The 72,089-nt window shown below is 36.8% G+C and overlaps 5 protein-coding genes across 6 annotated transcripts; 1 reads left to right on the top strand and 4 right to left on the bottom strand.

The window, feature by feature from the left end:
• Positions 1-4,646: 4,646 nt before the first annotated feature.
• LOC118480592 (putative F-box protein At1g32420) lies at positions 4,647-5,540 on the bottom strand. Its single transcript, XM_035975686.1, has one exon. The coding sequence runs from the start codon at positions 5,538-5,540 to the stop codon at positions 4,647-4,649; it is 894 nt and encodes a 297-aa protein (XP_035831579.1).
• Positions 5,541-34,511: 28,971 nt separating this feature from the next.
• Positions 34,512-35,732, bottom strand: LOC110866139. 2 transcript variants are annotated; one of them, XM_022115443.2, is made up of 5 exons: positions 35,510-35,732; positions 35,339-35,411; positions 35,146-35,211; positions 34,974-35,060; positions 34,512-34,866 (listed from the first exon to the last, which is right to left on the bottom strand). In XM_022115443.2, the coding sequence occupies exons 2-5, from the start codon at positions 35,393-35,395 to the stop codon at positions 34,618-34,620; spliced, it is 459 nt and encodes a 152-aa protein (XP_021971135.1). In that variant the 5' UTR covers positions 35,396-35,411; positions 35,510-35,732; the 3' UTR covers positions 34,512-34,617. The 2 variants fall into 2 exon arrangements, with proteins under 2 accessions (XP_021971135.1, XP_021971136.1); XM_022115444.2 differs by having other exon boundaries at positions 34,512-34,860.
• Positions 35,733-49,114: 13,382 nt separating this feature from the next.
• On the bottom strand, positions 49,115-49,924 carry LOC110869335. The gene has a single exon (XM_022118635.1). The coding sequence runs from the start codon at positions 49,922-49,924 to the stop codon at positions 49,115-49,117; it is 810 nt and encodes a 269-aa protein (XP_021974327.1).
• A 4,131-nt stretch (positions 49,925-54,055) lies between these two features.
• LOC110869334 (classical arabinogalactan protein 4-like) lies at positions 54,056-54,526 on the top strand. Its single transcript, XM_022118634.1, has one exon. It carries the CDS (start codon positions 54,056-54,058, stop codon positions 54,524-54,526), a length of 471 nt encoding a protein of 156 aa, XP_021974326.1.
• Positions 54,527-56,762: 2,236 nt separating this feature from the next.
• Positions 56,763-57,863, bottom strand: LOC110869333 (putative F-box protein At3g16590). The gene has a single exon (XM_022118633.1). The coding sequence runs from the start codon at positions 57,861-57,863 to the stop codon at positions 56,763-56,765; it is 1,101 nt and encodes a 366-aa protein (XP_021974325.1).
• Between the last annotated feature and the right edge of the window lie 14,226 nt (positions 57,864-72,089).

Here is a 72,089-nt window from a genome sequence, read left to right as displayed (position 1 = left end):
TGATCTGGTCGAAGGATCAGGTTTACTGATCGAAACATCATCTATCGATCATACTGCCATCGAAGGATCCACATATACCTCTAAGGATGGTATATCCTTCGAGGTCCATGAGTATCCTTCGTGGGATATCTTTCGAGCTCATCGAAGGATAGAAACAATCCTTCGATGACCCAACCTTCGACACAGACAATTTACAACCATGATATAACTGTTTGGCCAAGTCAAACCAGGAGGATGGTTGACTTGGTCAAACTTACATGACTTACAAAGACATCGTTTTACATCATGACCGAATACAGACAAAGTACAGACACAAGTGCACCAACAAACTCCCCCTTGGCTGTAGCTTTGTCTCGATCTTTGTGTCTTCAAGTCTTTGACGTCCTATTAAGTCTTCAATGTCGGAGGATCTTCAAAGTCTTCACGTCTTGAAAGCAGAAAGTGTATCAACAAACTACCCGTATCATGTAGGAAGTGTGTTGACAAACTCCCCCTTAACATAAGCTCCCCCTTGAGTTATGCTCGTGAATGACTTGATCTTCAATGCTTAAGATCCTTGTGGTGTTGATGATGGTCAGCGGCAACTCGATCATCTTCATCATTTGAGTGCCTTCACGTCGTGTCTTCATTCCGAAGCTTGTCATCGACCATGTTCTCCTTGCCTTTAGAATCTGCACATGCAAGAAATCTAAACGCGTAATGAGAACAACTGCTTGGAATATAGTTAGTATAAACAAATGACACACGAATGACCATGTCACAATCAAACACCGTCCGACAGTTTGAAAGTTTAATAAATTTGTCAGTTTTAGTTTCCAACTTTCAAAACTTGCAAATTTCGACCGTTTATGAAGATTTAGTCAATTCGGTTTTCAGTCAGGTTTCAGGTAACGAAGACTCGAGCTCCAACATCGTACGATCGAAAATAAAGTAGAAATAAAATCTTTTTGGCTTTTATAAAGTTTATATTAAAACTCACTTAAAATCTTTTTGGTATTTTTAATATTTCGAAATGTAAAGACTGAAAGCAGTAAATAAATATATACAGACATTCTTTTTGCGAGTTTCGAGGGTAAGAGAATCATATCAGTGTACGGTCATGCCAAAACACTCTTGTTGTTCAGTTAGTTAACATTAAGATAAGCATCCTATAACAATTATCGGTATTGTTGTCCACTTAAGCTCAACTTATCAGATGTAATCATGGCGAGGGGATACGTTAAGGTATGATTTATACTTACCGACCGGTGTTCATCCACATCACGACACATTCCCGTATCAAGGTATGCACGAGGGTTCATCTTACCGGTGAGTATACCGATTATCATCTGTTTGACCGTATATGATGTGAGATTCTCACTTATTTTGATTTGAAAACAAGCCCTATGTGATAAAATCACTTATTGATGAGGAACTTGATTTTCATATGCATGAGGGCACAGGAGCAAGTCCGTGAACAGGTCAGTACTTTCGTACAGCAGAGAGACGAACTTGACTCCCGGATAGATGTGATATTTTATCACTTATTTGTTTGGACATGTGATTGTTTATCACTTATTGAGGTCGAATGCAGTATGAGATATGTACACGTATGTATAGTATCATGGAAGATCTAGACTTGCGTCCCCGTTATTTTTCGGTAAAAGATACAACCATGATACCCAGATGATAAGCAGCATAAAGACCGAATATCTCAGAACCTCGGCAATCTCTCAAACGAAATTTCGGTACTAAGACCATATGCCAATGAATGGTTCCTACCTGGTCTTCAGTCGATTAAGATTTATATCACCCTGCACACTTTAAAATGATTGTGAGCCTACCGATACATCTTATATAGAGCTGCTTATCGTTTTTCATTTAAGGTTTAAAGAGGTTTGGATAGACCACTGATGTACTATCATTTTCTCTTTTGCTCGCCAGGAAACTCATTTTTGTTTTTCTATTGTTTTTGTGTTTTTGAAATTTTTCGATGTTTTTGGATTTTCAGATTTTTGGATTTACTCCCCCTAAAATCAAGTTTGAAAGTTTAATAAATTTGAAGACACAAAGATCGAGACAAAGCTACAGCCAAGGGGGAGTTTGTTGGTGCTCTTGTGTCTGTACTTTGTCTGTATTCGGTCATGTTGTAAAACGATGTCTTTGTAAGTCATGTAAGTTTGACAAAGATCGAGACAAACTCCCCCTTGGCTGCAAGTTTTGAATGTTGGAAACTAAAACTGACAAATTTATTAAACTTTCAAACTGTCGGACGGTGTTTGATTGTGACATGGTCATTCGTGTGTCATTTGTTTATACTAACTATATTCCAAGCAGTTGTTCTCATTACGCGTTTAGATTTCTTGCATGTGCAGATTCTAAAGGCAAGGAGAACATGGTCGATGACAAGCTTCGGAATGAAGACACGACGTGAAGGCACTCAAATGATGAAGATGGTCGAGTTGCCGCTGACCATCATCAACACCACAAGGATCTTAAGCATTGAAGATCAAGTCATTCACGAGCATAACTCAAGGGGGAGCTTATGTTAAGGGGGAGTTTGTCAACACACTTCCTACATGATACGGGTAGTTTGTTGATACACTTTCTGCTTTCAAGACGTGAAGACTTTGAAGATCCTCCGACATTGAAGACTTAAAAGGACGTCAAAGACTTGAAGACACAAAGATCGAGACAAAGCTATAGCCAAGGGGGAGTTTGTTGGTGCACTTGTGTCTGTACTTTGTCTGTATTCGGTCATGATGTAAAACGATGTCTTTGTAAGTCATGTATGTTTGACCAAGTCAACCATCCTCCTGGTTTGACTTGGCCAAACAGTTATATTATGGTTGTAAATTGTCTGTGTCGAAGGTTGGGTCATCGAAGGATTGTTTCTATCCTTCGATGAGCTCGAAAGATATCCCACGAAGGATACTCATGGACCTCGAAGGATATACCATCCTTAGAGGTATATGTGGATCCTTCGATGGCAGTATGATCGATAGATGATGTTTCGATCAGTAAACCTGATCCTTCGACCAGATCATCTGTTATGGGTATAAATACCCATGTAGTGTGTTCACTTCATTAGTTAGACACTCAAGAAGCAAGACAGACAGAAAGATACGAGAGATAGAGAGAGTATTCTGTCAAGAACACACACACACTTAGAGAGTTTGCAAAACTGATTTGTAAACATTGAGCTTGTAACCGAACCTTTCATTCGTATTAATACAAGTGGTGTTAATCGGTGAACATTGTGTGTCTTGTGTTTGTGCTTGTTTCATCTCGGTTTGCACTCTAGCTTGGATTCCGCACTTGCTAGTGTGTTTCATATAACAAGGTTAAGGTTTGACCTCATCCTCCGAGGGACCTACAAGATTCCAAACAGTTATATTATGGTTGTAAATTGTCTGTGTCGAAGGTTGGGTCATCGAAGGATTGTTTCTATCCTTCGATGAGCTCGAAAGATATCCCACGAAGGATACTCATGGACCTCGAAGGATATACCATCCTTAGAGGTATATGTGGATCCTTCGATGGCAGTATGATCGATAGATGATGTTTCGATCAGTAAACCTGATCCTTCGACCAGATCATCTGTTATGGGTATAAATACCCATGTAGTGTGTTCACTTCATTAGTTAGACACTCAAGAAGCAAGACAGACAGAAAGATACGAGAGATAGAGAGAGTATTCTGTCAAGAACACACACACACTTAGAGAGTTTGCAAAACTGATTTGTAAACATTGAGCTTGTAACCGAACCTTTCATTCGTATTAATACAAGTGGTGTTAATCGGTGAACATTGTGTGTCTTGTGTTTGTGCTTGTTTCATCTCGGTTTGTACTCTAGCTTGGATTCCGCACTTGCTAGTGTGTTTCATATAACAAGGTTAAGGTTTGACCTCATCCTCCGAGGGACCTACATCCACCTCCGACACCCCTGCTCCGCCACCACCTCCACCTCCGACACCCCAAATCGATCAGAAACAAAACCCCCAAATCGTCATCGATCTGTTACATCATCATCATCATCGATGGCAAACAACACCCCCAAATCGATCAGAAACAAAACCCCCAAATCGTCATCGATCTGTTACATCATCATCGATCTGTGGTATAGTGGTGACGGTGGTGGCTGTGGTGTAGTGGTGACGGTGGTGGCTGTGGTGGCTGTGGTGGCTGTGGTGACGGTGGTGATGATGATGGCGGTGGTGTGAAGGCGGAGATGTGAAGGCGGAGGTGGTGCGGTGGTGGTGATGATGGCGGTGGTGGGAAGGCGGAAGTGGTGCAGATTGTAGAGAGAGAGAGAGTAGAGAGAGATCAGTGTGTGTGACTGTGTGTTGTGTGTGTTTTAAACCTTAGAAGAGGTTTTATATATATAAAAAAAACAAACCCTCTTCTCCTTGCAGACTGCAGACATTTGGTCCACATCTTCTCCTGCAGATGCCTGCAGATGTGGTCCGCAGACTGCAGACCTTTTCCTACAGAAAAAACAAACTCATTTTTAACTTTTTGATTAAGTCAATAAGTTATAAGTTGGGTTGGAAAAGCTTAGCAAAACATGCCCTAAGTGTGATGGAAGCTAAACTAAAAGCTATAACAACCAAAATAGAACAGTACAAAAATAAGAAAACTAGGATTTTAAAAGTAAATTCATCATCTATGAATGAATGATAGAATCAGAATGATTAAGCAAAAGTAGTGACTCTTTGTAGGAGCTCAGCTTAAAGTCCGACCCATAAATCCCAAGACCGTTGATGCGTTCCGAGTAGAGTTCATAAACCGCCAGTTTACCATCATATCTACCCGCTTCTCCAAATTTTTCACTTGCCAAATCAAATGAATAAAACCTATGTTTATATGTAATTTTCTCATAAGTAAGCCAATGAATAACCCCATCTCTAACCACCTGTGGATTCCAGAAGTGCAATGATTTAAACGGAATATTCATCGGTACACTTCTCCAAGCCCGAGAGCTTAATGTGAAAACCTCAGCCTTAGCCTCGGCCTCGCTGTCGATAAAACATGAAAGCTTGACGATCTTAGGGTCGCTAGTTTTAGGACACACCCCAAAACCAATAACACTTCTGACTCGATCCGGTATCTCTATACAAACAGATTTCCCAATTAGTGGATTCCAAACTTCAACCAGTTTCTTTCTGTTCACTGGATCCCGAGTCCATCCGTACAAACACACCAATCCGTGAGAGCAATCGAGCATAAACGGAAGCGCATGAAGTTTAACAGTTGGAGGAACAACAGGGGAAAAGTTGTGGTGGGGGAAGCTATCATCATCAACAATGGAAACATATTTGTACTCGGGCAAACATGCATCCGGAGAAACAACTCTGTGCCCAGTAGCTCTTGTTATGTACCTTACTAGTAAATGTTGCGGCTGAGTCTTGTTGTTGAGGGTGTGATGAGTGATGAATTCAGAGCTATCGATCAGAGACTTCCATTGCTTTGAAACTGATCTGAACCGAATCAATGATTTGACAGGAAGAACCCTTTTGATGATTTCCTCTTGGAGTTCGAACGGAATGTTGTCCGACATTTTTGGACTTGGATTTCGATTTTAGGGTTTACAGGATCGTGTAATGGGGGATGTTAAGTTTGCATGAAAGAGGTCAACAATGATATGAACTAGTTGAGAGCCCGTCCATAGGCCGGGCAACCGCAACGGCATAATAACATAAATACCTATAGCACATAATAAACAAAACGATAAAACATATTTATAATGTCACTAAACAAACAACAAAACATTAAAACGAACAAAGCAAAAACGCATACCGCGTGTTTTGATTCCAAAAGCCAAAGCGTATTAACTATAAAAAACATCAACACCATGACTATTATATTAGAAAATGCAAGATATCCTCAATTTACTGGTTAGTACACGATTCTTTACAGCCCAAATAGTTCCAGTTTCATTATTGTGTTAATAAATTTCTTATAAACAAAGTTACATATTGAATTAAATAACAAAAATTGAATTACAAACAAAATTTACAAATAAAAAACAATAAAATCCACAAATCTATAGTGAACTCCTCTTGCAAACCTTAGCAGGAATGGTAGTACTTATGATTAGCCGGATGTGATGGTTGCGGACCTTGTGATGAGAAGCCATCACACTGTACACCTATTCAATAGAACCATTTAAGGTCATTATAATACATAGTGATCTCAGCCAAATGCACGTTAGTTCATTTGTTTGTTAATCAAAATTCAATAATCTCAGCATGTACCATATGATAGAGATTCATTATCTCTATTACTTATCAGTTTATATTATACAAACTCTACGCGACCAATTGGGATGAATTTCATTTTAGAATGAAAATAACTAAATGCTTTACCTGTTGCTGTACATAACTCATCACTCAAATTGCATGGATTTATAAAGACTTTGTAACTGCAAAAAAAACAAAAAAAAAACAATTTTAGTATTATTTTAATTTGAAATTATATGAAATTATGTACCTGTGAAGTGAGTCATCAGCATGATCTATACCTTTCATGAAGTTCACATTCAAGTTCCACTTTTTGACTGTAACTTGTTATTATTGAAACTGGTAAAAGTGAAATTGCAAAATTCTGATTTTGAAACTTCGAATTTTCTTCATTCAATATTAAATAGTATTACAAAATTCTGATTTTGAAAAATAGTAAAAATTAAAAATTAAACATTACAATTAACACTTAATAAGATATCTCGTTCTCTCGCCTTCTTCCATGCAATTTCATTGTTTGTTTTAATTTGCAGATCAGCAAGCATATCACAGGTCTTTTGATCTTGATTCAGCAGATGTGTGATAAATTCTTCTGCTTTTTCTTTAAACTCCGATGGAGGAGAACATAGCACTTCATCCAGCAGTGCAATGCTACTCCAGGTTTGGTTATAATATTTATCACTCACCATAGCAACTTTTTTGTTGAGTTCTTTATCTTTTCTCTGTTCTTCACGTGACCATCCTAAAAATTCAATTTTAAGATCGGCAGTTTCAGACCAGTGGTAGAAGCTTTTGCTTGCCATTTAGAAAGAGTGTTAGTGTTTTTTGCACAGTTTGTTTTAGGGTGAAGGGTTTTTTAAAAATGAAGTGTTGATGTTTTCAAATAAAGTAATCATGAACCTTTATAGTGTGTAAAATGTTTGATGTGGTAAATGAACAGACATTTCCTAATTATGATAACCTTTTTTGAAGGTTTAAATTTTGTTCTTTGGTTTTCTAGATATTTAATTTTACTTGCTTTCCCATTAAATCATTAAATGTACATGTTTTTAAAATATAAATTCATACACGTTTTACCACTAAATCATTAAATTTTGTTCTTTGGTTTTCTAGATATTTAATGATTGCATTTAAAAAATGACCTTTGGCCTGTTTCAGATTCTATATAATACGATTGACAATTCAAATGTTGTTTTATCATACACACATTCATTCACTGAAAGCCAAAGATCAATTGTTATTGTTTGCTTTAATTATTATAAATACATTAAAATGGAGTCATATTCTGAGGATTTCAAGAAACGCTTTATTAAACAAATCGAAGAGCAAGTTTTGGCTGATAGGTCTACTCTTCAAGAGTTGAAGAGGTGTTTTAACGAACTACAACTTGGTCTCCTGACAAGAGACCAGGTTTCGAGAAACCTGAGGGCGATGCCAACTACTTCAGTTCGTGACCTATGTATTGCGAGTAATATAGAGTGTGGAGATAGAGACGTAGAGTTCATGAGAAAGATCAATGACATACATCGTGAAGTTCAGTGTTCCATGGAGTTGAAGTTAAAGTTTCTTGATTCTTGCTATTAGAGTTTAAGTGTCTGATTAGTTTTGTTTTTTATATGTAATTGTTACTTTTTAAATACTTTATATGGATGATCGTATTATTTTTACTTCTTTTTAAACTTTTCGATTTAACAATGTTTGCCACACCATGAATGACAATATAAAGTTTATGCTTAAAGTACATACCAGAAGTCTTTAGGATAGAACAACCATTAGTTGTTGGAAACATGAAGCTTTGACATATCAAAAAGTTTGATAGCTTTAAATAGCTTTAATCCTTAACATAGCTACAAAAAATGAAAAAAAAATCAAATAATCAACAACGTTTCTATTGTTTTGTTAGAAAGAATTTGAAGGCAAAATTTTTATATATAGATAACTGCTATTTTGGCCTTACCTTGAAGGAAGAGTAACACTAAACAATACTGTTTCAAACTTGAGCGAAAACATGTTCAAGATAACCTCTTTCGTGTTCATGTGAGCAAGAAGAGAGAAAGACACAAAGGATGTGTCAAACACAGTTCACATGATATAGATTTGACACCTGAACCTGTATCATCTGAACTATGTTTCAAACCTCCTTTGTGTATTCCTCTCTTCTTGCTCACATGAAACGAAAGAGGTTATCTTGAACATGAGTAATAACACAGGTGTCTTCTACATCCATCGCTAGATCCAAAGGGCAAATATGGTGAAAATCAAGAAACACAAGGTTAATAATATTTAATGTTTTGAATTTGATGGTTGATACCTTTAAGATCAAATCGAAGTGGTGAACAGTCTTACATCAGATGCAATATACCTACGCAAGAGACAACAATTAGTTTCAGCAAATAGAAAGGATCTTTAGCAGGCTGCACAGCAATTGCCATAGCTTTACCTAAACCCAGAAACAGGCATATAATTTGCAAAGTTGATATGGTATTGTTCATGAGAAAATAGTTAAATTAAAAGGGATTATAGTGGCCAACTCCATTAAACCAAAAAAGACTTGGTGTCATCGATAAAGTATACGTTTTAACCCATTTTATTTTTGTGAATAATTTTCAGATTTTACTTGTTTGAACCATTAGCAAGGAAACTAAATAACCAAGTTAAGACCTCTAGATACTCTGAATGAAAACGAATGAATGTTTTAGGTTATTTGAGCATGAGAAGAAAGGAATGGTAGAATCTTAAACTTTTTATGTAAACATATAAAAAACGTACCTAATCCCCGGAGACGGTATCCGAGGACCAAACCCAGAACCACCTAATGCAGGACTTCCTCTAGCAAAAAAACAAATCAACGATACTCTTAACTAACATCAATATAAATAACCTTACAATGAATTGTAATATTGTATATTACCTTGGTTCTCTAGGCCTAGGACGCTTAGATGAAGATCACCTCTTGAATCTTCATTCTAGTAGGACCCATCTACATATCAAACATGGGAAATAAAACTTTCAATCAACAAACTTATATACAATTAGTCGATCAATCATTAAAAAAATTAAAAGGTGAAAATTCCGAACATATACTCTCCAAATCCTGAAAACATATATAGCTAAGTGGCGAGACATTGGCAAATATGTCATTTATAATCAAGTACATCTTCATCCATTACACAACATCCAAAACCTTATTACAATGACCTTCAAAAAAAAAAAAAAAAACAGTAAAAACCCTAAAACGATTAGAACTGACGAACTCACAGTAAATCATGAACAAAATTATATGAAAATAGGATATACAACAAATCAAATCTGAATAAGAGGATTAAAAATGAAATAGAAAGATACCGATTTATGTGTTGGTGAAACCCTAGCAGCCGCCCTTTCGTTGTTGCGTTAAACCACAACCATCATAAGACAACCACTCGAGAAAACCTAAATCAACCAATGTCGTTGTCATCGTTCCTCTTCAGGCCACCACCATCTTCCTCATACGAAACAATCAAAATTTTAGTAAAAAACTGAGACGATGAAACAAATAAAACGAATAAAATCAATATCGAGTAAAGAATCCACATACTTGTAAGTAAATCGGTTTGATTTTGGAATCCTTTATCAGTCATCAGTCGATTCAAGGAAGATTAGATGTAGAAGCTTCAAGGAAGACGGAGGCTAGGGTTTGGTTGAGAAGCGGTGAAGGAAAAGAATGGGGCCAGAGGTAAATTAGGTTTTTTTATTTGACTTATATACCCGGGTCATAAAACGGGTCGGATCATATCATAATTGGTATACGGGGATGATAAAAAACTCAGCTCATTTTCCCACCAAAATTATGTTTATTATATATAATAGATTATATATAATAGATAATAGATGTAAACCTAAAAAACAAAATAAATAAATAAATGAACTTACATCTTTATCAAGTAAAATAAGTAGTAATTTGTTTTTGCTGACATCATACCAAGTAAATTCAACACGTACAACACTAAGATTAAAACATATTTATAATGTCACTAAACAAACAACGAAACATTAAAACGAACAAAGCAAAAACGCATACTTAATCAAAATAAAAATCCGGTGAAGAAAGAGTCTCGGTATATATTGCTCCTTGTAACCCGTGAAACCAAACTAAAGGTAAGAAACAATCAACCCCTTTCTTTGTCGTGTCAATTTCATTAGCAACTCCATCATTTGATACGACAAGAAACCTGCCAGTACTTGAAATATGTGTAATAGAGCATGATAAAATAATAGGAGGCTGTATGCAAGGAAAAACCCATAATTTCACCCAACTTTCACCTTCCATCCTCCACAAATCAACCGTCCAATTAGGAAGCCCATGAGTAATAAACACATGAAGCTCTTTATGAACAATAACTAAATTTCCATCATAGTAAGCATGTGGAAATCTTGGAAAGGTTTTCAACCTAAATCTCTCTGATTCCACATCAAAGCCAAACAACATAACACCCTTATTCTCAATAAAACAATTAACCAAAAAATATAAAACACCTTTGCAAAAAGTTCCATTAGACCAAACAGGCTTTCCACGCCAGCAACGAAGTTTATTTGCAAAAGTGATTTTGTGCCACGAGTCAAACATACTTGAATATACATGAACCCACATTCTACCACGCCTACGCTTTATGTGTAAAAGCTTGTAGTCATCCGTCTTATCCACATACAACCCAATTGCATCTGACTTAGGTTTATATAAACCACGACTATTTGAGCTGGACACCTCTTTAAATGCACGAGTTAATGGATTCCAAATAACCAATTTGCCAGTATTACGAAAACAAACACATAACAATCCTTCAAAACTTGTTAGAATATTTACTTTATTCCAAGGCGCTTCAAATGGAAGTAAGATTCTGGAGTTTAATAATGGACCTGAATCTTCACACGAAAGGGGGAATACGGAACATAAACGCGAATCAATTGCTATAAATTTCTGGTTACAGGATGTAGATATGTGACGACAATGCATCATAGCAAAATGACGTGTCGATAGAACAGATAACCATTCCTTGCATACACACTTTGACCGACCCACACCCTTTGCAGGAAGCCTTATTAATATCTCATACACAAGAATGTCAAGACCAAGATCATCAATAGAAGAACTTTGTCGACCATGGCCATGTAAAAACTTTTTTCTTTTGCATGATTGTAGGTTGTTCGTACTCATTTCTCACTGGAAGTAATATTAGTATAATTATTGTTAGCACATGATTATGAATAAAATTACCTATAAAATGTCATTCATTCATAAAATTAAAGCTACATGACAAGAGTAATACATAAGGTTATTATCTTAAACTGGAAAACATTTTAAAATTTTCAAAAAAAAAAGGTAAACAAATAAAAAAACAAAACATATTAAGTACAAAATACTAAATAATCCAAAACATTAAACAACATGAACAATAATTTTAACGTTGCATAGATCTAAGCAAGTGTGCCTCATGCACATCTGGTTCAATAACCATTTTAGTAAACTCCGTATCCTTCAACATATTAACTGAAAAAGCAGACATGTGTTACAAATAATATTCATAGGTCATTTAAAAAATTAAAATATATAAGAAATACGTATTAAGCCTATAACATACTTGACGACGTATAGACCAACTTGAGTTGAGAGACGTATATGATAGATTTACTGGATATTGCACGATATGTTCGTACAATATTTATATGCCTCGATGTGTCTAGACGCAACTTTATAACGTGACCACTGTAAAATAATCAAACACATTATATTAAAAAAATATTTCTACATATATGTGTTACTTAAAACATTAAGGTCATTAATAATAAAAACGTGGCTTACGTAGCATCTTGCAAATTAATCTTAAAAGTAAACATATGCTTTATTCTTTTCCCCTTGATGATTTTTCCTATAACATCTACAATAAAGGCAACAACATGTTAGACACACGCATAAAATATATATATATATATATATATATATATATAACAAATCCAAAAAAAATAGAAAGAATTTATGTATACCAACAATATGTTTGTGAAAACCCTTGTACTCTTTCAAAACATTAAAGCACGGCACCAATGGATACAACGGAAAACCCTTTGAAACCTCATGTATACACGGAGTAAATTTTGTGCTTTCATTTATAACTATTTTGATACGACCATAAATTAATACGTAGCTTTTGTATGATGGATAATCATTAAACTTGAAATTCTCAATTTGAAAATGAGAAACCGAAAAAACATGACCCACGAGTTCCATGCCATCAAATAAGTGAACCAAATTAGCGGGGACAATTGCTGCAACTCTTCTTCTCTATAATATAAAGTATGTTACTTAAATATAATATATGTAAACTTAAAAAACGAAATAAATAAATAAATGAACTTACATCTTTATCAAGTAAAATAAGTAGTAATTTGTTTTTGCTGACATCATACCAAGTAAATTCAACACGTACAACACTAAGATTATACCATACTCCATAGTGAGTTAGTGAAGAAAAATCAGCTACAGTGTAATCTTCATCCATCTTCTATAAATAACAAATACAAATACCATAAAAGATTTAAAAAAAATCTCTAATAACAAATTAAAAGAATAAAAAATCAAAGAACAAAAAAAGTAATAATTATCAATAAAAATTAAAAGTAAAAAAAAATGCAATTTCTAAACTATATATACAAATGGGCCAGGTTATTATATAATGATTTGAGGTTTTGGGCCATATTCACTTAAAAGGCCAGGTTTGATATACACATAAATTGGAAATGGGCCGGGTTCGATATAGAATTACCAATACTAGACGGATAATCCGATTTAAGAAATGGATACTACATAATGCAACTTAACTCAACCCTAGCCACAAATAATCCAGCCTCTTTCTTGTCCAAAATCGCCTCTCTCTGCATCTCGATTTCATCTTCATTATCAGATTCCATGACGATTCAAGATGGTTACGCTTGTGTACGATCTCTTCAGCTCCGACATACGTATCATCACTTCAATCGTTTCAAACTTTCAAGGTTTTTACCCCTCTAAACCCTAGCGTCTTTTACAACTTACTATTTTGTTCGATTAGGGTTCTTCATATTCGATTAACACCTTCAATGATAAACTCTTGTGCAGGATAACGACTGCAGATCTGTGTTTCGCCATTTTTTCGCTTAATGGTTATCAATATATGGTTTTAGGATTATTCGGATTCGATTAATACCTTTTGGATTTTAGGGTTTCAGCTATTGACACATGCTCGACCTCTATTTCCGCAATTCTTAGGGTTAACGGCTGTGGAACGATGATATTAGGGTTCTTCATAATCGGGTAAAACTTTTCGGATTTTAGGTTTTCAATTGTTCAAATATGACAGATCTGAGTTTTGGTAGTTTGATAGGTCTAGGGTTGTTCCTTGAAGTGAGTATGTTACCACTGAGACAAAGACGTGGTCTAGATAAGCTCTAGAACATAGACAAATGGAGCTGTGCTGGATCCAAAACTTGACAGACTCTTTGTAAGTTTTGTTTTTTATGTTTATCACTACATTATTGAATCAATTATTAAAGATTTTGTCTGTCTTAATGAGCTAACAGGAGCGTTCAAATGAGGGACAGAAGCTAGACTTATCCTTAAGAGACTGAATCATTTAACAGACCTATTCTGCATCTTGCAACTTATGGTATTAATCATATATTATGGCACTGTAAGTGACTCTAACCACTGATTCAAACTCCTTACAATGCCTATTTGTTTGTTTTAATACAAAATTGTTTGAATTTAAGGATATATTTACACAATTCTTGTTGTTCACAACTGTTATAGTATGTGTTTTGTAAATAACATTTTACAGAAGTTAGTTATCATCTGAGACTGTTAAATTCTACACATTTGATGAAAACATGGTCTACATTCATTAACACACATATCACAAACCTAAATGCTTTTGATTGCATTGTTTAAACTATAAAAACAAAAACACAAACAAACCTATTTGTAATAAAAGCTAATCTAAAGAGATTAAGAAAACATACTTTATTTCTCCAACTGGTTCTGCAAAGGTACTGAATATGATGCTTTTTAAGATAAGCAAAAAAATCATAGAACTACATTATATAGAGCTAATATCCGAATTTTTCTCAGGGAAGTTAATCTATATGTAGACAGTTAATAAATCATGGGATAGTGGGAAAGTGGGCTGACTTAGTAACCTCTTTATAATAACTGCATAATCGGTTACTAAACCTATAAGATTTATATCCCAGCTATTTTTTTTATCTGAATTATCTTATAACCGAAACTTATCTTTTTTAAACTTTCTAACAAAAGCTTAAACTATTGATAAAAGTTATATTTTACACTAATAAAGATATCTTTTTAAAAACTCTTAAAAAATCTTATCAACCTTAAATTTCTTGTTGCATTAACTGTGACATTTGTTTGAATCTATGTAATGCATTATTCGTGTTTGTTGATTGGTTTGTTCTTATTGTCTAGTTATTTGCATTGTAAGATGTAGGTGGCTTCCTTGGCATGGTTTGCGGTGGCACCTTGAGTGATGAACCACTGATCTGACCCTCTGTCTCGTGATAGCTTGTTGAGTGTTTGTTTTGCTTCTTTTGGTGGTATTATTTGTCAAAATAATTTTAACTTATAGCATATAACCAATTGTTAAAAAACAACATTAACTTCAATGATAACAACGAAACAAAAATAATTCAAAAGCATAAATAACTTAAAATAAATGATAAACATACTTGAAACACAAATTACTTAAAGTAAACCTAAACTCTAAATGAAGTCAAGAAGTTATTGTAACATGACTTGCAACATGAAACAACCTTAGGCCGACAATAAGCTGCACATACTAAACATGTTTTACCATTGACAACACCTCCTTCACTATAAACCACACAGTTCTCTTCACTATCATCATTTTCTTCTTCCCCTAAAACTCCATCAGTTTTTTCCACTGCCTCCTCTTTCTCCAACTCCACCCCCTCATCTTTTTTTGCCATGTCCTCCGCAGCACGCACAATTCTCAAATGTTTCTTACCTTTAACATGAGTATTCAGATTTTCAGCACTCGTGCAAGTAACATCACAAATCTCACATTTGAATCCATGAGTGGTAACAACTCCAGCATTCTGACAAATGTAAAATGATATTAAAAAACGTACCAAAATATACTTATTTAGCAAAAACAACAAAACCCGAAAGATTTTACCTTTTTAATATGCCCTTTGGAAGCAATATGCGCATAGTACTGTTGCACACTATGACACACCTTCTTGCAAAGGGGACAACTTAAAACACTGTTGGGTTTTGCCCCGTTTTGAAGCACAATTTTAATTTTTTTATCCATTCTGAATAACAAAAAGAATACTAATTAAATTATTTATACTACTCTAAATGGAAGTTAGTATCTAAAAAATAGGAATGTGGGATTATGGGAAGTTATTTGTGAGAAATTTGTGAAAGAGTGGGTGAGTGGAGATTGAAGATTTATAACTAACAATTTTAAAATAACCGTAAGTTATAAAACTTAAGGATAGATGTTAATATTATAAGTTTTGGGTTTTTAACTAAATTAGACTACCAACTTTTTATATAAATCTAAATATTAAATGTACCAACCAGGATACATGTTAGTAATTATATTGCCACAACTAAAATAATATTCACATGTATTCAATTTATCAAATGTTAGATTGATTTATATATATCTCTTTTCTTTTAAATTCATACCTTTTACATGATTATTTGAAAAAACGTTTGAACTTGACTTTTAGTAGTCATACATTTTTTACTTGTAAATAATTGAAAGGTTATTATGTTGCAATTCCTTTTAAAGTGTAAAAATATATTTCTTCTGTAATAATATAAATGTATTTAAAAAAGAGAACATGTTTTGTTAATAAAACATATAATACCCAAACAACTTTTTAAGAGTTATAGTTCACATCAAATTACAAAAAAAAAAAAAATAGATAAGATCATTAGGATAAAAAACTTTAAAACATAAACAACTCAGGGATCACACTAACATAATTAGCACAAACATTCTTAAGACAAGCTAGGATATACACGAAGTACTCGGTTTCGGCTTTGAATTGATACCCTACGAATCTTATTTTTTCTCTTAAAAGAGGCAATGGAATCGGCTGTGTCACTAAGCTCATGCTCTTCACCATTATCTTCTTCAGAACTATCCACATCTATTACTTCTGTCTTGTTCTCTTCTCCAAGGGATAACGACCTTTTGTTTGTTCTTCCTTTTACCCAACGGTGCATCTATGATAAAGACGTTTAATATATCATATGACCACATGAATAAACACATCAACAAAATACCTCATCACTAAATTCCTGCTCTAGCTCCACGTCTAGATTTGGATCCTTTAGATCTTTGATGATTAACTGCTCCATCACATTGTCTGATACATAAACCTTTTTATCATCTTCTTCAGCCCTGTAAGTTGCTTTGACCTTACATGCATTAAAGACAAGTAATTTATCAATATACATGTTTGGATGCATACTCAAATACAATGCAGCATATTAAACTAAGTAGAGATAATATACATACAAAAAAGCTAGATTCATACCTGGATTTTTTTCTCAGTCATAAACTGCATCGCCGAAATTAGATTGGGTTCATATAACTCAGCCTTGTACATCGGTTCCATCTTCCAGTTAACACAAGCCAACAGTTAAAAAGCAATTGTTACCATCACACAACACACTAAAACATGAGTTCACTACATAAAATACCTTGGAATTATGTATTTTTTTCAGAACGATTTTGACCATTCTGTTCCTTGCTGATTTAGACATATAAGATTTTAGGAGGAAGAATCTTCTTATACTGTCAAAACACATGTACACACAACAAAAACTTGACACGTGGCCACTACATCAATGGCCACTAATTCATTTAACTAAACATACGACGGTTTAGGAAGTTTTTGGCTTTCAAATTACTTGGAGGGAAACAAAAAATGGGTTCAATTTACAAACTTTTACACCTTGCCGCATATACAGTTTTTATTCTTTTTCACAGTTTTGATCATTAGACTTAGGACATAATATTTTAATTTTTTTTTCTTGCTAACTGTTGTATCATGAATTCATCACACTAATATTTGAATGGAGATGGGAACTAACTGGAATTATAAGCTGAATCAAATCAAGAATGCATTCATATGTGTAAGGTAATCACAAAAACTCTTTTACATATTTCATCAGCCAATACTTGTAACTTAGACATGTTATTTTAACTTCAATCTTATTGTCATTACAGATAAGAAGGAAGCAAAGGATGCTCCCAATATTTCAATGACCGATCAAGATGATGCAACAGTTTTAACTCCCATGAGATAAGATTTATTCAGTATAAAGGGCAATTTTTTCTTAACAATACGTTAAAGGATTCATTTAAAAACCAAGGAATATTTGATCCCGAAGAGGACAGTTAATTTGGCTTTTATTTAATCCAATCATTGGTAAGTTTTTGTTACTTATTGTACCTTTACGGATTAATTATAATAATCACACCTATTATATGTTAATACTTAGAAAGATTATTTTTTTTCTATTAGTTAGTATACCTTTATTATTTAAAATAGAATAGAATCAAAATTATAAACATATTTAGAAAGTTTAGTTATTTAGTTACTTATACTACCTTTATTATTTAAAAAAATATAATACAATAAATATTGTTAACATATGTTACCTATAAAAATATTAAAAACTATTTGTTTAACAAAATTTTATCTATAACTTTTGTTAATAGGTTTATCTATAAATCTATTAAAAACTATTTGTTTAACAAAACTATATCTATTACTTTATTAATAATTTTAATCAAACCATATAAATTTTCAATTAAATAAAAACATCTATTATATTAATATTATATTAAACATCAAATCAGTCACATACCCCAATAAAGAAATCAAAAACCCTAATAAATATACATATCTACTCATTTCTATCTCTCTCATTTACGGTGATACTATTCACCTTCTTCTACACTCATCTTGCCGATCAGAACTTTCAAGCCTAATCAGGTATTTTTTTTGTTTTCTTCTATAATTTACACTTAGGTTTTACTATGTTTACTTTGATATCTTGATTTCATTTAATTTCAAGTATTACCTCAAAACTGTTTTGGTTTCTATTCTTTTTGTTTTAAATCAGAAATACAAACTTCCCATAACCGCTAGACAGTTACCAAAACCGGCTGGCAGTTATCACATATATGTTCAACTGCATTTCGATTGTTTTTATAAGTTTTAAAGTTTACGGTTTTTCCAAAAATATATTTACGGCTGGGGCTGCCAGTTATCACCTATATATGTTCAAATGAATTTCGATTGTTTTTATAAGTTTTAAAGATTTCGGTTTTTCCAAAAATATATTTAGGACTGGTCCTGGCAATCTTGGCCCAAACACATAAGTCTAGATGGTTAAAATAAAAATAAGAAAATGAAATAACAGATCACTTTGACCCAAAACCCACCTGACTCATGATTTGAACCCATGATTAAAACAACTGAAAAAACAGAAACTTTTCAAACAGTTTTGAGGGCTTGAATGTATATGATTCGAACATTAGTTGTCATTAGTTCATGATTTGAATTTTGTTCAAGAACTTTGTACAATCGGGCTGATGTGTGTTGCTCATTTTTAAAAAAAATTCTAATATCATCTTTACCCAAACTCATCCTTACCAACCTGACCCAAATCTGATTTCGACTATTATAAGTATGATATTGTTATTTTTTGAAAACATTCAGATGGAGTTTACAATACTAATCAAAGTAGCTGATTGCAACGACCTGCAATACCGACTGGTAAGATACATCCTGACCCATATCTGATTTCATCTCGTTTAAATATTTGACTTTATCCTAACATCTGGGTTTTAAATAAAAAATATTGCATATGTAGGAACTCCCAAAAATATTGAGCAACCAGCTTCCCAAAAACTGTGAAATAATCAAACTTGTTGATTATACGGGAATGAAATACAAGGTTGAAGTCGAAAGCTTGGGTCGAAGAAGAAAAACACTACATGGGCCCGAATGGATGAGGTTTTTTCAGTCTATAAAACATAAGAATATAGACAAACTATGTTTCAAAAGATTGAAAGAACTTAAATTTGAGATACTTCTTTTAAACACTGACGGTTTGGAAATCAGAAAGCATTCCTCAGGAAGAGATTACATTCATGGCTGTTTGGTACAAGCTAAAGCAGAAACCTACCATCATCAGGTAGAACTTTGCCACCTTGTTTTATATACTATTGTCTCTATTTTCTGAAAGAGAAACTAATAATTTATATTTTCTGTTTTGAATAAAATCTAATCTCACATTTCTGAATGTGAGAACTATAGGATTTACCGCACGGTTTGCTGTGGCTGCTATCCGAGAGACGCTTAAAAATCGACAACTTGTTTGCTAAAGTACACGGCCCTAAGCAAAGTTGCAAGGTCGATGTGTGTTATGCTTTCCCTCCCGGAAATGAAAAAGGATTAGCTGTCGGTTTCATGGGGTCAGGTTGGACCACCTTTTGTGTTGAAAATGACATTGAAGAGGACTACCAACTTCTCTTCCAATGGATGGGAAGCACTCCACAAGAGCACTTTAACTTCAATGTCCTGATATTTAACAAAGATGGCATCGGACTTCACGCAGCCACTACACATCTATGCAACCGCACCAAGCACCGCCACCACAACAGCCGCCCCAACTACCAGAAACAATTTGAACACCATGCCATAGAAACACACATGCTGGTAATTAAAAACTAACTATTAATATACTTTATTTTCATTATAATGTTGGAGATTGAATAACAAAACCAAAAATTTATTTTTACAGACGATACCGAAGAACTTTGTTCGGGATCACCAAATCAATAACTACTGTAATGCCATGCTGTCATTTGGCCATGTTAAGTTTCTGGTACCGCTACGTGTAAGGACAGATCCAAGAAGAGTGGATGATGAAAACCATGTCATAATGTATGCGGACTGGCAGCATATCCTGGACGAAGCGGGGATGACTAAGGACAAAGTGATGAGGTTTGAGCTGGTGGGAGAAAAAAGTGTCGCAGGTGATACGGTCTACTTCGAAGTTTGTTAGATATCAATTCGAAGAACTGTTTCAAATTCACTGGTTTATGTTTTTGTTATGTTTGATGGACAACTTTTCTTTTCTAACTGCATGTAGAACTTTAACAGTCACATCCCATTACGATGTTATCGTAATTTTGGTTCGGGATGTCTAAATTATATAACTTAAATATCTATGTCAATTGTCTTGGGCTATGATACAAACAGGGCCAGCCCAAGCCCAATCATTTTGAGGCTTCGGCTTTGGCCAGCAGCTTTTAATAAAAGGTTGCATAAATTGATATATGATTTGGGCCAGACCTGCCAAATAATGTTAAAATTAATCAATATTGGCTGCAAAATGTATTTATTGTTTATCAAAAAGGCAGGCTTATGACCCATCTATGCAACATCGGACATGTATATTTAGCGGGAGTTTAGGTTACCTTATTTTCTATAGTTAAATCATATGAGTAATAATTTACAAACAAAAAATGACATACGCAAATAACTTATCAATTTCAAACATCTTCTCTATCTAATAACTCAATTTCTTAACCAAACGTACAACTTAAAATTAACAATATCAACAACAAATCAAAAATACATATATGCTTATAAAATCAATATTTTATGTTGAGTTCAAACACCATGAAAATAAGTGCAAAAAAACACTACATCACGTTTATTAGATTGCAACTGGTTCACATAAGTAACATAGAAAGCAACAAAAGTCTTATCACAAAAAGTAACAAAAAAAACATGCATAATGATTCAAAAAAGCACATATTATCTAATCAGTATATTTCTTTGGCTTTCGTCTTGCTCGTTTAGGCCTCACTTCTTGATCACACTCATTAGAACACTCAACAACAGATGTGGAAGCAGTTGTAACATCCCTAGTATTCGACTTTCTTGAATTAATGATAGAACCATTATCCGCTTCACAATCAAACGACTGTACCTGCTAAGAAAAAATATTCAATACAATAAAGCAAAGTACAATCAATGCAATAGGTGCAAAAATAAAAAACAATAACATACCATTGGTGTCTCATTAGACGAGACTGATGAAATGATTGGACCCCATAACAATTCATCAGCCATATCCATTTCTTCAGTTGAGACTCTTGAAAAAAACTCTGTGCATTCATCTTCATTGCCTTCAAAAACATGATCTATATCATCCGTGCAAGTACTAACCGTAGATAAACTAATGTTATTCGCGGGCGATTCGATATAATCCTTAATGAACTTTGACACAGTAAAGCGATAAGAATAGTGAGGTGCCAAGTTATATTCATCAATCTTAATCCGAAATGCAACACTCCTAGCACATAAAGAATCAACCAAATATGTCTGAGCCCATAAAGGATCATTAACACCCTGCAGAAACAGAATAACATTATTATTGACATATATAAACATTAGCACATAAAGCAAATCATTTATTCATATAAAAAAACATGTTAACGAAATATTTGGTTTATACCTCAGACAAACTTTTAGAAAGCAACTCCTCCGCAGTAATCCCAATAAGTGCAATCACAACATCATCAAAAAGAACGCACGTCATCTCAACATCATTATCAACCACGCGGACAACCAACTTGAAACTGTCAAAATCTTATAATTAAGAAAACAATATAAAAACACAACAATATATAAAGACTTACGCTATCTGAGGATTGAGAACATTTTGTTGACATGATACACAATAATAGGTAGCATCCATGAACCGCACCTTCTTTCGACATTTAGAACATTTAACATACTTCCAATCATCAAACAAATCAATATCAACTATAGTACCAAAGATGTTATAAAATGTCCCCTGCAAAGCAAAAAATATATGGTATCAATTAAAAACATTGAAAAAGCAAGTTAAACGTTATTAAAATAATTGATCTACACCAAAAACAAAAGATATAAGATAGGTTAAAAGCCAATACCTTATAAACTCCTGCCTGAATAAATCGATAAACATCAGCAATACTAACAACTTGCGAGTCTTCATTTTGGGGTGTGTTAGCTTTAAATAAAACAGGCACCGGTAACCTTCAAAGGACATAAAATAAGTTGCATTAAAACATACAACGCTTTGAAACATAAATAACCTTTAATACAAGGAATAATATACATTGTCTTGAAGACATCACAAGCTGATGATGACAAGTTAATATATAATTGAGATGCAACTGTTGACATCACACAAGGAGCACCTAACAAAAAAAAACACCAATGGATCAAGTATATATATTAAAAAATATGCATACAAATATTTCATCTATTACATTACACATACCTTCAAACAATCGAACCTTGCAAGATGTTAATACAACAACAACTGCATTAGTGGCATGGCGCCTCATGTCCTCATCAGTATACTTAAGTGCAAGTTTGCCCCATAAAGAAGCATTGAGATTATTACCACTATATTTAATAAAAACACAACCATTCCAAAATAAGCAAAAACAAAAAAAATAAAAAATATAGAATGCGCCACAAAAACAATCTAAAAAACTTACACTTCATCGGATAAAACAATTCGTCGTACTTCCCGATTATTTGATTGTGAAGACCGCAAATCAGTATCAAGATAACCCCACACACGAAGAACACCCACAACATCTACATAAAAAATATAATTATATATAGACATGAAGACGCCAAGAGAAAAACAACAACTAAACCTGTTAGATATATGTCATTCTTCAAGCGTGATCCAAGCATGTTAAAAGGCATCGGCTCAAAAACATGACGTCTAAATAAGCTCGGTTGAACTCTTGATGGACTAATTGACGTAGATCGCATAAACTTAACATAGCAATCACGTTTCAACGGACGATACCATGAATCGTATACAAGAACCTCAAAACCATATAGCCTATACACGCAACCATCCTCCAAACGATTAGTAAAAAGATGCATCAAATGAAAAGGAATTTTTGCATGAATTGAACAATCCTGCAAGGAAAACATGCAACATTACAAAACATATATATTATAGTTTTTTTAATTAATTAAAAAAATGCCTTACGCGTTCATCTGAAAGGATGACATCAAATGACAATATACGATTTGAGCTAGGAATGTATGTTGTCCAAGAACGTGTGACCATTACAGTGACTTGCCATTGGTCAGTAATACCAGGCATCAAGTCTGAAATGTACCGATGTCCCATTCTATATTATGAGAACCTAAAACATGGAAACAAAAAAAATGTTATGGAAAGCTTATATTAATAACAAAATATACATAAAGGAAATATATATCTATATATAACAACCAAACATATAAAAACCACATGCAAAACAACGTAATTACAAATGGCATATTTAGTCAACCAAACCAATATATAAAGTAAATAAACATTAAATACAAGTGTTCAAATAAGAGAGACATAATATGCTACCTTTATAGAAGCATACACGGTAGCAATTCCACTTCTCAATAACAACATACAAAACACTCAGACCAATGCATCACTTGACATCAAAGGTAAGTTATAAAAAACTTCCTTATAAACAACATTTCTTGTTAATTCGTTAGAACACTTGCCATCATTATCAACATAAAATCGTAGACCAGATCGAGATGTAACACGGGAGGCAATCACATAAAGTTGACCATGTGAAAAAACAGGCTTTACCAAGTAACCACAAACATGTTTAAATGTTTGGCCCTGACTTTTATTAATTGTCATAGCAAAACATAGTTTCACGGGAAACTGTCTTCTCTTAAAGTGGAAAGGCCAACATGTAGAAGTTGGAGTCATATCGATTCTTGAAATAAAAGCTCTTTCTCCAACATGCGTACCCGTAATAATAACGCCCTCAATAACACGACGACTTATTTGAGTAACCACTAAACGGGTCCCATTACACAATCCTTTCTTGAGATTCAAGTTACGTAGCAGTATGATCGGTGCCCCAACCTTTAACTTTAATATGTGATTCGGTAAGCCAGAAAAATGTAAAGTATTAAGAAACTCCGTAGGATACATAGCCTGCATTTCTTCAATATTATTTGTACTTGCACAAATGGAATCGAGACTAAATAACTCATGATTGTCACCTGGCAACTTATCAAGAACATGTAGATTAATCGTATCAACCTCATTGTTAGTCGATGATAAAATACAGCGCTCCTGTAGGTAAGAAACATCAGTGAATCGTTCTTCTATATTAGGAAATGTATCTGAAACAACTGATTCAATAGGATTATCTGAAACAGGAATCAATAGATCGCGAGGTATATTAATCCAAGTTCTCTCATCTTCCCCGTCTAGCGAAATTGCAGGAAGACGACCAGACCCCATATCTAAAATCCACTTATTGAAATCTCGATGTTGTATTACAACATCGTCATTAACACTTGAACTATTCAACCGCATATTAATCGTTAAAGAAAACACCTTACACGAACCCCATATAGTCGATGACTTATTCACAACCGAAGCAACAATCTCACTACGCGGAGCAAGCGGAATAACAGGAAGAATTTGCCGAAAGTCTCCTCCAAGAGCGACACATTTCCCTCCAAATACTCGACGGTCTGCACCAGGTATATTATTTCGACAAATATCTCTAAAAGTACGGTCAACCGCTTCAAATGCATAACGATGTTGCAACGGTGCCTCATCCCATATTATAAGCGCGGCATCATTAATCAGCCCAGCAAGATCCGTCCCAACATCAATCGAGCAGCAAGAATCCTTATCAAGTTCAAAGGGAATCTTAAAACGCGAATGCGCTGTACGACCACCAGGTAGTAGAAGAGAGGCAATCCCAGAAGAAGCAACAGACAAGACGATTTGGCCACGTGAACGAAAACAGGAAATGAGAGTCTTCCATAAATACGTTTTTCCCGTCCCTCCACTACCAAAAACAAAAACAGCACCACCCGTCCGTCTATCAACACAATCACATACATAATCAAACACCTCCCTTTGTTCAACATTCAATCCACGAAATAAATCATGAAAAAGCGTCATTTCTTCTTCAATATTGAAGGTGCGCTCAGCCATAATCAACCGATTTTCCATAGTATCAACCAATTGACGATCAATTTGAGGCAAATTAGGAAAATCTAATAAACTTTTACCATGACCAATTAAAACTCTTTCAATCTCAATCAATGTATAATTGAGAATCTCTTCATCTGTGAATACCACATCATCATTCTGCAGCATTGTGCGTCGATTGTAAGCAATATCATCTGATAAGTAAGGTAGACAATCAAAAAATAACCGCCGTTGATTGCTAACCGTACAAAACAATAGAATGCAAACAAATAAATCACGAAGTTGATTCCCCAACTGCCATTGAGAAGCTTCACGTATTGAATCTACCCACTCAACATCATCTCCTAACAAACCCAACGCATTGCAAGCAGACATATAAGTTGGATGCTCAACACCATCAACCGTACGAATGTCTTTAAAGCTTAATGGCCCACGTTGAACATTTAATAACATACGGAGGTAATACTTTTCACCCATTGATGGGCTCACATAATAAATGCGGCCAATAGAAGTCACCCTATGTCGTGGCAACCACTCCTTCTCCTTTTCATGCCAAGTGAACTTTGTTGGAAATTCTACATATGTCAAAGAACGACCATGCGGAAACCTTTCATTTGCACGAAACCATTCAGTAAATTTTGACATGCTAGCCGTAGCACGTTGGGCAACTTCCTCAACCTCATCATTATCATGAAAATACACTCTATTACACCCTTCCTCATGAAAAGGTAACCGCTCAACAGCAACATCACGGTACTTCATTTCAAATTCAAAAATCTTCCAACATGCCTCAATAGAAGATATATACCGACAATTTAAATATTCCTCAATTTCATTTTCATTATGTAATAAGGACGCAAACGTTGTCCTATTTTGAGCACCTTCCAAAACCACAGTTGCACGATCTGGACCTTTGTTTATATAAGTAAAAAGATACTTGACTAACATCCCTTGGTTGCACCACTCCACATTAATGTGACAACCATATTTCACCAACAATTCACGGTTATACGGAACAACATACCGATTATCAAGCTTAATATCTTGAGAACCAACTTTAACAACTCTTGAATTATTGGGCCTCTTATAACACGGCCAACCATCATTTCGGATGAATGTCTCCTCACAATAATTCTTTGGGTACCCTTTACTACATACACCATTATGCATACAAGGGCTTGAAGGGTTGAGCAAACCACATGGACCATGCATCATTTGTGAACGAACAATAGCGAAAGCTATAGGGTCTTCCACCTCCGAAGGAAGCTCCGCAGATATATATTTATCGATATTGTCAACCGTATTTATCTTATCTTCAGGTTGTAAAAAAAGCAGAATATGAGAGTGTGGAAGTCCTCGTTTCTGAAACTCGATTGTATAGATAACTAAAAAAATGACCAAAACAAATATTACACATAGCTATAGAATAAAAAACAATCGTATAATATTTAGACAATGGAAATGCTAGTAACAAACCTGCTTTCGTGTGTCCAAAAATATTCCTTTTCCTTATGTCTTTGATAAGTTCATCAAGTTTAATTTTGAAAACACGGGCAACAATGTCAGGGCGGTCGGACGCACTCATACCAGGGGTTGTTGCTTGAATGTGTCGGGTAATTTCCGGCCATTTTGAATTGCATGTCATAGTAATAAAAAGGTCCGGAGCCCCAGCCCAACGACAAATAGCCATTGCATCCTGATACTGTTGAATCATATGTCTTGGCCCACCGGCAAATGTAGCTGGCAGGATAACACGTCGACCAACTGCTTCACAACTTGTTTCACCATCAGCGATACGATCACATAAACCATTATACAAATCCGAACGAATAGTGTTTTGGTTTTGTTTATACCAATTCATCTCATGTTCAAGGATAGCTGAATAACAGTCCACAACATACGTCTGAAATAAACGGCCAGATTTGGGTAATGTCTTACCTTCATTCCTCCTAAGTTGTAAACGGTAAGAATAATATTCTCTTAATGAAACCGATTGCCGCCTACTTGATGCAGATATATTACATAGAGGAATATTAAGATGGAATCCATCTTCTCCATACGGAAACAACAAAGGATACTGCAACGCCATAAAACTTGGGTGCAATTCAGATATACGCTTTGCACTACGACTACCACGTTCTTCAATAATAATATCACGTGAGTCCGTAGGATTTCCATCACCTGGAATCAGTGCAGCCACTTCAGGAACAGTAGGCAAAGAATATTGTCCTTCTCTTCTATTTCGCGTACCAAGCAAGCGAAGCGTAAGACGTTGCATTGAGTTGTCATTAAACCTTTCACGTGCCATCCTAAAAGCCTGCACTAATGCATTGTTCGCATCAAGCATCAACAGCAAGTCATTCACTAATGTGCGCAGGATGACTTGATCAGACGTTGGTGACACACAATTTCGCAAAGCATAAAAGCGATTATCAATCTCATTTTCCGTGTCATAAACGTACAATTGAGCAAATCTAGGGCGTCCATCAGGATGCATAGGCAACAATGATCCAATATTATGATGGTTGTGGCCATTCAAACGGAATGTATAAGGCCCACGACCATCATTTAAATCCGTAGATATTCTCCCACCGGTTGAGGTAAATGCAAACATCGCATTTAAAAGCTTTATGTTTTCTCTAAACACGCGAGATCGTGTTTCCCCATTGTAATCAAGAAGACGACCCAATGTTTGAGGAGGATGTCGAAGAAATGGCAAGCAAACCTTTCCTTCACTACAACATAATGAAAAACTTGGAACACGAGGAGTTAAACTTTTTATAGTTCGTTCCTCATACCAAAGCATAGCTCCACAATGAACACAACTATGGTTTGCATCACCGATATCCCAATACGACGGACATCGCCCTAAAAAAGGTAAGTGAAGTGTAAGCAAACACTATCAATGTCATATAAGGTGTTCATATATACAAAGTGTCACAAGAAAAAAATATGATGTTTACAATATCTGTTTTCGTCTTGAAAGACACTTGCACGGGAAGGTACTTCAACTTGATTCGAATGTAGACATCCAGATGTTTGTGAAACCGTTGAACCTAATGAAGATTGCGCAGCTCCATTTGTTCTACTGGTATAATGCACAACACCTCTGTTGATACGATCAACTAAAAAAAGCAAAGATAACAATAAACCTATTCAATTTAAAAGGCTTAACCGACATAATATAAAATCATGGGTGCTATTGGGTGAAAACACATAACAAACACGAGAACTCAATCAAGCGTACCATTGCAACGTCTTTGAGTACTTGTAGCCTCACTTGTTAAATCAGAAGGGCGATCACGTAATCGAGGACGACCCATTTGGCCCGTCCGTCTACGCCCTACTTCAGTCGTTGCATTAGAAGATATATTTTCCTGAGTGGTACGTATAACCGCAAATGAATCCGAAACTGAAGGGATCGGAGAAGGTTGCACATTTTCATTTGACATACGCATATAGCGTACCACACTTCTGCTAGAACTACCAACTGCATACACAGCAACAGTAGCACTAACAGGTTTAAAGGGTTTACATGGTAAATATAAACATGCAAACCCCATAACAAACGGACAATAAGGGGTATTAGTATATGAACAAAATCATAAGAAATACAAGAACATAGATAACCACACCGTAAGAACACCGTTGAGAGGATGCAACATCAGGCGTCACAACAGGAAGTCGCTCCCGCAATCGAGGACGGCCCATACGTCCACGGCCCCTACGACATTCAACACGTGTAGATGCTGACGTCTCATGCGAAGGGACCGAAGAAATTGAATCGGAATCATTTGATATAGGTGCACTCATATCAACACCTTCAGATACATATATCTTTAGAAAAGCATGACAAGAGTCAATTATAATGCCACTCAAAACATAAAAAGCTAGAAACATATATAATATCTCAAGGACAACCAAAACTTTAAAAATTGCAACATCAAATTACCAAAATAGAAGCAACAACAAAAGTAACATTATGACAACTACAAGGTACCACTTAAACTCAAAGTTACGAAAATTACAAGATAAAACTTTCTCAAACTAATAATTCGGGGAAGCTATGGTCTCTGTGTAAACCGCACCATGCATTTGCCTATAGAAAAACATACGGCAGAAATAACCTAGATGATCCCGTTGCAAATCAATTTCAATCACTTGTCCAAAATTCGTTATCACAAGACATGTCCCTGGCAAATTGTAATATGTGAAAGAACACATAGTTGATAATGGCATCCACAACTTATCAGGATATGCAAAAACCTTCATCCAACTTTTATTTTTAAGCCTCCACAATACAATTTCTCGTCTATAGTCATAGTTTCCGATACAAACATACATATGAAGCTCCTCGTTTATGTTAACTAAACTTCCACTAACTTCATCGTCATATACATTGGGGAAACACAATTCAGAAAACGACTTTGAATTCACATCAAAACGAATAACCGACAATCCATCTGAACGACCACGACATTGGGTAACGACAAAATACAAACCACCACCACACAAAGTTGCTGGCGACCAAAGGTACGTATAATGGTGGTACGGACGGTGTTTTAGGAAGCGTACAGTACTCCATGAATTCAACTCCATCGAATAAATATAAACGGTCATTGTACCTCGTCTACGTTTAATATGTAAAATGTTGTAATCATCAGAAGAGTCAACAAAAAATCCTAGAGCATCTCTATCAACTTTGTAGAAACCTTGCGAATTAGAATTTGCCAACTTCTTGAACTTAGTCGTCAATGGATTCCAAACAACCAACTCACAAGTGTTTTGCAGACAAACACACAACATACCATCCAAACTTGCCAAAAAAAACATTCTAGAAGGATGAGCATAGAACGGGCGGGCAACACCTCTTGGTACAATAAATCCCGGGGACTTATAATTTAAGGAATGTACTTCGATAGTCTTCCAACCAACCATCAACAATTTTTGATCAGCCGATGCACGCATGTAATGACAATGAGCCCTTACAAACTTACGATCTAAAATGAAATCTAACCACTCCTTGCAGACAAGCTTACATTGAGCAACATTTTTTGGTGGAAGTCTTGCAATTATATCCAACATTACTACTAAAAATGGAAGGCACGACATACTGCTTTTATCTAAAAACACAATTTACAAAAAAATAAATAAATTAAATCATCGTAAGTTTCAAGCATAAACTACATACTAATAATAGGTCTTGAATATTCATATAAAATATAACTAACAAAAAAACATGTATTATCACAATATAGGATAATAAAAATATTAAAAATAAAAATAAAATCAACAAAAATATGTTAACTAATAACAATAAAACAATTATTACAAACTAAAGTATAAATTTGTATCAAAATGGGCCAGATATATCACATTAGCATTTTGGGCCAGGTTAACAAACTGGATGAGGTAAACATGAGACGGGCCGGTTTGGATACTGAATATGGACAATCCAAATTAGGAAACGGATACTACATAACGGCAGTTAACTCAACCCTAACCACATATGCGATGAATTCATCCCTCTTTCTGGTCCAAGTCGCTCCTCTCTGCATCCCGTATTCATCGAGACATCAACAGATTGCACGGCCATTCACCATGGTTATACTTGTGTACACTCCATTCTTCTCCGTCATACGTATCAGCAGTTCAATCGATTCAAAATTTCAAGGTATTTACCTCTATAAACCCTAGCATATTATACATCATACTATTTTGTTCGACTAGGGTTCTTCATATTCGATTAATACATTCTTTGATTATCGATTAGGGTTAATGAATGTGGATGTTCATATTTGATAAATAACCTCCGGATTTTAGGGTTTGAGTTATTCAAACATGTCAGAACTGTATTAAGGCAATTTTAGGGTTAACGGTTGTGGATTGATATTATTATGCTTATTCATATTCGATTAGAGATATTCGGAATTTAGGCCTTCAGTTATGCAAACATGCCAGATCTGTGTTTCGGTAGATTGATGGGCTTAGGATTTTTCGTTGTCCTCAATATGTTACAACCGAGTTAAAGACATGGCATAGATAAGCTCTAGAACATAAACAAATGGGGGCTGGGTTGGATCCAAAACTTGGCAGACACTTTGAAAGTTTTATTTGTTATGCTTATGACAACATCATTGAATCAGTAGTAAGGGTTTCTCTGTTTTAATGGGCTAACAGGAGGGATCATATGAAAGACAGAAGCTAGGCTTATCCCTGACAGTTTGAATCAGCTTACGGACATATTGTGAATCTTGCAACCCATGCTCTTAATAAAAAATTATGGCACTGTAAGTCTTTCTAACCACTGATTCATACTTCTTATTATGCCTATGTGTTTGCTTTAATAAAACATTGTTTAAATTTAAAGGTATAATTTGCACAATTTATGTTTTTCATATAAGTTATAGACTGCGTTTTAGATATAACACTTGAGAGTACTTAGCTTTGATCTGACACTGGTAGAATGTTCACATTTAATAAGAAATCGGTCTACATGTATTTGAACATATAGCAAACACCTAAATGGTTTTGATTCTATTGTTTAAACTAAAAAAGCAAACACACAATCAATTTGATTTGTAGAAAAAAGATGAATTAAAAAGATTAGGAAAACATACCTTAATTCTCCAACTGGCTCTCCAAAGCTACTCAATATGATGATTTTTATGGTAAACAAAATTCGAAGAAAGAAAGACACTGTAAGGTCATAGAACTACATTATATAGAGCTAATATCCGAATTTTTCTCATGGAAGTTAATATTAATTCAGACAGTTAATAAATCATGGGATAGTGGGAAAGTGGGCTAAACTGAAATATATTTAAAATAACTGCATAATCAGTTACTAAACCTATAAGTTTTATATACCAGCTAAATTTTCATTTGAATTTTTTATAAACAAAGCTGAACTTCTGTAAATGTATCAACAAAAATATCAAAATATTTGATAATTACACTAATGAAGACATATTTATTAAAAACTTTTATGTGTACTGACAATGGAATACAATAACAATAAAAAATATAATTTTATATTTATCTAAACATAATATATAAGCAATTCTTTATAAACAAATAATACACAAACACATAGTAGAGAAAAAAGCAAACATTAACTAAAAAAAGAACATTACATCCGATGAAGGAATTTTTCAAAATTCAACAAACATTTCGAAGCAAAAAAAAAAAAAAGGATTACCAAACAACATGTATTACTGAAGACTTGCTGGCACAATAGTTTCCACATATATTGCTGTCCGTATAGCATGATTCCAATCGCTTGGTATGAAAAGGTCACACGTCTTCTTGTTCAAATCTATTTCATAAACCTCACCCCAATCTGTCATCACAAAACACTTTTCTTCTGAACTAACATGTGTAATTGAGCACCAAACTGGCGTTGGAATATAACTGATCTTCGAAAACAACATGACCTTCGACCAATGCTCACCTTCATAACGCCATAGATCCACAGCCATATCTATAAACCCATGACTAACAAACACGTGAAGTTTGTTATTCATATTAACCAAGTTCCCCTGACATGTTTCACCATTGCCAACATATGGAAACCCTATTTCTGAAAACGTCTCTGTATTCACATCAAATCGAATTATGACAATATCACCAGCAAGCCAAAACTGGAATACAGTAAAATATAAACCATCCTCACAAAAAGTCCCCCCCGACCACACATAACCATTAGTATGGTAATGCCTTTTTTGTAAAAACGGTATTCTCTTCCAATGACTGGTCCTCCTTGAATAAGCCATAACATCAACTGTAAAACGACCACGTTTTATATGTAAAACTCTGTAATCATTAGAGGAATCGATGTATAGGCCAACAGCATCGGAATAGATTTTGAAAAAACCATAAGACTTAGAATCAGATATGTTGATGCAGCTACGGATCAACGGATTCCAAATAAGCATTTCAAACGTATTGCGTAAACAAACACATAAAAGCCCATTCAAGCTTGATAAAATCCACACATCAGAAGGGCGAACATGAAACGGTAGGGTAATCATGGTTTTCTCATCGACTAAATCAACAGTAGTGCTGGAAATAAAGCATGATTCCTGTCCAATACTAAGAATTTTTTGTCTAGACCCCTTACACATATGTCTACAGTGCATCATGACAAACTCCTTCGACGATATACATGACAACCATTCTTTACATACCTTCTTTGCACGACCTACACATTTTGCAGGAAGTCTTGGCAGTATCTCTGACATTATTAAGTCAGGACCAAGGTCAGGCAACTTAGTGTTCGACTCAGAGGCTGAGTAGAGGCACCCCTTCAACTTTTTCATAACTCAATAGTTTCTGATATTATATCTAGAAATACAGTAATACACGAATTTTAGGGATATTAGTGATATCTTATATAGAGCTACATGTCCGACTTTTAATGAAAACAGTTAATTTATTGAATAAAACATAGGTAGTTATTCAATCATGGGTTAGTGAGCAAGGATCATGACAAGTGGGTAAGTGGACTGACTTAGAAATAAACTTAACATAACCGAACGATTATATTAATTTCTAAAACCCTAAGTTAGTTACTTGATCATCGCTTAGTGGCCCGATGATCATGGTAACGTGACTAAGAAGGCTGACTTCAATATTAATTCAGTATAACCGACTATTTATATGTTTTTTTTCTTCAAAATATCTTATTCTTTTCCCCTTGTTATTTATATAACTGAATGCTATTTTGAATTTTCACTCTAAATAATACAAAACTTATTATTTTAAAAAAACCTATAAATGACTAAATATTTTTTAAAATACCTAAATAGGCCTCTTGTTTGAGAACACGGAATTTGTTAACATGAAACAGGATATTATTGGGTACTAAATTTTTTTAGATTGTTTTTCTATGACTTATGTGTAACTACTTATATAACTGTTGAAGTTATGCATATCTGGAATTTTATTTACGTATTTTGAAAGTAAAAGAAGATTTAACCTTTATAAACATACATACAAATTGGTGAAAACCACTACCTATATTTTCTTTTTTTTTCATAACAGAAATATTTATTATTAAATAAACAATTAATCATCAACATATATGTAATAAGTAATATAGTTAACAGATAAAACATAGAAAAATAAATTGAAAAAAGGAAACTACAATTAAACTAAAAATAGATGAACAAACAAACCTTAACAAACACTGACTTGAAAGGCAAAACATAAAAGATGACTATGACAAACAGGACTTAAACTGAGTAAACTTAAAATTCAACCCATCCAACATGATCGTTGCAATTTTTAGATATACGTGGAATCTTTGATCTTTTCAATGGACTATCCAAAGAGTCTGCTGTATCACTTAACTCAGACTCCAAATCATCTTGTTGTTTTGCCTTAGAATCATCTTTCTGACCATTCGAATCTTCACTTTGGGTAATATCAATGACCTCATCCCATTTCCAAGTTAGGAGCGCATGCTTTCTTTTAGCTTGCTTTTCTATGTTCTGAAACTACAAGAACTAAAAACATTAGTATAATACATTTTAAAAAAACATAAAGGTGTGAAACAATCATTATGCACTTATGCAATGAAAACTTTATTAAAAAAAAACACCACCTGTTCAATAACCTCCCTATGCATTTCAGATTTGAATGGACTAAAATACTGTCCATATGAAATGATCTCTACACTTCCACTGTCCGTCTGAAACAATAAATTGATAGAATTTAACAAATCAGACTAAATATCAAAACAAATTTTATACATTAGTTGTGACTTAAAACGTTACCTTCGGAGAATCTTTCATTGGGCTGCATATTTGATTCTTCTTCGGTGTCATTGCATCAAAACCCAGCTGAAAAAATTACAATTGCTACCATATATTAGAAGACTAAATATTTGGTGCAATTCACAAACAATTAGAAACCATCCACATGCTTTGCTAACTAATAATTAACATTCCAACTTACATTCCAACTTACTTTCTTTGCAGGCTGATCTTCTTCATAAATGTCCACGAAGTCATCCGAGATATCCATTGCTGCAGATGTGTTGCTGTATGAATATAGGAAGAGCGAAAAAAATTCAGAAGATTACACTACCTGAACTTATATTATATAGGCACCAAAAAATGCAGTTAAGTGTCCACTAACCCACTAACTCCCTGAAAATAAGGAACACATTTTAAACCGCATTGCAACCTGCATTTCTGATTGGTACATCTTGATAAACTGCAGAAAACCGCAAGATCATGGGTGAGAGAGTGCTGAACTGCCGAGAACCGCTGCTTCTAGAAGGAATTTAGAGACTTTAAACGGCTGAGATTAAAAGTTGATGACTTTCTACGGCTGTAATTAGCCCAAAAGTTGGTTAGCATCAACGGGAACAATATAATATAGAATTATGGGCCACTGGCCTTAATATACATGGATCACGGATGAGTCCCCATGATGTGCGTTGTTTTTTTTAATGTTTTTAAACAAAACAAATAACATAAAATCACCTGGCCTTTGGTTCACAGGAGTTTAACAGAATTTTGTTCACATAATTTGTTGGAATTGGAATCTTAATTCCAATTTTTATGTGTTTGGTTAATAAGAGAATTAGAATTGGAATTAAGTATGGATTCCTTCAAATTTCTTTAGCTAAACAAATTCAAAATCCTTCCTATATGCGAAGAAATTAAAGTAATTCATTGGAATTTTCGACCGTTTCAACCCGCACCATTTCAAGTTTAACCTCATACTGTTCCCACCCGAACCGTTTTGACCCGAATCAAGGGTGGTGGGTGCCGGGGTGATAGATTTCAATTTAATTTATTTGACAACCAAACACATCAAAAATGGAGTTGAGATTCCAATTCCAATTAAAATTTTTTATATTCCAAATCTAATTCCTTTAAATTATACTTAATTCCTATACAAATTCAAATTTCAAAAAATTCTGAGAACTAAACGCACCGTTAGTGTAATGGTTGTAACTTTTTTTAACCATCACATCATGAAAATTGTTTGCCACATCACCAAACCATATTTTTGTTTTGCTTTTTTTTTTTTTATCTACACCTTATAATGGTTTTACTGGTTTTATGTTTTTAACCACATCTCAATCATTTTTCAATCATTACTTTTTTTTTTTTATTAAAATCTTATATGAATCTTATTATCATATTTATTTAAATTAGTCAAGTAAAATTAAAAACTCCATGTAAGTTAATAAAATGTACAATACAATTTAAAATCCTAGGAAACCTAAAGTAAAATTTAAATTTCTAAAAAAAAGTAGAAAAAAAGTTGCACCTAAAAATACTTAGAAAAAACTACTCGTCATCTTCCTTGTTCTCATCCTCCATCTCACATAGGATGAGTCGGCGAATCTTGTTTTTTTTCAATTACATGTTTGTCCAAATCCAACATACCATCGGTGTTCATCTCAAGAACCGTGAGATTGTAGGCGTCGGTTTTTTGTTCCTTGAGGGCTAACAATCTTTTGATGTTCGCATCGAGACTCTCGACTTGCCCTTCGATGTCGAAGTTGGTTGAAGATGAACCGTGGTCGCCACCTTTTATTTTTTTTCACGATCTCGACCATCGGACGAACTAGGTCAAGGGAAGGAGTTGGTTCTTCCGGCAACTCAAACTTGTAATTCAAGTCATCTAAATTTAAGTGCAAGCGCACATCCGATGTGGCTTGAGATGATGTGGTCTTCGGTCTTTTCACCGGTGCTTCCCGTTGGTCCATTAGTGGAATGAGATGCCACTTGGTGCTTCTTTTTAAGCTTTGTCAAGTTCGCACCGGTGTGAATGAGTGAAACTTATTATGTTTGTAGCGATTGTGAGCCTCCGCTAGCAAGTCTATATCCCTAGCCCCGTTCGATCTACCACGATTGTAAGCGAGGTTGTTGTAGATGCCATTAAATCCGATGACTTTTCGAGGCATTTTTTTCACTTACCGGAATGGAATCCGCATTCCGGTATGGTTCCGGTACCCATATTCGGTGAAACGATTCACGAACACGTTTCTAAAAGTCGGCTCCCTTTTATGCGTTTCCTATTTAAAAATACATAAACATTTTTATACAACTTAAAAAAATAAACATTATTTGACAAAAACTCACCCAAGTTGCAAAAACGATGAAAACCCTTTGTAAAAACACTATTTAACAATTTTTTTTTTTTCTAAAAAAATTAGGGCGTGTAATAAACATATTTTTGAACGTTTTGGTTACAAAAAACCAAAAATGCTTAGAAAATATTTTTAAAATAAGTTTTAAAATTTTATGTTACATGTCACATATCTGGGTAAATGCTAAAAAGTTAGCCTCTAAACGGTTAAACATTATAATGGCTCTTAATGATTCAGACATCTTGACATCTTACTGGTTCAACACTTAACATTAAAAAGTTGCCAAACAACCCCTTAGACTAAGTAACCTGCGGTTTGATACCGGTTCGGTTCCTTCCCAGTTTGGTTGGTTTTTTATAGTGGTTTGAAACACCGGTTTCGGTTCAGTTTCTATGAACAAACCGGTTCTTGCGAACACTTTTTTTAAACAGTTTTAACGACAAAAAAGTAAAAAAAAAAAAAAAAACATAAAATACGAGTTTATTATTATTTTTTCTATAGTTTTTGAACCATTTTAGACAGTTTTTTGTAGTTTTTTTTAATTCAATAAAATCAAATAATTGGATTGGTTTTCTTACCGATGTGGAACATAAACCGGTTTGGGTTGGGTTAGGTTCGGTTGTTAAAAACCGATTCGGTTAACTGATTTTATGTTCATCTCAATAGTTTCATTTTTTATAACCGTCACGTCATAAAGTGTATGCCACATCACTAACACATGGACATGTCAAATTTTTCACTTTTTTAAATTGCAACTTGTAACAGTTTTTTCAATCATTATTATTTTTTACTTAAATTTTATATTGATCTTTTTATTATTTTTATTTAAATTAGACAAATAAAATTAAAAACTCCATTAAAGTTAAAAAAAAGTACACACAACAATAAAACTAAGTTTTTTTTTTTTTCTAACATAACAATTCAGGAGTTTTTTCTGGCATTTTAGTACATTTCGTATAAATTTTAAACCAGTTGACCCATTTGACCCTTTAGATAAATTATAGCCGGTTTTTGACTAAACCGAGTCAGTTGAAACCGAGTTTGAAGTGAAAGGATTGGGCACGACAAGGTTCAGGTCTGTTAGCTTCCAAACCGTGTTCATCCAAAATTGGTTCAAAATCAAGTTGGGTTCGGGTTCAAAACCGGAGTTGGTACCCAACCCATTATTTTGTTTGCTATCAGCTTTTATCCTCTGCTTTCTATATCTATACTCTACTCTCTTCCTTATCAATTCACATGCGCATAAAAAATTTAGCTTAACAAAATCCAATACCAAATAATGATAAAAAGGTACAAAAATTTAATAAAAATATTCAGTCGACAAGCGAAAACCGAATACCGAGCCGGGGGATATAAGCTATTGGTGGGATTTCCCGAGTATGATGATGATGAAGTAAAAACCGAATACTTATTCCTACGGGGTAGAGGTAAGGCTGTCTGTAGGTCCCTCTCGGAGGATGACGAACCTAAACCTTGTTATACAAACCCACTAGCAAGTGCGGAATCCAAGCTAGTGAGCAAACCGGGATGAAGCAAGCACAAACACAAACACACAAAGATTCACCGATTAACACCACTTGTATTAATGCGAATGAAGGTTCCGGTTACAAGCACAATGTTCACAAATGTGTTTTGCAAACTCTCAAAGTGTGTGTGTGTGTTTTGGACAGAATGCTCTCAAGTGTCTCTCTATCTCTCGGTGTGCATCTATCACCCAAGTCTCTCTTCTAACACACACTGCATGGGTATATATATACCCAGCACAGATTGTCTTGTCCGAAGGATCCGATAGATGGTCGAAGGATCATCTATCGACTACAAGGCTTTCGAAGGATCAGCATTTACCTCGAAGGATGATCGATAGATCATCCATCGAAGGTTCATCTTTCGAGCACCTCGAAGGATCAACATTATCCTTCGATGAGCTATCCTTCGACACAGACAATACAACCAATTTGCTAACTGTTGGCCAAGTCAAACCAGGAGGACGGTTGACTTGGTCAACTTACAGGACTGACAAGGACATCGTTTACATTGAGACCGAATACAGACAAAGTACAGACACAAGTGCACCAACAAACTCCCCCTTGGCTGTAGCTTTGTCTCGAACTTCGATGATTGTAGATTTGTCTCGATCTTGATCATCTTTGATCTTCATGTCTGCAAGACTCTGATGTCCTTTCAAGTCTTCAGTGTCGGAGGATCTTCAAAGTCTTCACGTCTTGAAAGCAGAGAGTGTATCAACAAACTACCCGTATCATGTAGGAAGTGTGTTGACAAACTCCCCCTTAACATAAGCTCCCCCTTGAGTTATGCTCGTGAAAAACTTGATCTTTATGAAGTTAGATCCTTGTGGTGTTGATGATGGCCAGCGGCAACTCGATCATCTTCATCTTTTGAGCGCCTTCACGTCGTGTCTTCATTCCGAAGTTTGTCGTCGACTATGTTCTCCTTGCCTTTAGAATCTGCACATGCAAGAAATCTAAACGCGTAATGAGAACAACTGCTTGGAATATAGTTAACATAAACAAATGACACACTAATGACCATGTCACAATCAAACACCGTCTGACAGTTTGAAAGTTTAATAAATTTGTCAATTTTAAATTCTAACTTTCAAAATTTGCAAATTTCGACGGTTTATGAAGATTTAGTCAATTCGGTTTTCGTTCAGGTTTCAGGTAACGAAGACTCGAGTTCCAACATCGTACGATCGAAAATAAAGCAGAAATAAAATCTTTTTGGAATTTTTGAATTTTTCAAATGTAAAGACTGAAAGCAGTAAATAAATATATACAGACATTCTTTTTGCGAGTTTCGAGGGTAAGAGAATCATATCAGTGTACGGTCATGCCAAAGCGCTCTTGTTGTTCAATTAGTTAACATTAAGATCAACATCCTATAACAATTATCGGTATTGTTGTCCACTTAAGCTCAACTTATCAGATGTAATCATGTTTAGGAGATACGTTAATGTATGATTTATACTTACCGACCGGTGTTCATCCACATCACGACACATTCCCGTATCAAGGTATGCACGAGGGTTCATCTTACCGGTGAGTATACCGATTATCATCTGTTTGACCGTATAAGCTGTGAGATTCTCACTTATTTTGATTTGAAAAACAAGCCCTATGTGATAGAATCACTTATTGATGAGGAACTTGATTTTCATATGCATGAGGGCACAGGAGCAAGTCCGTGAACAGGTCAGTACTTTCGTACAGCAGAGAGACGAACTTGACTCCCGGATAAATGTGATATTTTATCACTTATTTGTTTGGACATGTGATTGTTTATCACTTATTGAGGTCGAATGCAGTATGTAATATGTACACGTATGTATAGTATCATGGAAGATCTAGACTTGCGTCCCCGTTATTTTTCGGTAAAAGATACAACCATGATACCCAGATGATAAGCAGCATAAAGACCGAATATCTCAGAACCTCGGCAATCTATCAAACGAAATTTCGGTACTAAGACCATATGCCAATGAATGGTTCCTACCTGGTCTTCAGTCGATTTAAGATTTATATCACCCTGCACACTTTAAAATGATTGTGAGCCTACCGATACATCTTATATAGAGCTGCTTATCGTTTTTCATTTAAGGTTTAAAGAGGTTTGGATAGACCACTGATGTACTATCATTTTCTCTTTTGCTCGCCAGGAAACTCATTTTTGTTTTTCTATTGTTTTTGTGTTTTTGAAATTTTTCGATGTTTTTGGATTTTCAGATTTTTGGATTTACTCCCCCTAAAATCAATAAACTAAGACAAATTTAAAACACAAAGATATTTACAAAAATGATTTTCCGATGTTGGTTTTACTCTTGCTTGACCTTAATGCCGTTTACCAATAATAAAAAGTCAAATCTTGATTTGTCAAATGCTTTGGTAAAAAGGTCGGCACGTTGGTCATCGGTGTGGACCTTAACAACATCGATTAGCCTTTTCTCAAAGCAATCACGTATGAAGTGATATTTGATTTCGATGTGTTTGGTCTTTGAATGCTGCACAGGATTTCTAGTGATATCTAAAGCAGCAGAATTATCAACGTAAATAGGAGTAGTTAGGAATTCAAAACCGTAGTCCCGCAATTGTTGTTGGATCCAAAGAACTTGGGAGCAACAACTTGAGGCAGCAATGTATTCAGCTTCGCATGTTGATGTAGCGACGCATGTCTGCTTCTTGCACTGCCATGTGACTAGGCGATTTCCTAAAAACTGACATCCAGCCGTTGTGGATTTGCCGTCGATTTTGCATCCGCCAAAATCAGAATCACTGAAAGCGACCAATTCAAAGTTATTATCCCTAGGGTACCACAGACCGGTGTCAGGGTAAGCCTTCAAATAACGAAAAATCCTTTTAACAGCTGCAAGATGTGAGGCCTTTGGATTGACTTGATATCTGGCAAGCAGGCACGTTGGGTACATTATGTCTGGCCTTGATGCTGTGAGGTACATAAGAGATCCGATCATTGCGCAGTAGTTTGAGGGGCTAACAGGTTCACCCTTCAAGTCTGGAGTAATTCCGTGATTAGTTGGCAATGGGGTACCAATGGGCGTTGCATCAGACATCTGGAACCGGCTCAAGATGTCGCCAACATATTTAGTCTGATGGATGAATATCCCAGACTCAGTTTGTTGTACTTGTAGGCCCAAGAAGAAGGTCAATTCCCCCATAGCACTCATCTCGAATTTATCCTGCATAATGCGCTCGAAATTCCTACACAAGACATCATTAGTAGAACCAAAAATAATATCATCAACGTATACCTGTACCAGAAGAAGATCTCCATCTTGTTCTTTGATGAAAAGAGTACAGTCGATAAGACCTCTACGAAAACCGTTCTCCAGCAGATAGTGTGATAAGGTTGCATACCAAGCTCGCGGTGCTTGATGAAGACCATAGAGAGCTTTGTTGAGCAACCAAACCCGATCGGGATGGATAGGATCTTCAAAACCTGGAGGCTGTTCGACGTATACCTCTTCTTCAACCACACCATGTAAAAATGCACTTTTCACGTCCATCTGATAAACCTTGAATCCTTTGAAGGACGCATAGGCTAGAAAGATTCGAATTGCTTCGAGACGTGCAACAGGTGCATACACTTCGTTGTAGTCGATCCCTTCAATCTGACGAAAACCTTGAACGACTAAACGTGCTTTGTTTCGGATGACAACTCCGCGGTCATCCTTTTTGCATTTAAACACCCAACGGGTACCAATCTTCTTGTATCCAGCAGGTTTCTCTACGAGTTTCCAGACACCCAGCTTCTGGAATTGTTGCAGCTCTTCCTGCATTGCTTCAACCCAAGCGTTATCTTTCAAGGCTTCTTTCCAAGTTCTTGGCTCTTCCTGTGAAACATAACACGCGAAAGACCAATCGTTTTGTTGCCCGGATTCTCGAATAGCCGCATACAAGCCTGCATTGTTGTTGTTTCGCAACATGTTTCTTGTTTGAATGCCACTTTGCACATTTCCTATGATGTTTTGTTGAGGATGGGTATTATGAATCCTTGTTTCAGGATTTTCTCGAACTGGAATATTTATACCCAGGTTGTTAAGATTAAGATCAACAACCAAATCAAGGCCCGGAATTGACGAAGAGGATGATGCAGTAGCCTCAGCTGTTCTATGGGCATCCACTGGAGGAGTACCCTCTGAAGTACCATGAACTGCTGTTGTTGGGGCTTCTTGATCTGCATCTAGAAATTCATCATCCTCTGAAGATTCGTTCAATTCGTTTGCATCATGAAAATCCTCATTGTTGAGAGTATTATTGTTCACCGAAGAAGATGGTTCTTGATTAACAAGAATTGGACGAACCACCGGTGAAACTGTTGCATTGTCACTCTCGAAAAACATCCTAGCCGCAGCACTTTCTTCAACGGCTTCAACATTGATCGAATTGAAAAAGTCATCGTACTCAAACATCCAAGGTTGACCCGGACATTTGACTGGCATGGTGTGCCTTTGTACTCTGACCTCAGACCATTCCTCAACCCTTTTAGTCTCTAGATTCCAGACTCGTAAGTTAGGGGTGGCATACCCAAGAAAGTATCCATCAATTGCTTTTGCCCCAAACTTTCCATTAGGATCGATGATTGTGCATGGAGCTCCAAACGGTTCAAGATAAGACAAATCTGGTTTCCGTTTTTGAAGAAGCTCAAAGCAGGTCTTGTTGTGCCTTTTGACTGTAAGGACTCGGTTCAATGTGTAACATGCAGAGGCCACAGCTTCAGTCCAGAATGGAATGGGCAACTGCGACTCTACCAACATTGTCCTAGCAGTCTCGATCAATGTGCGGTTCTTACGTTCAGCGACACCATTTTGTTGAGGAGTATAAGCTGCACTAAACTCATGAAGAATACCCTTTGAAGTGCAAAACTCCGCCATGGAATGATTTTTAAATTCAGTACCATTGTCGCTACGTATCCGCCTAACCTTCAACTTATACAAATTCTCAATCTGAATGATTAAGTTTTTGATAATGCCAAAGGTTTCACTCTTGTGTGCCATGAACGCCACCCAAGAAAATCTTGAATAATCATCAGTTATCACGAGGCAGTATTGATCACCTCGAATACTCTTGTGCTTGACAGGACCGAACAAATCCATGTGCAAACGTTCAAGAGGAACTGCCACCGTGTTGATCTTCTTAGTAGGGTGCTTCTTCTTCGTTTGTTTTCCCTTCTGGCACGAAACACAGACGTCTTGAAGATGGAAATTTTTGAGGGGAACACCATTCACCAATTCATTTGAAACTAAATGATTCATTTTGCGTAAGTGAATGTGACCCATTCGTCTGTGCCAAGAGATAGTGTCTTTTTCTGTGGCTTTGGAAACGAAACAAGTTGCTTGTGCTGACGTAGTAATAGCTTGGCTCATATCAAGGACGTACAGATCATTTATCCTTGGAGCCGACAACAGAATCCATTCTTTTGGAATTTTGAAGCCGGGTTTCAGCACATAACATCCATTAGCATCAAAGTGTACTGAGAACTGCTTGTCACAGATTTGAGAAACACTAAGAAGATTGTGATCAAGTTGTTGCACAAAGTTGATCTTGTCAAAGCTGACAATCCCATTGGATATCATTCCTTCACCTGTGATATATCCACCTTTATCTCCAGCAAAAGCAACATAACCTCCTCTAATAGATTTGACGTCGTAGAGAAGCTTCATGTCGCCTGTCATGTGCCTGGATGCCCCACTATCAACAATCCAATGACTACTGATAGTTCCTCCTGGAACACCCTGCACATGAACTCAAATGAATTAGTTGGAGATGGGGACCCAAGCCATTGTGGTCTTGGGTCTTCCATTTTCATCAATGACAATAACTTCTTGTCTTTGATGGTTGGTGAATTGTGATGTTCCCCCTGATTCAGTAACCGATTTAGGTTTCCATGTCTGTTTTGTTTTACCAGTGTCTTTCTTTAAAATTTTAACTTCTTGATTGTCTGAAGTTTTTAAATTGTTTGGTTTTACAGAAACAGATGTTTTGTTAACCACATCGGTTTTAATTGCCTTTTCAAGTTTCTTGACCTGTTGGCGTTTCTGTTTCTTTTCCCTTTCTTTTACAAGGCGGGGATCTTGCTTTACAGAAACAGGTTGCTTATGGTCAATCTGGTCACGGGGAACATCAACCTTTCCTTTTTGTTTATGAAGATATGGACAATTTCGAATTATATGTCCAATTGTTCCACATTCAAAACATGATCTTCGTTCTACAAACCCCGAAGTATCATGTGATCGCTTAGCCGATGATGTTGAACTTTGTGAACCCGAGGTCCACAGTCAATTGGAAAGGTCCACAGTCAATTTCTGATTGTGGATAAAAGTCACATCATACTTTTCTTGCAAAGCTTCGTGCTTACTTTGCAAGTCACTCAAATTCTCATTCAATGTAGTATGTTTGTCTTGCAAGTCAAACAAACTAGCTTGTAAAGCATCATGTTTGTCTTGCAACTCAGACATACTTTTCTCCACATCAGCACATCTAGCACGCAATCTATCACATTCATCACAATTATCAACAGTGGGTTCATCGACACATACCTGACTTGATGAATCGTCGACATTAGCCATAAAGGCTGAATGGAGAGAAGACGAAGCATAAGCAGCTTGATCCACCAGAATAGATCTTCTTTGAGTTTCTGCTGCAGCTTCTCCCAAAAGTTCATCAAAATCTGCATCGATTGCTGCATTTGATGTCCCACCCACATGATCATCACCCGAGCTTGAGGATTCTTCATCTGAACTCCTGCTATAACCCGAAGAGTCTTCATCTTCAGACGATTCACCACCACTGGCGGAAGATTCTCCACCACTGGTGTGAACTAACTCCTTCACAACTTGAGCAAAACATGCTGTTCCATCGGGAGCATCACCACCCAACTGGATTGACCAGTCACAACCTTCATCCACCTGAACTGCAAGTGCCCGGTTGGTTTGATTGTTGACAGGCACCAATGTACGCTCATTGTTTCTGTTCTGGTTCTGCTGGTTGCCTTGGTTTCTGAAGGGGTTTTGGTTCCCGTGTTGAGCTGGCTTTGTACATTCCCTCTTAAAGTGACCCCGTTCACCACAGTTGAAGCACTTTACAGCCTGTTTATCGAACCCATACTTGGTGTCTCGCTTACTTTCCAAGCTGGTTCTGCCAGTACTTTCCATCCAATCCTTTGCCCTTCTCACATCACTCGCAAAGGCCCACTTGATATCCATCAAGTCCATCTCTTCTTTATCAATCTGCCGATAATCTTCTTGTGTCAGATTAATGTTGCCAATTTGACCTTCAATTAACCCACAGTACGCGCTCACTACAGTGTTAAGCAGCTCCATGTGTTCCTTAGCTACTTCTACACTGACTTTAGAGAAGCTGGAAGTGTCGAGCTGTACTGTACTTGGCTTTGATTGTTGACCAGCAGATGATGTTCCTCCATAACATGCACGTTGTTGTTGAGCAGGAGGAGGAGGAGGTGGTTGTATTGGATTTCCATACATGTCTGTGGTGGGAGGTGGCTTAACAGGAACTTGCACTGGATTGCCATACATATCCGTGCTTGTGACAAACGTCGTTTGCAGTGGAGCATGTGGACCAGTTCTTGCAGACGAAGTACTTGAAGTTCCATAATACATTTCTGGATTTTGAGGCAGTGGAACTCTCTTCGCCTTTAATGTTTCCTCCTGATCCTTGTTTTCCAAAAGCTGCACGAAGTCGTTGATATTTGTAGTTCTCAACACTCCGTTATACTTTAGGATTTCCAAGAAACTGCTCCATTGAGGAGGCAAAGCATCAGCAAACTTCTTCACCACTTCTGCTTGAGTTGTTGTTACACCAAAATTATTCAACTCAGTAAGCAAATGATAAAACCGGCTTGTCATGTCTCCCAAAGACTCCTTATCCATGCATGTGAAACAGTCGAATTCTTTCTTGAGCAGATCATGACGTAACTGACGTGTTGCTTCATTCCCTACTCCTCTGGTTTTCAACCCGTCCCACAACTTCTTGGTTGTCTTGAAACTGACAAACTGGTGGTAAATATCCTTGCTTAACGCCTGAGTGAGAATGGCGTATGCTTTCTTTTCCAGATCATACGTTTTCTTCTGATCTTCAGGAAGATCGGCAAAAGTAGCAGTATCTGAAGCAGCAACTTCTATAGCTTGATCGAAGTCTGTGGTGAAACGTATCCACAGTTCGGTGTTTTGACCAAGAACGTATGTACGGAATCTATCAACCCAGCCCGGATATTCATTTAGATGCATCAACTTCGGAGGTCGATTCAAACTTCCTGTTTCGCTTTCGCTCAACAAAATACTTTGGATGCTCGGAGTTTGATTCGATACTAATGCCCATTGACTTGAAGATATGGCATTTGCTTGTGAAGATGTAGATACCGGAGACTCGGCCCATGACGGTGATAGACTTGTGCACGTGTACTTTCCACTATCGGGAGCCGGTGTACCCCACCATGAGGGAGTGGAACCTGAACTTGTATATTTTCCACTGTCTGGAGCCGGATTCCACCAATTCGGATTCATGATTGATAAGAAAAATAAGTGCTAAATGAATATTCCGAAGGATCACACACAGCCGAAGGATCCTGGTTCGAAAGATCTGAAAAACAGAAACTTGTTAACAATAAACAGACCACAATCGAAAGATCAAATCTTGTTCGAAGGATCAACAGTGCTCGAAAGATCACTGTTGAATCTCGAACAATGATTTTGAAACACAAACTCGAAGGATTCACTATTTGAAAGATCCTTATCTTTCGAGTATATATCCTTATCTTTCGATGAACTGTCTTTCGAATAGATTCCAGAAACGAAAGATAATGCTTAGACTTCGAAAGACTACTCGAAAGATGCTTATCTATCGAGCTGTCTTTGATCGAAAGATGGTCTTTCGAGGTCGAAGGATATCTTTCGAATGCTCACTGACACACTGACACTGATGTGAAAGGTTGGTGAAAAGGTGATAGGTTGGTAAGGTCAACTTTCGGCAAAAGGGATGGTCAGAATGTACTTTCCCACCAACTTTGAAAATGTTACCCAAGATGTACACCCTTATCCAGAAACCAGTCACCGAAAAATGACCGGAATTTTGGCCGGAAAAACACCAAGTTTCTTAAAAACAGATTTTTAAGTTACCCAACCCAACCTTGAACACTCCCGAAAAGTTTAGAACGCGTTTTTCAGTTTAAAAGTGCAAGAAAACCACCAAAAACGGGTGCTAAAACAAGTGTCCAAACACACCAAGAACTTGAACAAAACCCGGTTTTAAACAAGGTAAAGAGCCTTAGCTCTGATACCACTTGTAGGTCCCTCTCGGAGGATGACGAACCTAAACCTTGTTATACAAACCCACTAGCAAGTGCGGAATCCAAGCTAGTGAGCAAACCGGGATGAAGCAAGCACAAACACAAACACACAAAGATTCACCGATTAACACCACTTGTATTAATGCGAATGAAGGTTCCGGTTACAAGCACAATGTTCACAAATGTGTTTTGCAAACTCTCAAAGTGTGTGTGTGTGTGTTTTGGACAGAATGCTCTCAAGTGTCTCTCTATCTCTCGGTGTGCATCTATCACCCAAGTCTCTCTTCTAACACACACTGCATGGGTATATATATACCCAGCACAGATTGTCTTGTCCGAAGGATCCGATAGATGGTCGAAGGATCATCTATCGACTACAAGGCTTTCGAAGGATCAGCATTTACCTCGAAGGATGATCGATAGATCATCCATCGAAGGTTCATCTTTCGAGCACCTCGAAGGATCAACATTATCCTTCGATGAGCTATCCTTCGACACAGACAATACAACCAATTTGCTAACTGTTGGCCAAGTCAAACCAGGAGGACGGTTGACTTGGTCAACTTACAGGACTGACAAGGACATCGTTTACATTGAGACCGAATACAGACAAAGTACAGACACAAGTGCACCAACACTGTCTACATTTTACTCTCCTCCTCAAACTTTGAGTTTAAATAACAAACAACATGGAAACAGCTACCGCTAGTAATATGGAGAAACTAGATACCTACTAAAATGAAAAAAAACCCCTCCTAATAACTCTACTGCTACTATGTATCACACGATCATCATCGTCAATGAATGATGGAATCAGGGTGATTAAGCAAAAGTAGTGATTCTGTGTAGGAGGTCGTCATGAAGAACGAATCACGCTTCATCATGAAGGGCGTATCAGTCCAAATATCATTGCTATTTTCCGTGCAGGGTTCATAAACTTCAAGTGCTACTCGACAACCACCACCACTACATAGGCGTTCAATTATCGGTTCACCATTCTTCCGAAATCCAACAATTCTATGATATACCGAATCATGAAATGCGTTAAAACTCACAGTGAATAGTTTTGTAAGCAAGGATTTTGGATCACCATTTTTGGTCATCATCCATACAACGCAAGCTACCTCTGATTTATCGTAATTAAGCACAACAAGAGACTCCTTAAGCTTAGAGATGCATAAATGCTCAGGGTCTTCAATACTATCTTGAAGCTCTATCACTCCAAATTCTTCATTTGTCAATTCAAATGAAATTAGCTTATCACAAGATCCACTTGTATTATTAGTAATCCAATAAATAACCCCATCTATAACCACCTGATAAGAACAAAACCTAAACCCGGTCCCGGGCACACAAAGATTCATTGATACGCGTCTCCAAGCCCCAGAGCTTAATGTATAAACCTGCGCGTTAGTTCTACGTGTAATCCTGACAATCTTAGGGTCCATAGTTTTAGGACAAACCCCAAAACCCAGAGCATTCAATTTATTCGGCAGCTCAATTTCAACAGATTTCCTAATTGATGGGTTCCAAAGAACAATAAGATGCTTCTTGAGATCATAAGCAAAACCACACAAGCACACCAATCCGTGAGAGGAAGCGATCATTCGAGGATGGGTAAGTAGCTTAGCAGTCGGAGGAACAGTAGGAGAAAACTTGCGTCGGAGAAAACTATCATCATCAACAATCGAAACATATTTTATCTCAAAATGTTTAGTGTACCTTACCAGTAGAGGGATGATGCAGTTGAGAATGTTTGAGGGTGTGATCAGCAATAAATTCTGAGCTATCGATCAGCGATTTCCATTGCTTTGAAACGGATCTGAATTGAAGCAAAGATTTGACAGGAACCCTTTTGATGATTTCCACTTGGAGTTCGAAAGGAATGTTGTCCGACATTTTCAGTTCGATTTTGATTTGGGGATAACTTTAAGGTTTAATTACAAAAAACTTGGGAGGAAATGAAGATTCGAAGCAAAACGACGGCGTAGGGATGTAAATATTGGGCTGTTGGGTTACAAGAGCATCCCTGGACTGGACTCTATCCCATAGTGGCCCATAACATACTTAAAAAATTAAGGGAAAATAGAAAGAACTCAATAAAAGACACCACTCGTATATCATTTTTAATTTTATTTGGGAAATTAAAGTGAATCTTTTTATATTTCGGATTTACTATCCATTCCCCTTTCATTTTTTTATATACTAGTAAATATATTTCGGATTTACTATCCATTCCCCTTTCATTTTTTTATATGCTAGTAAAAAGACCCACGTGCGTTGCGGCGCGGGTAAATTGCAATTGTGGAATAGATTAGTCTAAGCGTTACGTAACGATATGAAAACGTGTGTTTGACGTAACCGAATGAACTCAATGTAACCTATATAAGCATTGCGATTGGATTAAAACGTAAAGTAAATCAGATATATACCGTATTGTCATAACGTATTATATGCGGTTCGACTAACTCAAATTCATACCGTTAAGTCCAAACATATTATATGCGACCCGACTCATACCTAGGAAACTTATTGTACGAATATATACCGTCGATCATAATGTATCGAGCCGGGGGTCTCATTTGAAGCAGCCTCTCTATTCCTACTGGGTAGAGGTAAGACTGTCTACATCCTACCCTCCTCATACCCTACCTTAGTTTTGCTATTGGTGAAATTTACTGAGTATGATGATGATGATAATGTGAGCCGATTGGTACGTTGGAAACTTACAAAGGGATTTATGTAAGTATTAAGAAAGAAGTTGAAATCACATTGAAATTATATGTTATTAGTTAAAAATATTACCATTGAAATTATATTTTTAAACTTAGAGTGACATTTTAGATATTTATTAAAAAAAGGAAAAGTTAGGGTGAAAGTAAATGTCTAAGGGGTAAAAATGTGATTTAGACAAAGTTGGAGCCAAATAATTCACTTTTAAGATTATATAAATTGTGAGCTGAAGAAAAAGAAAGAATAATAGTAATGGAAAAATAATTATTTAATTAAACAGAGAGATAGATATGGGAAAAAAAGATGTGAGAAGTTTCTTAAAGTTAAACAACTAAGTTATTTAATTAAACAGAGAGATAGATATGGGAAAAAAAGATGTGAGAAGTTTCTTAAAGTTAAACAACTAAGGACAAGGATGGTTTTTAGTTAATTAAGAGTTGAGGATGAGAAATGGAATGTGAATGCTTAAGATTATTGTAAGAGATAATTGTCAAACCTTGATTTTCTCATTAACATTCAAAGGTTTAAATAATACAAAGGAGATCAATTTGAGATCTCGTATAATTGGAAACTATTAATTACAATAATTACAATAATGGCACAATAATATTCTATTACACCCCCGCAGTCGAAGCGGGAGGTGACCGTATGCTAAGACTGGAGCGAAAGTCTTCAAACAAAACGCGCGGTAATCCTTTCGTGAAAATATCAGCAACAACTTGGTAATGAGAAGGGACGTGGAGAACACGAACTTGACCGCGCTGAACTTGTTCGCGCACAAAGTGGATGTCAAGTTCAGTGTGTTTCGTTCTCTGATGTTGAACATGATTGCCGAGAGATAGATAGCACTCACATTGTCACTGTAAACAATAGTAGCTTTAGAAAGGGGCCGATGCAATTCCAAGAGTAGATTGCGAAGCCAGCAGGTTTCAGCAACAACATTAGCCACTCCTCTGTATTCAGCTTCGGCACTAGAATGGGAGATGGTTGGCTGACGTTTAGAGGACCAGGAGACGAGATTGTCTCCTAAGTAGACACAATAACCACTCGTAGAGCGACGAGTGTCTGGGCAACCAGCCCAGCATCCGTATAAGCAAGAAGTGCGGGATCCCTGTGAGGTAACAGAGTTAGACCGTAAGAGACCGTGCCATGAATGTACCGGATGATACGCTTGAGAGCATTCTAGTGATCTGTTTTGGGTGCGTGCATGTGCATATATACCTGTTGCACCGCATAACTGATGTTGGGCCGAGTGAAAGTGAGGTATTGCAGTGCCCCTGCGATATTGGAAGAGATAATTGTCAAACCTTGATTTTCTCATTAACATTCAAGGGTTTAAATAATACAAAGGAGATCAATTTGAGATCTCGTATAATTCAAAACTATTAATTACAATAATTACAATAATGGCACAATAATATTCTATTAAAGATAATGGTACTTATAATTTGTTTAAGTTGGCTGTAACGTTTAAATAGGCGAAAAGACCGGTTACTTCAAGAGAACTTGTGTTTGGTTTTGTTCATTTTAAGTCTTAAGGCTAGCTGTCTAGGTTCCAACTAATTAGTACTTTTTACAAGTTTAAATGGAAGTTAGGTTCAACCCCTTTCTTGTGCAGTTACCTTTGTGCATATGCACAATATGGAAATGTATAGCGAACAGCTTGAGTATGAAGTGTTTTAACCTATAAAGCAGCTGCGGCTTTGTTTGGTAACACTTTGACGATAAAGTTTATGCTCGGAATTTCTTGTTATGTGATTTTATTAGAGTTGGATCCGGTTCAGAAGAATCATACGTACTCAGCTATTAATGAGTGTCCTTTCACTTAATTTAATAAGAAAGTTATTCATCCATTTTTTTCTATTTTGTTAAGCATACGACCATCATCATTGAACAATGGAATCAGAGTGATTAAGCACAAGTAGTGATTCTGAGCAGGAGCTCATTTAGAACACTAACTTAGCTTCGTTCATCCCAAGATCATTGTTGTATTCTTCGGAGGATTCGTAAACTCCAAGTGTTGTTACCACTAAACCGTACGTGGTGCGCTATCAGTTGACCATTCCTCCTAAATCCAATTATAGAGCATATGACTTAAAACCAAGTAATATCTTTTTCTAATAAAACGATTTAGTATTTTTTTTTGTTTTTTTTGGCATTTTAATACACTTCGGATAATTACCCATTTGACAACTTAGATAAATCATAACTTAATCGACATGTTTATTTGTGAAGGTCAATGCAGGTTTCTTCTTTGAAGAGTTTTTCTGTATCTAGTTGTAGAGGGCACGGAAGATTCCCATAATGACGTCATGATGACGCCATGATGACGTGATCATGATGATGTCATCATCATCGTGTTGTCGTCACTGCATGTCGAGTCAAACCGACGGAGGAGGAACGTCGTGGATCATGATGATGCCATCATCATCATCTTGTACAGTCTTGTTTTATAAAAAATCTGAAAGCCTTGATATTTTTCAAGGATGTTCATTCAAAAGCTACAATGCTTTTAATTACAAACAATGCAGCACTAGTTCAAAGTATCAAATAACTTCTAGAAAATTTGTTCATCACAATTTCTAAAACCGATTAATGGCATGCAGATACGATTTTGAAAAAATACTCGTCAACAGTTGTTGTCACGATCTTCACAGGCTTTGCATCTGCAGCTTTGTTTGTGATATGTGCCTACCCATGTTTCATGCATAATAATAGGAGTGGAGTTTTCCACTTCTACATGTTTCCCTTAATGTTTGCTTTTATCTCTCACGTTTCCATTACCTGCATTATTTTAGGCATTGATATTTCCTTTGCTTTTCCTATATATGTATTATTGGTTTGCTATGAAAAGATATGAATGAAAATTATGAAAGTCTAATATTCTCTCTAAATTGCTACTCTTGCTTCTTGCTAATTTCTTTTGAGTTTAATCCACTCAATGGATTATCTATCAACCGATTGGTACATAACAATTGGTATCAGAGCGGTCTTGATCCCTATCAATGGACGCTCTTGAAGTGAAGGCTACATTTAGTCGGATTGAGTCGACTCTTTTAGAGATGATCAATCTTCTAAAAATGGAGTCCCAAAGATGGGCAACCTACAGCCACACCGCTTCCGCCGCGACACCACCATTTGCCTCACTACCACCGAAACAAGCTTCCGCCACTGCACCACTTATCCTGTCACCCGCTTCTGCCGCAACACCACCAGCCGTGTCACCCGTTCCCACCACACCACCACAAACCGCTACCCAACCGCAACCAACAGTCCCTACACCAACACCAAGACAAGCTCCTTATGTTGTACCGACACTAGCTGTGAAACGGGCATCATCACCCACACCGTCTGCAGCGAAAGCAACCCCAAACCTTGACTGGCGCCCACCGTGGGGCTTCACTAAAACTGCTCCGAATGCTGCTGGGAGAACCGAGTGGCGGCCACCGTGGTGCACCGCTAATGATCCGACTTAATCCTTGAGGACAAGGATTGTTTAAGTGGGGTGGAATGATATGTGCCTACCCATGTTTCATGCATAATAATAGGAGTGGAGTTTTCCACTTCTACATGTTTCCCTTAATGTTTGCTTTTATCTCTCACGTTTCCATTACCTGCATTATTTTAGGCATTGATATTTCCTTTGCTTTTCCTATATATGTATTATTGGTTTGCTATGAAAAGATATGAATGAAAATTATGAAAGTCTAATATTCTCTCTAAATTGCTACTCTTGCTTCTTGCTAATTTCTTTTGAGTTTAATCCACTCAATGGATTATCTATCAACCGATTGGTACATAACAGTTTGGTCACACTTTGACTATAAATTTTATGCTTGGAATTTCTATTGTTTTCATCTCATTGCATCAGGTATCACACATCTCAGGAGGTTAATTGTCCTCATAATACATTCAACTTGCTATGTCATTTTACTAATTTACCCCTTGTTTCGTTTATTTTCTAGTTTATTTTTTCGCCTCCTGCAAAAGGAAGAAAAAAAATGGGGTTTTGGAGTTGAACACTTGAACCGGTTAAGAACAATCATAGGTACGTTAATGACCGTCCTTTCACTTAATAAGAAAACTAATCAACTTTTCTTTCTTTCTTTATAACTTTTTAAGCCCGAACACTTCTTTTTACCTGTAAATAAGGACCAATTCGTAAACATAGCAGCAGGGGCAAATGATAAAATACAGATGTTCAATGATTTATATAATTTAGTTCACTAGAAACTTTTTTTTCTAAATTTTTATACTCAGGCTAGTCATCATTAATTTCATGAAATAATTTTAGTTCATAAGAAACTTTTTTTTTCTTTTCTAAATTTTTACTCTCAGGCTAGTCATGATAAAAGAATACCTCGTACTTCCTAGCTGGGTTTTAAAAAGCGCACGTGAGACGTGAGGCGCAAGCCTTGTCGCCTTTAGTAGCCCGAGGCGCGCTTTTAACAAGAAGCGCCAAAAAAACGCAATTTTGGGGGCTTTCTGGCTTGAGGCGCGCGCCTCTTGTACCTAGGGTGTTTTTATGCATCAAACTGTTGTACCGTAGGTTTTTTGGCTTGTACTTGTAGGTAAAATCATATATTAATTTTATTTACAACTATATTTTGGATAGGGGATTCTAAAAACCTATGGTATATATAAAAAATTATATAATCACTTTGCGCCTCAGGGGTACGAAAAGACCACCACTTTTGTGCTTTGCGTCTCGGTTTTAGACCTCTTCTCTTCTTAAAACCAAGACTTGAATTGACCAGAGTAAGTTTCTAAAATTACTATGTTGATTCGGCTGTATTTTTTTAATAGAAGATAAAGCGGAATAAGTCACCCAAACTGGGCAAAGGACATGTTGACTTTTGCCTTTTAGTGCAAGTCAAAACAAGCAAGTTGGGCCAACCTCCAAATACTTGTTTATCCATTTCTTTTGGACTTCTCAAGTCTTTAAAACTAGGTGGACTTTCTTTCCTTTTGTGACAATTTAATACACTTAGGATAACTTTGAAGATGGTTGACCAATTTGACCCTTTAGATAAATCATACCCAGTGAGTAAACCGAGTTAGCTGAAACCGGGTTTGAAGTGAAAAGACCAGGTTCGATATTGTTTAGACCTTGAAGGTCTGTTAGGGTCCAAGCTGGGTTCATCCAAAATTGGTTTCAAAAGCAAGTCGGGTTCGGGTTCAAAACCAGAGTTGGTACCCAATACATTATTTCTTATGCACCACTAAGTCTGTAACACCAACACCCTCCTAAGAGAGTGTCTCCCCAATATGTTAGGCTCTCTACTCTACTCTCTTCCTTACTAATTCACATACACACACATTATTTAGCTTACCCAATCCAATAACAACCAATGATAAAAAAAGGTACAAAAATAAAATAAAATCATTCGGTCGAACATCAAAAAACCGAATACCCAATTTTGTTTCGAATGATGGAACACGGTGATATAAGCTGATACGAGATGGCTAACGCTAATCTCCTAAGAACATTAAGAAGATCATGAACAACTGTTGCAATTTTCTAATCATTTCATTCCATCAAACTTTCAATATAAATAACAAACAAAATGGAAATAGCTACCACTACCACTAACTAATAATATGGAGAAACTGGATTCCTACTAAAATGAAAATAAAATTAACCTCCTAATTAACTCTACTGCTACTACCAACGTAGATGTTAGCAACGTGGTGTGTATCACACGGCCAACATCAATGAGCGATGGAACCAGGATGATTAAGCAGAAGTAGTGATTCTGTGTGGAAGGTTGTCATGAAGCGCGAATCATTCTTTATCATGAAGCACATATCGGTCCCAATATCATTGCTCTGTTCCGTGCAGGGTTCATAAACTTCAAGTGTTGTTAATCGAAAACCATACCTTCTACGATGGTGTTCAATTATCGGTTGATCATTCTTCCTAAATCCAACAATTCTATGATATATCGAATCATGAAATGCCTTAAAACTCACAGTGAATAATTTTATAAGCAATGATTTTGGATCAACATTTTTGGTCATCATCCATACACCGCAAGCTTCGTCTGATTTATCGTAATTAAGCACAACAAGAGACTCATTAACCTTAGAGATGCATAGATGTCCAGGGTCTTCTAAACTATCTTGAAGCTCTATCAATCCAAATTCTTCACTTGTCAAATTAAATGAAATTATCTTACCACAAGATCCACTCTCATTACAAGTAACCCAATAAATAATCCCATCTATAACTTCATGATAAGATTTAAAGCTAAACCCGGTCTCGGGCACACGCAGATTGGTTGATACGTGTCTCCAAGCCCGAGAGCTTAATGTATAAACTTGCGCGTTAGCTTTACACGTAATGTTGACAATCTTAGGGTCCATAGTTTTAGGACAAACCCCAAAACCAAGAGAATTTAATATATAAGGAAATACAATTTCAACAGATTTCCTAATCCATGGGTTCCAAAGAACAATAAGATGCTTCTTGAGATCATGAACAAAACCGCACAAGCACACCAATCCGTGAGAGGAATAGTTCATTCGGTTATACTTAAGTAGCTTAGCAGTCGGAGGAACAGTAGGGAAAAACTTGTGTTGCGGGAAACTATCATCATCAACAATGGAAACATATTTGAGCTCTGAACGTTCAGTGTACCTTAACAGAAGATGATGCGGCTGAGTCTGGTTGACGCTGTGATCAGCAATAAATTCAGAGCTTTCGATCAGAGATTTCCATCGCTTTGAAACGGATCTGAACTGAAGCAAAGATTTGACAGGAACCCTTTTGATGATTTCCGATTGGAGTTCGATAGGAATGTTGTCCGACATTTTCAGATCGATTTTGATTTTGGGATAACTATTCGGTTTCATTCGAAGCGTAAGGCTATGAATGTTGGGTTATTGGGCTTTATATGCTGCTAAGGGTGAGTTTAAATATGAGATTCCTGGACTCTATCCCCATGGGCCATAGTGGCCCATAATGTTACTGCAAAATGAAGTCATAAAAAAAAGGTGTTTTTTTATGACTTCTTTATCAGTTTTAAATTTTTTAGGGAAAATTAAAGTGAATCTTTATATTCGGAATTTATTATTATTCATTCCCATTTATTTTCTCTATATATTGTGAGCCGAAGAAAAAGAAAGAATAATAATAAAGGAAAAAAGTATAACATATTAAATAGAGATGGATATAGGAACGATATGTGAGGTTTTTTAGGTTAACAATTTTAAGGATAAGGACGGTTTTTAGTTAAATTTTATAGATGAGGATGCTAAATGGATCATGAATGCTCTGAGATAATGCTACTTAACATTTGTTTGAGTTTGGGTGTAACGTTTAGATAGTTGAGGAGCGTGTTTAACTTATGATAATTTGTGTTTGATTTCAGGAATCTGGCCGAAATCACCGACTTTTGGCTGGCGGACTAGGTCCGACTAGGCCCGACTAGCAATTAATGGACTGATTAACGAAAAATTACTCAGTGACTGGCCGACTAGCGATTAATCGTCCACTAGTCGCCCACAACAATTTTTACAACACTGATTACGGGACACCTTGACCAATACTGCAACTGGCGGCCCCACACACCCGAAGAGGCAAGCAACGTCAAGCATCTGAAACTAACTCGCAGAGCTAACTCAACAGTTATGAAACCAGTGTAGTTCTGATTCGAACCTGAGCGTATTGTGGCAAACAACTGAAACTAACCAAGTTGCTGCAGCAGGGGCAAATGAGGAGGTACAAATGTTAAGTGATTTATATAATTTTAGTTCTTAAGGAACTGTTTTAACTTTTTGTACTCTTGCTGGCTATTCATCATATACTTCCTAATGAAATCTTCCTGCTTGAATTGACCAGAGTAAGTTCATTTCTAAAAACACTTGGTTGAGTTGGCTAATTTTTAGTAACAAGTAAAACGGGAAAAAGTCGCCCAAAATGGCTTAATTTATTTATATATAAAAGCGATGATTTTTTAGGGCATGGATATATAATATCACAACCACCTGTCTAACTCCACTACACTGGTGGATATAAACTAGTACAACGGCACGTCTACCTTCACTAACCCAGTAGTCGCATATATACACACACTAACACATGAAATCAATGTAACCTGACCATAAGGATCCATACTAGAAAATGATTGAATAGGAAGCAAGAATAGTATGACGAGGATGTTTGTGATCTTAACATGCATGCTTGCAGGAAAACGTTATGAAATGTATACTTGCAGAAAAAAAAAAAAACATAACAAAAAAGTCGTAGATGCATACGACCATCATCATTGAACAATATAATCCGAGTGATTAAGCAGAAGTAGTGATTCTGAGTAGGAGCTCGTTTTGAACACCGACTTAGCTTCGTCCATCCCAAGATCATTGCTGTGTTCTGCGGAGGATTCATAAACTCCAAGTGTTGTTACCACTAAACAGCCATGCCTACATACGTGCTGCGCTATCAGTTGACCATTCCTCCTAAATCCAATTATAATGCTCTGTATCAAAAGTTCTCTTAAAACCAATTGTGAATAGTTTCGTAAAGCGTAAAGCGCGGTTTTGGATCATCATACGGGTTGTAAAACAAGGTTTTCAAGGCCGAGTACTCCCCGAATAGTCGCTACAAGGTAGGCTGCCGAGGCGACTTTCTTTCATTCCGCCTAATTACTCGGAATCGGTCAAACGCTGTCAACCTCGACCAAAATCTTATCTGTAGGTCCGGCTAGGGGAGGATCTAGTCGCCTAATCCTTGTGTACAAACACACCCGGTTGTGCGGAATCCAACCGGAGATGCAAACCGAGATAGAACACGCAATGATAATATGGACACGAGATTTCAACGATTAACACCACTGTATTAATACTATGAAAAGTCAGTTACAAATCAACGTTTACAAATGTGCTCTGTAAACTCTCTCTCTCGTGTGTGTGTTCTCTGAAATCTATTCAGACTTCACTTTTTTGTTATGTCTGTTGTCTGCGTTTATATAGTAAAGTGGTCCACGAAATCAAGACCCACGAAAACACATGGACGAAATCAAGAATATGGACGAAATCAGGTGATTTCGTCCTATTTGGTTTTCATCCATAAGTGTTTTCACCACTTATGGATTTCGTCCTATTTGGTTTTCATCACATGTGATTTCGTCATATGTGTTGGGCCTGGACATGGGCCTTAGAATAAACAAACACCAAACAATCATAAACTATTCTCTATCATGCATACTGCACACACGCAGTTGCATGAACATCGTACAATACAAAGTAAATCGCATACCGAGTCAAGACAGGAGGATGTCTTGACTACGGCCTTCACTTCGTAGCCGAGTCGAACCGAGTCGAGCCGTATCCACACGATATGTATCAACAAACCCCCCCTTGGATGCTGCTCGCGAGGTTCGTAATCTCGTTCTCCATCTCTTGATGGTTCATTCATTCTTGTCGTAGGATCTTCAAAGTCTTCACGTATTGTAAGCAGAAAGTGTATCAACAAACTCCCCTTTTTATGTAGGAAGTGTGTTGACAAACTCCCCTTAACATAAGCTTCCCCTTGAGTTATGCTCGTGAATGACTTGATCTTCAGTACTTGAGATCCTTGTGGTGTTGATGATGGTCAGCGGCAACTCGATCATCTTTATCTTTTGAGTGCCTTCACGTCGTGTCTTCATTCCGAAGCTTATCATCGAACATGTTCTCCTTGCCTTTAGCATCTGCACATGCAAGAAAGCTAAACGCGTAATGAGAACAACTGCTTGGAATATAGTTAACATTAAACAAATAACACATATGAGACCATATTTCAATCAACTACCGTCCGACAGTTTGAAAGTTTAACAGATTTTTCAATATAGATTATTAACTTTCAAAACTTGCAAACTCCGACCGTTTATGAAGATTTAGTCAATTTGGTTTTCGTTCAGGTTTCAGGCAACGAAGACTCGAGGTCCAACATCGTACGATCGAAAATAAAATAGAAATAAAATCTTTTTGGCTTTTAGAAAGTTTATATTAAAACACACCTAAAATCTTTTTGGTATTTTTTTTTTTGAATATTTCGAAATGTAAAGACAGAAATCAGTAAATAAATATATACAAAGATGCAGAAACTGAAAGCATTAAATAAATATTTACAGACATTCTTTTTTGTGAGTTTCGAGGGTAAGAGAATCATATCAGTGTACGGTCACGCCAAAACGCTCCTTTTGTTCAATTAGTTAACATTTAGATAAGCATCCTATAACAATTATCGGTATTGTTATCCACATAAGCTCAACTTATCATTTGTAATCATGGCGAGGGGATACGTTAAGGTATGATTTATACTTACCGACCGGTGTTCATCCACATCACGACACATTCCCGTATCAAGGTATGCACGAGGGTTTATCTTACCGGTGGGTATACCGATTATCATCTGTTTGACCGTATATGATGTGAGATTCTCACTTATTTTGATTTGAAAAACAAGCCCTATGTGATAGAATCACTTATTGATGAGGAACTTGATTTTCGATGCATGAGGGCACAGGAGCAAGTTCGTGAACAGGTCAGTACTTTCGTACAGCAGAGAGACGAACTTGACTCCCGGATAATGTGATATATTATCACTTATTTGTTTGGACATGTGATTGTTGATCACTTATTGAGGTCGAATGCAGTATGTACACGTATGTATAGTATCATGGAAGATCTAGACTTGCGTCCCCGTTATTTTTCGGTATAAGATACAACCATGATACCCAGATGATAAGCAGCATAAAGACCGAATATCTCAGAACCTCGGCAATCTATCAAACGAAATTTCGGTACTAAGACCATATGCCAATGAATGGTTCCCACCTGATCTTCAGTCGATTTAAGATTTATATCACCCTGCACACTTTAAAATGATTGTGAGCCTACCGATACATCTTATATAGAGCTGCTTATCGTTTTTCAGTTTAGGTTTAAAGAGGTTTGGATAGACCACGGATGTACTATCATTTTCTCTTTTGCTCGCCAGAAAACTCATTTTTGTTTTTCTATTGTTTTTGTGTTTTTTGAAATTTTTCGATGTTTTTGGATTTTTCAAATTTTGGATTTACTCCCCCTAAAATCAATAAACTAAGACAAATTTAAAAGACACAAAGATATTTACAAAAATGATTTTCCGATGTTGGTTTTACTCTTGCTTGACCTTAATGCCGTTTACCAAAATTAAGTTTTTATCAGAAAAGATTTATCGAATTTTGGAAAAATCAGTTGGCACGTCGGTAAGCGGTGCGGACCATGACAACATTGACGAGTTTCATAGTGAAACAATCACGTGTAAGGTGATATTCGAGATCAATGTGTTAGGTCAAAGAGCGCTGTATGAGATGATAATAATTCATAAAGCAGCTTAAATATCGACAAGCATAGGAGAGATTAGAAATTCAAAACCGTATCCTGCAACTGTTTCATGCATTGCAAGGAATCTGAGTGCTCTCCCAAATTGGATATCCACCCGGTGTGGACTTCAAAGTCGAATTTGCAGCTACTGAGAAATCTCTTGACAGCAACAAGATCATAAACCTCCGGGTCCGGCTGGTCTTCCATATTCCACCAGCGAAGGTCTTTGTCTTTCTCTTTCAGAAGTGAAGTGGTGTGCGGTTGTTCAATCCATGCCAAGGCATCCGCACACATTTCATTGGAATCTTTCCTGAGGACCCGATCAAAAACCATAACAACCAAATTTTGGCACATTTTTCATCTGGTCGAATTTTGCAGCTTCATTCAGCCACATTCTTTCACCAACATATTCTTCTTCTTTTTCTTTTTCTCTCCTCTCGCTCCATCAATGGCAACAACATTTTCCTAGATATAACCATATTTCGGAGCCTTATGTCTCCAATCTTGTGCATGGACGCTCCACTATCAACAATCCTAAGACTATCAATAGTTCCTCCTGGAACATCCTGCACACTCATTCAGAGATTAGTTGGAGAGGGGAACCCAAGCCTTCACAGACTTGGGTCGTCCGTCATCATCGAGAATTGTAACATCCATTTCCCGATGATTCGGAATTGATATGGCTCCTCCTGAAACAGTTACCGATTTTGGTTTCCAAATCTGTTTTTGTTTTTCCTGTTTAACATCCGATTTAACAGAGTTTGTTTGGACAACCTCTGTTTTTAACGCCTTTTCAACTTCCTTGACCTGTAGACGTTTCTGTTTCTTCTCCCTTTCTTTTACAAGACGGGGATCTTGTTTTACAGAAACAGATCGCTTACGGTCAGTTTGGTCACGGGGAACATCAATTTTGCCTTTTTGTTTATGAAGGTATGGACAATTTCGAATGACATGTCCAATTGTACCGCATTCAAAACATGATCTTCGTTCAACAAACCCCGAAGTATCATGTGATCGTCTTGCCGATGATGATGAACATTGTGATCCTGAGGTACTAGGATTTGAACTACTTGATTCATTTCTTTTCAGTACTTTTGATTGTTTAACAAAATCCAAGTTAGATTTGTTTTCAAAAGTTTCGATTTTGTCCGTTCCCTTAGATTTCACAAAGTTCACATTTTTGTTTTTCTTTTGATTCGGCTTCTTTTGACCTTGAGCCGGTAATTTTCCTTTTGGCTTGGTGTGACTTTGCTGTTTTTGCATTGTTGGTAATTTCTTATTGCCAGATTGTCTTCGAACTTCGGCCTTTGGGATAGGAGGACATTGTGTTACTGTAACACGTGATCCTGTCTTTCCCAAAAACTTACTTGTCGAATTTTCAAAGACTTTACTTATTAAAGATTGATTAACATTTTTAATAGGAAAATCTTTGTCTGAATAAATCTTATCATCACCAACCAAAGTATACAGCAAATTCTCACTCTCCGACTCTTTTGCAGAAGAGGACTGGATTGCAACAGTCTTAGCGGGTTTTGCAGGAGGATCACATAGAATATGATTCTCAAGAGGTATGTCATCCTCTTTGATTTCCGCATCAGACTTTGCTACATTAGTATCATCGGATTCATCATCAGAAGAATCAGCATCCTCAATAATGACTGGAGGATCCTGATTCTGTTCAGCAGAAGACACACATGTTTCTGCTGATACATCAGAATCTGATGATGCTTCTTTCTTGTATCCCAGTCCTGTTGCAAATTCCTTTACATCTAGAGGGACAGATGGTTCAAAGAAAGTTCTGTCTTCCTCGTCAGGCATTGCATCATAATTGTGTCTCACTGGTGGGGGACATTTCTTGTAGCCTATGCATGTGACATCCCGCTTTTCTTTCTGAACGTCAATGATGTGATCCAACACATAGCTAGAGCTCAAATAACTGTCTAGCTTAAGCTGGATCGCCTCACTCCGGTTTTCACACAAGCCATCTCCTTTTGCATTATCTCAAGGCGAGATATATACAAATTAATATCAGTTTGTTTTCTGGAAACCATTTTTGTTAACTCGGTTTTATCTTTCTTTAATTTCTCAATTACCGACTTAAAATCCTTTTCATGGTTTTCATAAAACATGTTGGCTTCAGTGCACTTAGAAAGATCCACGGTTAACTTCTGGTTGTGGATGAATGTCACATCATACTTCTCTTGCAAAGCCTCGTGTTTGCTTTGCAAGTCACACCACTTGGCATTCAAAGAAACATGTTTGTCTTGCAAGTCAAACAAACTAGCTTGTAAAGCATCATGTTTGCCTTGCAACTCAGACATGTTTGCCTCTAACTCAGCACACTTAACAGTCAAACTATCACAATTATCACAGTTAATAGCAGTGGGTTCATCGACACATACCTGACTTGATGAACTGTCGACGTTAGCCATAAAGGCTGAATGGAGAGAAGACGAAGAATAAGCAGCTTGATCCACCAAGATAGATATTCTTTCAGTTCCTGATGCAGCTTCCTCCAAAAGCTCATCAATATCTGCATCAATATCTGCATCAGCCGACGCACTAGATGTCTCACCCACATGATCATCGCCTGAACTTGAGGATTCTTTATCTGAACTCCTGCTATAACCCGAAGAGTCTTCATCCTCAGAAGATTCACTACCATTGGCGGAAGATTCTCCACCACTGGCGTGAGTTAACTCCTTCACAACTTCAGCAAAACATGCTGTTCTATCTAGAGCATCACCACTCAACTGGATTGACCAATCGCAACCTTCATCTACCTGAACCACAAGAGCCTGGTTGGAATTTGATGATCCCGCTTGACTTTGGTTGTTGACCGGTATCAACAGGCGCTCAGTGTTCCTGTTCTGGTCCTGCTGGTTGCCTTGATTTCTGAAGGGATTCTGGTTCCCATGCTGTGCTGGCCTTGTACATTCCCTTTTGAAGTGACCCCGTTCACCACACTTGAAGCACTTCACTGCTTGTTTATCAAGCCCATACTTGGTGTCTTTCTTGCTTTCCAAGCTGGTTCTGCCCGTTCTCTCCATGAAATCCTTTGCCCTCCTCACAGCACTAGCAAAAGCCCACTTGATGTCCATCAAGTCCATCTCTTCCTTGTCAATCTGCTGATAGTCTTCCTGTGTCAGATTAATGTTCCCAATCTGACCTTCCACTAACCCACAGTACGCGCTCACTAAAGTGTTAAGCAGCTCCATGTGTTCCTTTGCTACTTCCACACTGACCTTTGAAAAGCTTGAAGTGTCGAGCCGTACTGTATTTGGCTTAGATTGCTGACCAGCAGATGATGTACTTCCATAACATGCCTGTTGTTGAGCAGGAAGTGGATTCCCATACAAGTCTGTGGTGGGAGCTGGCTTAACAGGAACTTGTATTGGATTGCCATACATATCTGTGCTTGTGACAAACGCCGTTTGAAGTGGAGCATGTGAACCGGGTCTTGTTGACGAAGAATTGGAAGTTCCATAATACATCTCAGGATTGCATGGTACAATGGATTTTGCAGAAGATGTACTTGGAGTTCCATAATACATTTCAGGATTGCATGGTACAATGGACTTTGCAGAAGAGGTACTTGGAGTTCCATAATACATTTCAGGATTTTGTGGCACTGGAACTCTTTTTGCTTTTAAGGTTTCCTCCTGATCCTTGTTCTCTAAAAGCTGCACGAAGTCGTTGATGTTTGTAGTAGCCAAAACCCCGTTATACTTCAAAATCTCCAAGAAACTATTCCATTGGGGAGGCAACGCATCAGCAAACTTCTTCACCACCTCTGCTGAAGTTGTTACTACCCCAAAATTACTCAACTCAGTAAGCAAATGATTAAACCGACTTGTCATGTCTCCCAACGATTCCTTATCCATACATGTGAAGCCATCGAATTCTTTCTTGAGTAGATCATGTCGCAGTTGACGTGTTGCTTCATTTCCTACCCCTCTGGTCTTCAACGCGTCCCACAACTTCTTGGTCGTCTTGAAACTGACAAATTGATGGTAGATATCTTTGCTTAATGCCTGAGTAAGAATGGCGTATGCTTTCTTTTCCAGATCATACGTCTTTTTCTGATCTTCAGGAAGATCGGCAAACGTAGCAGTAGATGAAGCGGCAACCTCTATTGCTTGATCGAAATCTGTGGTGAAACGTAACCACAATTCTGTATTTTGCCCAAGCACGTATGTTTTGAACCTCTCTGCCCATCCTGGATATTCATTTAAGTGCATCAACTTTAGAGGTCGATTCAAACTTCCGGTTTCGCTTTCGCTTAATAGAATACTTTGAATGCTCGGAGTTTGATTCGATACGAATGCCCATTGACCGGTTGATATTGCATTAGCTTGTGAAGATGTCGACACCGGAGATTCGACCCATGAGGGAGATAAACTTGTATTTGTGTACTTTCCACTATCTGGAGCCGGTGTACCCCACCATGAGGGAGATGAACTTGTATTTCTATACTTTCCCCCATCTGGAGCCGGAATACCCCACCAACTTGAATTCATGTTTGATCACTAAAAATGATTACCTGAAAGTCACACTCAAATCAAACAGTTAAATATGATTTAAAAAGCTTCTGTTAACAATATGAAAAGATATGTGACGAAATTAGGGGTTTTCGGTTCTGATATGTTTGATTTTGTCGCTAAAATGGTGATTTCGTTGCTGAAATGGTGATTTCGTTGCTGAAATGTTTTACTGACACTTCTGATTTCGTCAGGAAAAGTGATTTCGTCCAACAGCAAGTGATTTCGTCCAATCAGCAAGTGATTTCATCCAACAGCTTGATTTTGTTGACTAAATGTGATTTCGTTGACTAGAATAAGTTGATTTCATCCAGAAGTGTTTTCGTCTAGGATGTATGGTGAAATCAGGGTTGTTTTCGTCCAAACAAGTGTTGATGAAGACTTGGTGATTTCGTCTAGAAGTGGTGATTTGTTTCTGATTTCGTTGAAAGGATGCTTGATATTGTTGACTGAACAAAAATGATTTCGTTGACTGAGATATGTATGGTGATTTCGTCCAGCTGGTTTTCGTTGACAATTGAACCAGACAAGAAGATATTTTGAACACCAACCCTTATCTCTTACTGACACAAAGACTTCTTTGTCAAAGCCACCTTACCCTTACACACTGTCTTGCTTTCGGCTCACATTTTTCAAGTTACCAACCAAATGATGATGAACAATATTATAATCAAATCCAATTACCAATGCAGTAAGGTGATGGATTATTTTAATCAATCACAATTTTCAAAACAACAATAACTTTCACAATAACTTTCAAAGATCAAAAAGTATAAAACTTTGAAGAACACTTGAATATGTCAAGAACACAATGGTTTATCCGGTGAAACTATGAGTTTTCCGGTGAACCGACAAATTTCCGAAACGCGGTTTTGCTCGAAACTTCACTAAAAACCAACTTTTAACATGTAAGAATGAAAAATAACAAAGTTTTTATGTGAACTTCCAGCAAAATATGAAGATATTTGAAGATTTAACCAGATTTTTCAAGAAAAATTAAAACTTCAAACACCCGAAACACACCCGAAAACTCTCGGTTTTAACAAGGAGAAGAGCCAAGGCTCTGATACCACTTGTAGGTCCGGCTAAGGGAGGATCTAGTCGCCTAATTCTTGTGTACAAACACACCCGGTTGTGCGGAATCCAACCGGAGATGCAAACCGAGATAGAACACGCAATGATAATATGGACACGAGATTTCAACGATTAACACCACTGTATTAATACTATGAAAAGTCAGTTACAAATCAACGTTTACAAATGTGCTCTGTAAACTCTCTCTCTCGTGTGTGTGTTCTCTGAAATCTATTCAGACTTCACTTTTTTGTTATGTCTGTTGTCTGTGTTTATATAGTAAAGTGGTCCACGAAATCAAGACCCACGAAAACACATGGACGAAATCAAGAATATGGACGAAATCAGGTGATTTCGTCCTATTTGGTTTTCATCCATAAGTGTTTTCACCACTTATGGATTTCGTCCTATTTGGTTTTCATCACATGTGATTTCGTCATATGTGTTGGGCCTGGACATGGGCCTTAGAATAAACAAACACCAAACAATCATAAACTATTCTCTATCATGCATACTGCACACACGCAGTTGCATGAACATCGTACAATACAAAGTAAATCGCATACCGAGTCAAGACAGGAGGATGTCTTGACTACGGCCTTCACTTCGTAGCCGAGTCGAACCGATCGAGCCGTATCCACACGATATGTATCAACATTATCTAGTAGGTCAACTTGGGCCAAGTTTGACTTAAAAAATAATAAAACATAATTTTTATGCCTATCATTCTAATATCTTTTTCACGTATTTTGTAATAGATATTAGTAAATTTATGTTATTTGACATATATTTAATTTCCAAAAACTAATTTCTTTATAATTTAACACGTCCGAGTACTCCCCTAGTACTCTCCGCCTAGTCCGAGTACTCTTAACTCCCCGATCGACCGACTAGGGAGCGCCTAGCGACTTTTGCAACCATTCATACCTCATAAACCAGGGTACTATCACTGTAATTAAGCACAGCAAGAGAACCTTTAAGCTCGGAGATGGACAGATTTCTAGAGTCTGCTAAACTATCTGGAAGATCTACCTCTCCACATTCTTCACTTGTCAAACCAAATGAAATAATCCGATAATGAGGTTTAGTAAATGAACCATGAGCAATCCAATGAATAGCCCCATCTATAACCACCTGATTACTTGAAAAATCCACTGATTTAAGAGGCCAACGCAGATTCATTGATATGTTTCGCCAATCTGTAGGTCCCTTTTCTCGGAGGATCGAGAACAAACCTAAACCTTGTTATACAAACTCACTAGCGAGTGCGGAATCCAAGCTAGCGAGCAAACCGGGATGATGCAAGAACAAACACAAGAACACACAAGATTCAACGATTAACACCACTTGTATTAATGCGTAGAAAGTTTCCGGTTACAAGCACAATGTTTACAATCAGTTTGCAAACTCTCAAAGTGTATGTGTGTGTGTTTTCAGCAGAGTATCCTCTCTATCTCTCGGATGTTCTCTCTCTTGGTGTCTGCCTTGTGTCTTTCTGTCTAAAATGAACACAACACACTACATGGGTATTTATACCCATACACAGCAGGTCTGGTCGAAGGATCCGATAGATGATCCGAAGGATCATCTTTCGAATACAAAGCTATCGAAGGATCAGCAAGATCCTCGAAAGGTAATCTTTCGAGTTCCATAGTTCGAAGCATATCTTTCGTGGGGATCGAAGGATCCACATCATCCTTCGATCCCTTATCCTTCGACTCAGACACTTAACATTACAACATATTGGCCAAGTCAAACTAGGAGGATAGTTGACTTGGTCAACTTACAGACTAACTTTGGACATCGTTTATATACAGACCGAATACAGACAAAGTACAGACACAAGTGCACCAACAAACTCCCCCTTGGCTGTAGCTTTGTCTTTATCTTCCATAGTTGTAGACTCGTCTCGAACTTCGACGGTCTTTGGTCTTTGAGTTACCAAAACTCTGATGTCCTTTCAAGTCTTCAACGTCGGAGGATCTTCAAAGTCTTCACGCCTTGAAAGCAGAGAGTGTATCAACAAACTACCCGTATCATGTAGGAAGTGTGTTGACAAACTCCCCCTTGGCATAAGCTCCCCCTTGAGTTATGCTCGTGAATGACTTGATCTTTATGAAGTGAGATCCTTGTGGTGTTGATCATCTCTTGTTTTCGGTCTGTATATAAACGGTAGACCAACATTAAACAACCATAATTTGTCTTGCAACCACACACGGTCAAACGAATAACCCTCTCGTTTGACCACTTCAAACGAGCGGGTCTATACACGTTCGATAGACCGTTTCACTAACTATTACAAATTCAGCGTAAAATAATAACTAATCTATTCGACAAGCATCGGACACAAAATCTGCATCAACAAATTCCCCCTTGTCCGTTGCTGTCGAATGCTGAAAATGCAACTGCAATCAATCTTCAGTCAAGTATTCATCTTCTCTGTGTTGACAAATTCCCCCTTGACCGATGATCCAGGTAAGTAGTATCTTGATGCTCATTGTATAATATTTCCCCCTCAGAGTACGCGCATCCGTGTTGAGTGTTGTGCAATTTCCACAAAGGACTCAATTGACCGATCTTCCGCTGATCTTCCAATACTCCAACCGGCATTTGATAAGGGTTCCATTCTTTAACAACTGCATCAAGTCTTGATCTTCAAGCATACTACATTGATAGAGATTTCTGGTAAACTATCTTCTGTAAACCGTCTTTGTGGAATCGACCAAGTAATGCACTTTTCTGTGCAAAACATTCCACGCAGAACCCCCTTGTCTCACCAGAAAATCACAAACTCTACCACCTGTGATTGCGTTTAGAATTTTACCGAAGAAATTCAACAAATGAAAATTTTTATCCCCCCATTTCTTTGGTAAAATCTCTAAACCTTAACAGATTCTTTCCACTTCAAAGAAACTGTCGTCAAATGTTCACCAATTCCCTCCACTGAGCGGAACTGTCGTCAATCTTCATTGAATGACGAGCGGAAGCGAACATACCGTGTTGTTTTTGGCCCATAATAGTCGCGTTACCATTTTTGCCATTGCATCGGTAACCGTGACTACCCCACATTTTTAAAATTCAAGTTTTCATCGTCTCTTGTTTTCATCATGCTGCATCACCCCGCGCGCTCCCAAATTCATACGAATTTTGACGTTGACATTTAGAAGCGCGGTTCAAATCAACTTCACGAACACCCGACCCCACTTGTAAATCGCCCCAATAAGTAGTGTCGGCCCATGTGCTTCAATTATTGTTTATTGTTTTCACGGCACAGTGCACCTCCAATAAGCCGCCCAAATGACTAATAAATATTGTTTTCATGGCCCAATGCACCGCCCCAATAAGCCAATAACATTTGATGGTTTGTTGATGTGCACCACCATGTGACCAAGTTGTTTGTTGTTTGTGCTAACTGTTCAATTCAAGGCCCAATTGAATTCTTTATACAAAAGGCCCACTAGTCAACAACCCTAACTCCAAGATGCAGCCGACAATCCCACTTTGTCTTATCCACTCTTCACTTTCCTCGATACACAACAACATCCAACATTCCATTTTACAATCTCTCTCCTCAAAAGTCAACAACCCTAAACATTAAAAGCATCACAGCCGCCATTCACAGCAGGTGATATCTTCGAAGCATATGGGTCTTTCGATACATAAACAGCTGGTAAAAATCATCTTCATGTCTGACTTCATGTGTATCCTTCGAATATCAGATGATCTTTCGAGATAAAGCCTCATATTGATCCTTCGAAGAATAGATGATCGTTCTAAACCACCGTTTGATCTTTCGAAATAGTTTTGACCCTTCGAGATTGTTAAGGAATAGAGATGATCTTTCGAGATCTTTCTTGATAACCCTTCGAAGCCAAAGCAATGAACAGGGGTAATCTTTCACGAATATCAAGATGATCTTTCGAAAATAGTTGGGTTGACCCTTCGAGAAGCTACTTTGACCTTTCGAAGTTTTTGATCTGACCCTTCGAAAATGAAAAATGACCCTTCGAGAAAGTGTTTTGACCTTTCGAAGTTGTTGTGGGTGGAAGTTGATCTTTCGAATTGAGTGGTC

This window comes from Helianthus annuus, chromosome 7 (assembly GCF_002127325.2).
Source record: "Helianthus annuus cultivar XRQ/B chromosome 7, HanXRQr2.0-SUNRISE, whole genome shotgun sequence".
Lineage (NCBI taxonomy): Eukaryota > Viridiplantae > Streptophyta > Magnoliopsida > Asterales > Asteraceae > Helianthus > Helianthus annuus.
This window is presented reverse-complemented; position numbering and strand designations above follow the sequence as displayed.

Coding starts and splice junctions, on each gene's coding strand:
- LOC118480592 (XM_035975686.1), bottom strand. CDS start 5,540: ATGTCGGACAACATTCCGTTCGAACTCCAAGAGGAAATCATCAAAAGG.
- LOC110866139 (XM_022115443.2), bottom strand. CDS start 35,395: ATGGATATCTCGGATGACTTCGTGGACATTTATGAAGAAGATCAGCCT. Junction 35,061..35,145: donor CAATGAAAGATTCTCCGAAG/GTAACGTTTTAA, acceptor TTATTGTTTCAG/ACGGACAGTGGAAGTGTAGA. Junction 34,867..34,973: donor ATAGGGAGGTTATTGAACAG/GTGGTGTTTTTT, acceptor TAGTTCTTGTAG/TTTCAGAACATAGAAAAGCA.
- LOC110869335 (XM_022118635.1), bottom strand. CDS start 49,924: ATGATCGCTTCCTCTCACGGATTGGTGTGCTTGTGTGGTTTTGCTTAT.
- LOC110869334 (XM_022118634.1), top strand. CDS start 54,056: ATGGACGCTCTTGAAGTGAAGGCTACATTTAGTCGGATTGAGTCGACT.
- LOC110869333 (XM_022118633.1), bottom strand. CDS start 57,863: ATGTCGGACAACATTCCTATCGAACTCCAATCGGAAATCATCAAAAGG.